The sequence below is a fragment of the Urocitellus parryii genome, chromosome 12 (genome assembly GCF_045843805.1).
Source record: "Urocitellus parryii isolate mUroPar1 chromosome 12, mUroPar1.hap1, whole genome shotgun sequence".
NCBI classification, from domain to species: Eukaryota; Metazoa; Chordata; class Mammalia; order Rodentia; family Sciuridae; genus Urocitellus; species Urocitellus parryii.
In genome coordinates this window covers 72,807,878-72,879,966 of record NC_135542.1, presented here as the reverse complement: position 1 = coordinate 72,879,966, position 72,089 = coordinate 72,807,878, and positions in this window count along the sequence as shown.

Sequence of the window (72,089 nt, the reverse complement as noted above, 5' to 3'; positions counted from 1 at the left end):
AATTCATCTATTAAACAGTAATTAATGGCCAGACTCTAAATGAGAAAATACGATCTGAAGCTTTTTGCTAACAAAATTATAAAGTAAGCACTGTTCTGCCAATCACAAGAAGGATTTCTCTTAGAACTAATTGAAATATTACCATAAATAAGCAATGACGGAATCATGACCATCTTTTGCAACCATAATTCTTCCCCTTGAAAGAAAACTCCTTAAAATATCAAGTTCAAACAAGCAACTCTGAAATGTGCCTAGGGACTTGTTTCCCTTTCCATATGTGCAGAAGTGCAGAAATAGTTAGATCTAAGCCGACAGTTCACACTGACCAAATGGAATTAAACCAAGAAGAAAATAAATCGACAGAAGTGTCCATCTATGACTCATGGTGCTGGTATAGGTGCTTTTGGGAAAAAGAACTATCAGATTTTCCTAAGAAAATGTAACACTAGAGGGTAATTTAAGATGATAGCATTTAGCAAGCTTTATAGAAACTTCCTACACCTGTCTTACTGGGAAGTATGAAGAATCCAGATCCTGGAATGATCTTTCTAGTATAAAGCAACAATTTTCTATATATTTTATGAAGAAATAATGTTTGCTCTCATATACAAAAACATCGTATAAGCCAAGAGATGTTAGATGACTGTTTAATATACAAATAATTTATCTAAGATTTGCCTAAAGTAAGAAATACTATTTTATAACTTTATTGCAAGTACCTGTACACTGTTATAGATACCAACACACAAAAGAATGGAATAATGAAATCGATGCACACCCAACAAGTTGTCATATCACTACTATAAAGTCAAAGAAGATAGGTAGGTTCTAATGGATTTGAAAAGTTATTCTCCAACCTCCATACGTGCTTATAACACATTGTCAAAGCAATGAAAATAGAAAAATAATTTCTTATTTGTTAGTAACCAAAGCAAAGTCACCTTACAACATGTCTTTCTTGAAATGCTTTTAAAGTGTTTTCTCATATTTCAAGAGTTTCAACCACGTTATTGTCTCATTACACTCAACAACAACACTGGAGGGCAGGGTATATAAATATTGTTATTCTTATTTTATAAATTAGGCAACGAGAAGTTATATGAATTGTTCAACATTCACATTTAGTTGATAGCAGACCTGGAGTTGCTACACTTTGGTGTGATTAGGGAAGAACTTTTTCATTAGGAAGATGGAATTATAAGAGTTGAAACAAAAGTAAGACCTAACTGAGATGAAATCTTAGAGTGGTTTTGATTTGTATTTCTCTGATTGCTAGTGATGATGAACATTTTTTCATATATTTGTTGATTGATTGTATATCCTCTTCTGAGAAGTGTCTGTTCAGGTCCTTGGCCCATTTATTGATTGGGTTATTTGTTTTTTGGGTGCTTAGTTTTTTGAGTTCTTTATATACCCTAGAGATTTGATCTCTATCTGATATGTGAGGGGTAAAGATTTGCTCGCGAGATGCAGGCTCTCTATTCATTTTGCAGATTGTTTCTTTTGCTGAGAAGAAACTTTTCAGTTTGAGTCCATCCCATTTATTGATTCTTGATTTTAATTCTTGTGCCATGGACTAAGATTTCATCTCACTCCAGTCACAATGGCAGCTCTTATGAAGACAAACAATAATAAGTGTTGGTGAGGATGTGAGGAAAAAGGTACACTCATATATTGCTGGTGGGACTGCTAATTGGTGTAGTCAATATGGAAAGCAGTATAGAGATTCCTTTGAAAACTGGGAATGGAGCCACCATTTGACCTAGCTATCCCACACCTCGGTTTATATTTAAAAACAGCATACTACAAGGACACAGCCACATCAATGTTTATAGCAACACAATTTACAACAGCTAAAATGTGGAACCAACCTAGATGCTCTTCAATAAATGAATGAATTTTTAAAAATGTGGCATATATATATATATATATACACAATGGAATATTACTCAGCAATAAAAGAGAATAAAATCATGGCATTTGCAGGTAAATAGAATTAGAGAAGATAATGTGAAGTTAGCCAATCTCAAATAAGCAAATGTCGAATGTTTTCTTTGATATAAGGAGGCTGATTCATAGTGGGATAGGGAGAGGAAGCATAGGAGGAATGGTCGAACTCTAAATAGGGCAGAGGGGTTAGAGGGGAAGTGAGGGGGCATGGTGTTATAAATGATGGTGGAATGTGATGATCATTATTATCCAAAGTACATGTATAAAGGCACGAATTAGTGTGAATATACTTTGTATACAACCAGAGATATGAAAAATTGTGCTCTATATGTGTAATAAGAATTGTAATGCAATCCACTGTCATATATAAATAAAAATAAATTAAACCAATAAGATGTAAGGATTCTACCAAGAAGTGAAGGTAGTTTACACAAAAAATAAATGATTCACCAATCAACAAGTCTCAACAACAACCTAATTAGATATTATTGCATATTGTTTCTAAAATACAAAATACATGGGTTGGGGTTGTGGCTCAGAGGTAGAGCACTCGCCTACCATGCGTGAAGCACTGGGTTTGACCCTCAGATCCACATAAAAATAAAATGAAGATATTGTGTCCACCTATAACCAAAAAATAAATATTTTAAAAAAGGCATAATAATGGGTTGATACTCCTTTGTTATTTTCTAATGTCATTGAGGGATAAACATTTTTAATCATAGTCAATAATTATATTCATATTGTAATCACAAAAAGTCCTGTTCCACTGTCACCAGATGAAGCCAAACATTTAAGATGAATTATAAAAGAAAATTATAATTATGAGGAGCCTTTTATTTAGGTACTTGCTTGATAAGATGTGAAGGTAAGAAGTCCTCAGTAAACATGTGAATAAGTAAAATGTTTTAAATATACATGTTTATTTATGGAAAATATTAGACACACTATATTAAACTCAGAAGTCACAAAAATTAGGAATGAACAGTTCTTAAAAGATTAGATAAAGGAAGAAAAGAAAGGGGCTTGGGTAGACTTATTTTTTTTTTTTTAATACCAGGTACTCAGGATCACTTGACCACTGAGCCACATTCCCAGGCCTATTTTGTATTTTATTTAGAGTCAGGGTCTCGCTGAGTTGCTTAGTGTCTCGCTGTTGCTGAGGCTGGCTTTGAACCTGCAATTCTCTTGCCTCATTCTCCTGAGCCGCTGGGATTACAGGCATGCATGATGGCGTCTGGCTAGATTTTTTTCTATATTGTTTGCTGCAGCTGCTTTAACAAATACCACAAAATTTGGACATCTTAGATTTACTGTCTCATAGTTCTGAAGACTGGAAGTTCAAATATGTAAGGGAAAACACACATGCATGTACACACACATATGTATTCACATACACACACATGCACACACATGCACACACACACACACATGCTCACACATGCACACACCTAGCACTTCCAATTGTGACATGCAGGCTGGAAATTCCAATAGAAGTTTATATTATTGGCTTGAGTCAATTGCAGCCTAGAGGATGGGTTCCTTCTTCAAAGGACCTCAGAGTTTTCCTTTAAGGCCATTAACCAATAATATGAAACACACCTACATATTGGCGGGTAAATTGTTTCTCTCAAATTCTACTAATTTAAATGTGGTCACATCTAACAAAAGTTCCTCCACAGTAACAGTAGGACTGGGATTATACTAAGCGACAGGGCGCTATAGCCTAGCTAGGTTTACACATTCAATTAACCATCACCCTTGAGAACAGCAAAACTGAGGGAGTAGGCAGAAGATGTCTGGGTGAAAAAGACAGAGAAATATGGCTCTTATTAATGGAAAATAATGAGAATCATGTGGTGGAAGCCCAAGGAGCTGAGATTTAAGGAATTTTTCAATCAAATGTATTAAAGATAACAAATGAGTACCAGATTAGAATGTGTCCATTATCTAAAGAATGTACTGGTGCTCTTGGGAGCTTCAGAATGATGGGTGCATGACTTAGACAGAAAGAGATAAGGAAAAAAGTGTTCTTTCCTGAAATATGACCAAAAAGATAAGTGGAACAAATCTCCTACTAAAAATAACTGATAATGCTGAATAAAATATATTAAAACAAATCATTCTAAATGCTTTGCTGAGCTGGGAATAAATTCTAAAATTAATATTCAGAGGTCTCAAAACAAAGTAAAAGCAGAAATTCACAGAGAGTAGCTTGCCCTGAGATCAGCTGTTGCCCTGGGGTTTTATTTCAAACTCCAGTGACAATGAACTTCTTATTGATGATGGCATAGTGGAGAGAGACAAGTCTGAGGGTATAATCTAACTGAAGATGCTGCAGAAGGCTGGGGTTCCAAAGGGTGAGCTAGAAATAAACTAAATACACAGGGAAGATAATGCACATTTTGACCTTGGCTCTAGGTGGAAAGGAAAAAATATCCATGAAATTTGAATGCATAATTTGAATCCATGAGGAGGTTTGCCTAAATTTGTTCTATTATGTCATTCAAAAATCCTTAAGGTAAAGATGGGATCTGAAAATTTTAGTACTCTTAAGGATTTGGCAGATTCAAATATAAACCTCTAGAGAAAATCAACTTTAACCCAGTCACTAAAGAACTATAACATAAAGGTTCAACAATTTTGTTACCACAATAAATAATCATGTAATACCTAGGTACACAAGGCAGAGTGCACAAAAGCCATTAGCAGTAGTAGCTGTAAAAAAAAAAAAAACAACCAACACATACTTTGGAAATTGTAATATTCACAAAAGACAAACTAATCATGTTTAATGTGTATGTTTTTTAAATGCAGTTTACAAAAATTAAGAAATCTTAAAAACATTCTGAAAGCAAAAGAAGAAGATCCTGTTCTATCAAATGTCAATAAAATACCAACAGTGGATTCTAGTTGACAGGTGATTAATATCTTCAATGACCTGAGAAAATATAACTGTCAGTCTTCAATTATTTTTTCATTAAAAAAATCTTTAAAAAATAAGGCCAAAATAAAAACATTTTCAAAGATATAGTAACTTTCAGATTTAAATCCAACAACACTTTAACTAGAGAGATTGCTAATGGGTGAACTTTAGAAAGAAAACCAGTAACTCCATAATTTATATGCAAGATGTGTTGACAAATACAGAATTTAATAGCTATATGAACCAATTTTAGACAATTATTGATTGTTTAATCACACTTGTGACATAAAATTTGTGGAACAAAATAACGAAAAACATGTAAATTTAAAATATTGAACAAAAATATCGGGTACAGGGAGATATAAATTAAGGTGTTCTAGCATCTTTATATTGTTTGTTAGCTAAGATAATGGATAACTTTGGATTGAACTAAATTACATACATTCACGTTAAATTTTTTTTTTAGAAAAGCAATAAAATGTCATAGACTATACATACAGAAAAAATATAACAGGGAAACCTCAATAAGTCTATAGAAAATTGCAGTACACAAGAAAGAAAACAAATGAAAAAAAATTTCTTTTCAAGAAGCATGATCTTGAAGAGACAGATATTGTTAATTTGCCAGATTTTTATTTTTGATGGAAGATAATATATTTTGAAATGTAGCAAATAAGATTATATTACTATCTGGTCTCATTCACCAGCCATTCCACAACTGTTCAATGCATTCTAAATGTAGGCTTGATTGCCAGACACCCAGCTGGACACTGGAGATTCAACAGTGTTTGAGACATTTGCAAAGGCAGTGTTTCATTAAGGCCAGGCTGCCTTTGTAAAGAGTGTGGACATTATCCTTGAAAGAAGTAGGTATGTGGCAAAGCAAGAAAAAGATATAATCAAACTTGTGTTTCAGCAACTCATTCTGAATTAAAGACAGAGAATGTGTAGCAGATTCCCAAGATTTGGGAAACTTTGTACTTACCTAAGAAAGAAACTCTGATTGTGTGAACAAATAACAGCAGTGGCAGTTGGAAAAAAATGGGTAGCTTTGAATTCAAATTTGTGGATACTTAAGATTTTTTAATATCAATTAAAAAATGTGCCATTCTCCTTTGAGTGGACCCTGGAATTATATAAGCAAGGACCTCCACTGATGGTGGACTTCATCATTATATATAAAATTATGAATTTATGTGAGTTGAGAACATTTGAACCCAGAAGTAAAATGTGCTTGTAAGCTTTAATATTTAATAAATTCAAACAGGTTAACCATGATAGGGCTAGTAAATTCCCCAAGAGGTTCTTTTTTTTAATGAAATTTTGCCCAGTGGAAGATGTAACTTATGAAACAATTATTAAGAAGAATACTTGTGGGAAACGATGTTCTGTGAATAGACAAACATTTTCTTAAAAGTCAGAGTTCACTTTTGATTTTGAACTTTCGAATAATGATGGGAAAAGTTAAAAGTTTCAAGGTTTCAGAGTGTTGCAAGTTTTCTGCTTTAGAACTTTCTTTTGAAATGCTTTATCTGAAGCTGCAGCTAATGATGTCCTCAGCTCTGCAAATTAAACCAATGCTCCTACATCAATGAAAAAAGGCATTGAGAGAGGGAGAGGGAGAGAGAGAAAAAAATGTGGAGATACTGAATCTCAAGAGCTTTAAACCCTTTTTGCCCCCCTCAATGTTTCATCTCTAGAGTTTCCAAAATTTAAAAGGACAGATGAAGGGGAAATTGCCTGGGTGACTCAATATTGTGGCAATCAAGCTTCTTCCTCTTATCATAGAGATTCCCTGAAACTGGGAAGCCAGTCTCCTTTTGGGGAGGGGGGAGTTTGGCCAAAAGATGTAGTTAAAAGTACACAGGCAAACCAATATGGGTAATGATGTGTTCATAATAAGAAAAAGAACCAAAAAAATAGAGCAAAATATTTGATACTTGTCTAAATTAATAATAGTTTGTAATGCTAACAGTCATTTCCATTCATTTTGAAATAGGAGATCAGAGCTATGTTTAAAGAAATTAAAGCCTATGTGTTTACTTAAATATTTCCAAAATTTTCTTTCCTCCATCCCTTTAAATTGTCAGTTTTGACAGGGAAAATTATATTTCTCTCACTAGTTTGTGTGTCAATTCATTGCTGGTAATCTTAAACCTGCTTTTTTTTTTTTTTTTTCCCCTTAGCTGGTCAGATAAAGTAAAGATTCAGCTCTTGTGAAGGTTTCCCTGTTTAGGGTTTCACAGGCTATTGCTGAGCAAAATGGGGAAAAGGGATGCCATTCTGGTTATTGTAAAATACTGCTCAAATTAAGTTTTAATCAAGAAAGAGTATTCTACTGTGGAAGAAAAAATATAAATGTGTCAGAGACTTAGATGCAAAACAAAAGCTCTAAGATACAGCTTTTATCAGTCATGGAGAAATCCAGGTTCTACCTTCTCTGTCGGCACAGATTGTTCTATTTAGTGAGGCTTTAAATTAATAATTCTCTCACTTATAAAAGATAATAATTTTGACAAACCCTTCAATAATCCATCTTTCCTTTGCTAAACTTACTAATGACATTGGGAGGAAAATGTTCCCTTATTTAACTCTACTTATCCGGAAATCTCATGTGATAAAATCTCACAATCTCCAAATTAATCATTTGTTGAACAGTCTTGCTAAAATCTGGAGTTATTATGGATTTCATTGTTTTCCAGTCTCTAAAACTGAGGCTAGTTTTCAAAGGTTCCTTCATGATTTATGCCCTTGTTTATTATATATTGATGAGCACTTAGGATGTGAAAAGCATTCTCCCAGGCACCATGAGGACCCTAAATGGGAAGCACAAGTGGACACTATAGTCAGGAAGTTCAGAGAGATTCAAATGAAAGAATGGAGGAGTTAATGTTTGAGTTCTTAATTTGGAAAGAAGGTAGAACATTCAAATAAAATGAAAAATAAAGTAGGATGAAGATGAATTAAAAACAGGAGAGATCTATGCAAAAAAAAAAAAAAGAAAGGATAAGAGAAAGGATAAGAGTCAGGAGGAATGAGGAAAATAAACTTGAGTTTGGGGAAAGAAAAACATTTTGGAGAGATATGAATACTAGCCCATAGTCACAGACCAGTGCTTGAAACTCTTTAAGCAGGGAAGTGACAGCACTGAATATATGCAAGAGAAAGATAAAATTAGGAGCAGTGTCTTGGAAGGGTTAGGGGTGGAGAAAGAAAGCTGGCCATATTGCCTTCTGTGATGGTAATTCTAAAATTTCAAGTTGTATCTGACAAGCAGAGAAAGGTTTAATTTCAACAAATGCTGTCCTCCTTGACAGGCTCTGGGGGCACCCAGCTTTCTGATGTCAGGAATACTTTGAAATATTTAACCATGTTTAACTACAGCAATGAATTAGTTTATGGGGCTTACATGCCAATCCAGCTTTTCACTAGAGTTGGCAGTGATCCTCAAATTCACACAAGAAAAGAGAAATGGACTATGAACATTTACTTCCCATCTTTACTATAGTTATTAACCACTTTTATTGTTTGCTATAAGAAGATACACCTTGAAAGAAAAAGCTGCATCTTAAACTAGTATTGAGGATAATTCTAGCTTTGCGATTGTCTCTGAATAACTCAGGAAGTCACAAAGTCAAACAGAAGTGAATTTAACCATGAATATTTAAAAAAATGACTTTTTTTTTTTCATTTAAGAAAAAGTCAATTTTATCACCAGATTGAGCAACCTAAAACAGAATACAGCATCAGAGGAAAGAAATCTCATGCGAAAAGAACAATTGATTAATTAAATATCTCCTTCATTTATGGAATGCTTAACAAAGAATTACAAATAAGTATTTCAAAACATGAAAAGTTCAGAGAAAGGAAGGTACTATGTTATAAATGAAAAAGGGAACCTATCTTAGGATAGCAGATTAGGTAAGTTTCTGAAAGAGAGTAGAGTTCACCCATACATTCACAGAGCAGTGGTTAGGGTTGAATGAAAAATTATTAAATTATTAAAAACACATGTTGTCCAGAGGAAGATGGTGCATTAGAAGAAGGACACACTTATTAACAGCTCCTTGGCATCAGAGTTACTAAGCAGGAAGACTGCTTCTCAGTGAGGCAGATAACTAAAGAAAACTTAATATTGAACAGGAAAAAAAAATCTATATAGACAAGAAAGTCAGAATTTTGAACATAAGTAATGATACGTTACACAAGCATCAGCTTGGTTGCCTGTGGCAGTAGGGAAGAGGAGGGGCAGTGCAGATAGAAGAGATGGTGTGGCCAGAGGGTAAAGAAATGTAAAAATAAAAAAAAAATGACTTGGGGAAACCTGTGGATTAGAGAGTGAGGCTGAATTTAATGGACACAAAGTTTTAGGAGAAGTGGCGCAATGAAAGCAAACCCAAAAATAGCTCCTCCGGGATGGGAAATGTCCCAGCTGCTGAAAATGCTCCAGGACAGGGAAAGTGGCTGCCAGGCTCCCAGGGAAAGCAGCCACCACAGGACTTCCAGCAGGGAAAGCAATCACTGCCACTGGGCACAACTGAGAGCAAAAACAGGAGATGGGGAATTTCCTAGAGAAATTCCCAAAAGGTGCCCTGAATCAAGAGACTGAAATAGGCACAAAGAAAATTTTGCAAGGCCCATTCAGGCTCTGGATCCCAAGGGAGGAAGCTCCCCTTTTTGCTGGGGCTTTAGCAGCCACACAGGAGCACTGCACCCCAGGCCAGGTATCCAGTTGTTTAGGTGAAACCTATGGAGGTTGTGTCCTTGTGCCCTAAAAGTGAATTTTACCAGAGAGTCTAAAGATACAGACATGCTGCAGAGATGAGCGGATGTGGATCAATTCTCAAACATCCACCCACAGAATTCCAAAGTTCAGTTGAACTAAACCCCAATATTTGGAATCTTTAGTTTAGGACTCTGCACCACCCCCACCACAGAAATACACAATTCATCAACACCCAGATTGTGCTACCCCACTGTATACCAGGACACTGGAAGGTGAGATCTATTACAACCAGTGATTGGGACACTTCAAAATCACAGAATAGAGATCCTGCTAAGAAATACAAATCAGCCAAGCAACAGTAAATCTCACTCCTCACTTGATCTAGCCCCCACCTGAACCTGAACATCACTTTAACTCTTTTGTGGAGGGGCAAAAACCCAAACCAAAACCCAAGACTCAGGAGGAACACCCAGAGGGGAACTTCAGGTTCTCTTCCCCAACATTCAACTTCTACTTATATAACAAAAGCAGAGAAAAATTCTGGAAAAAAAAAGAACTAGAGAGGTAAGGGCATGTGTATAAAAAGGAAAGGAAAATCCACCTATATCAGTGTGTAAGTCCAGAACCTCAAGAGGAACAGGCAAACAAGTAAGGAAAACATGAAGAATAGGCAAATAAATCTCCCCCAAAGATTCACAAGCTTCAAGCAAAGGATACCATACACGTGGAAGTAGATGAAACTCTAGAGAAAAAGGATAAAAACCAGATCATTAAAAAGTTCAATGAATGTTTTTGATGCCTTTGTCTAGTATGAGATAACTATATTTATGTGTGTTTGTCTTTGTGTCATCTATTCTGTACCATTTGTCTAAGTGTCTGTTTTGGTGCCAATACCATGCTGTTTTTGTTATTTGGTCAGTAGTATAGTTTAAGATCTGGTATTGTAATGCTTCCTGCTTCACTCTTCTTGCTAAGAATTGCTTTGACTATTCTGGGTCTCTTATTCTCCCAAATAAATTTCATGATTGCTATTTTTATTTCTATGAAGAAAGTCATTGAGATTTTAATAGAAATGGCATTAAAGCTGTGTAATGTTTTTAGTAGTATGGCCATTTTGACAGTATTAATTCTGCCTATCCAGGAGCATCAGAGGTCTTTCTATATTCTAAGGTCTTATTCAATTTCTTTTTTTAGTGTTATGTAGTTTTCATTGTAGAGGTCTTTCACCTCTTTTGTTAGATTTCCAAAATAGACCATACTCTAACAATATAAGTCTTAGCAAATAAAAAAGAAAAAAAAATCAATACAATCCCAAGCATCCTACCTGACCATAATGGAATGAAATGTTAAAAATCAACAGTAAGAAAATACTAGAAACCACATAAATACATAGAAATTAAACAATACGGTCTTGGGATGTGGCTCAAGCGGTAGCCGGCTTGCCTGGCATGTGCGGGGCGCTGGGTTCGATCCTCAGCACCACTTAAAAATAAAGATGTTCGATGTTCATAGCAGCTCAATTCACAATAGCAAGACTGTGGAATCAGCCTAGATGCCCTTCAATAGATGAATGGATAAAAAAAAATGTGGCATTTATACACTATGGAGTATTACTCTGCATTAAAAAATGACAAAATCATAGAATTTGGAGGGAAATGGATGGCATTAGAGCAGATTATGCCAAGTGAAGCTAGTCAATCTTTAAAAAACAAATACCAAATGACTCCTTTGATATAAGGGGAGTAAACAAGGACAGGGTAGGGACAAAGAGCTTGAGCAGAAGATTTACATTAAACAGGGATGAGAGGTGGGAGGGAAAGGGAGTGAGAAGGGAAATCGCATGGAAATGGAAGGCGATCCTCAGGGTTATACAAAATGACATATAAGAGGAAAGGAGGGGTAAGACAAGATAATACAAATGGAAGAAATGATTTACAGTAGAAGGGGTAGAGAGAGAAAAGGGGAGGGGAGGGGAGGGGAGGGGAGGGGGGATAGTAGAGAATAGGACAGCAGAATACATCAGACACTAGAAAGGCAATATGTCAATCAATGGAAGGGTAACTGATGTGATACAGCAATCTGTATACGGGGTAAAAGTGGGAGTTCATAACCCACTTGAATCAAATTGTGAAATATGATGTATTAAGAACTATGTAATGTTTTGAATGACCAATAATAAAATTAAAAAAAAATAAATAAAGATGTTGTGTCCACCAAAAACTAAAAAATAAATATTAAAAAATTCTCTCTCTCTCTCTCTCTCTCTCTCTCTCTTTTAAATAAAGAAATTAAACAATGCTCTCTCAAATGAAGAATGGATCAAAAAAGAAAAAAAGAGAAGGAATTAAGAAAATCTCAGAAACAAATGAAAACTAAGATAAAACATATCAAAATTTCTGGGACTATATGAAAGCAATGCTGTTATGGTTTAGATTAATGTGAGATTTCCCCCAAAAGCTTATGTGTGAGAGACAATGCAAGAGGGTTTAGAGGTGAAGTAATTGGGTTGTGAGAACCTTAACCCAATCGATGAATTAATCTCCTGATTAATCCCCAGATTAACTGGGTTATCATTACAGGAAGATAGATATGGCTTGAAGAATTATGTCATTCTTAGCATGCTGTTGCAGTTTATATTGAGTCCTTGTTGAACAGAGTAGCCTTTCTCTCTCTCTCTCTCTCTCTCTCCTGCTGGATGCAATGTCTCTTGCTGCTTTGCTGCTTTCCTCTGTCACGCACCTCTACCATGATGTTCTGCTTCATCTCAAGCCCAGAGGAATGGAGCCAGCTGTCTACAGACTGAGATCTCTGAACCATAAGCCCCCAAATAAACATTCCTCCTATAATTGCTTTTGTCAGGTCTTTTTGTCACAGCAATGAAACAGCTGACTAAAACAAGTACTCAGAGAAAAATGTGTTAATGTGAGTGCCTACATTAAAAAAAAAAAATATATATATATATAATATATATAAATATATAATAATATATAAATTAGGCAGAATTAGTCACATGATCTTGACTAACAACAAGGAACTGGGAAGACAAAAAGAGCCAAATTAGGTGAACATTATTAGCTGTGCCTCTCACAATACCATGTTGTCACCGAGTAGTCTTAGAAGTAAAAGTTGTCTCATACCATTTTAAGTTCAACAGGTTCCTTCCTGTAAGGGAGCAGGGTGACCTAGAGAGATGAAATGACCTCACTAGCCACACTGTCAGATAGAGGTAAAGATGGAACACATGGAATGTAAGGGTCCTTGCTTCTTTTTTATTTCAAAAATTCAAGGTTTTTATCTTAATGACTAAGAAAATGTTTCATGAGATCAATAACAGATGTGGACAATTTTAGATACTGTTTATCCAATTTTATGTCTTGGAGGATTGAATTTGTAGTCTAGAAACTTCTCAGATGCATTTTAATTCTTTCCTATGTGGGTATAGCATTTAATTTCTGGGTCATTGCCCAAAGCCAGGCAGATAGCTGAGGCCAGCATAATCTAGATAAGATGGGCAAAGATTTAATTTCTTTACTACCTTTTATATATTAGAAAGATAGCAGAGTTATCTTTTTAAACACAAGTCCATTACTCATTTTCAGTGGTAAATGCCTAAGTTCACTACAGACATTTAAGTGCTGTCCAAGTGGCAATAGCTGCAGTTTCTCTTGAATGTCATCATTTAAAAAGACTATTGCATTTTTCTAACGTGCTACATCACCACTGTGCTCTCAAAATATTATTGATAAATGCTTCAAGATATAGAAGACATTTTCCTACTTGTCCTTTTTCTCTTCTTTTCTGAACAGAGATGATAAAGGAAACAACATCAGCATACTAAAAATTCTGTCATTTTTTTTCTGTTTGTGAATCAAATCCTAACACATCTCTTCTACTTCAACGCCAGTTTTTGTCTTTTTAATATTTTTTTCAATTCCAAGTACATGACTACCCTTTGATCTAGAAATTTTAGGCAGGAATGCTCAAAGGGTTGGATCTCTTATGTTTTGTCTAGCACTATTGGATTTTGCCATCTGTTTATAGTCTTAGCCACTAATAATTATGAAATATAACTTTGCATTTCATCTTTCTATGCTTAACTACCCTGTCTAAAGTTTTCTTCATAGATTCAGTGCCTTATAGCTCTGATGTTTGACTTATATTGTCCTCTATTTTGCCAAAATATTTCACCATGGGCATCCTATATGAAAGGCACAAGAGGGCAGGTCTATTATCCATTTATAATCCACTTCTCCTATCCCATCTCCCATTCTAATTGGGCCGGGTAACCAACTGTTTATCTAATAAACTAGCCCTCACTGGATTGCATCTACTGATGGCTAAAGTTAGACTACTGCTCGATTTGCCAAACAGCTTTTTGCATTTTAGCATAGACTTCACTCTTAATCCAGAGTGGTGAAAGTTAAACATTTTTAACATTTCATCTTGTCAATGAGGGATAAGTCTAAATTAGCTTTTAGTTTGTACTTCAATGGTTTCCTATTGGAAGTACCTGATCTGCACAAGTCCTGTCCCTTTATCCTCCCTCTGAAGGGAGGTCAGTAACAGTACCTCTCAATGCACAGGTGCCAGGCCTGTCACTATGCATCCTGTCACCAGAAACTTGCTGCAACTACAGGGTCAGGGAGGGCATAGCCCAGAGCTTAAGAGCTGGCTCTCCCTTGAGAATGGTAGAGGGCATTTTTTATTTCATCTAAGAAAGGGGGAAATCTTGAAAGAAAAGAGAAACTTAAAATAGGGACTTACTACGTTGGACCTGAATTTTTGAGAAATTGAAAACTTTTAAAGGATAATTTAGAAATAAATTCATAAAGATTTCATCTTGTTTCACCACCAACAGCTGGGTATGGAGAGCTTTTTAAGGCCAAACCGGGCAGAACCGGGCAGAACCTGAAAGACATTATTTTTTTAATCGAGGTGATCAATTTATGTATTCAAGTTCAGTGTTCATTTCTCTTCTGTTACACATGAGTCTTTAGAAAATTTTTGTATAAGTGATCCATTTTAATACATCTCAGCTGCAGGGTTTTATTTATTTATATTTTGGGGGGGTAGGGGAATGGTCAAGTAATCACTTAGGGAGGCACATTAAAGGGACCTCTGATGGCCTGGGTAGTGGTATCAGCATTAATGATAAGTTTAAATATTCTGATTATTGTTCTAAGTTCTACCCTCTTTCACTTTCCCAATGATGCTAATTGATAGTATTATTAATAAACCATTAATAGATGAGCAGTTAGCAGCAAAGAAAATTAAGTAACTTGTTCAAGGTCACATAGTAATCAGTAGAGGTCAGAATCTCAAAGGTGAGTGAAATTTATTTGGCAATGCTAAACTCAACCCTTCTTTCCTATATGATGATTCTCTTTCCTTTACCTACCTTGAATGTCATGCTTGATTTTATCAAGGAAGACAGCAGGTGTCAACACATCAAAAGCCTTTAGTTTACTGAGCTTGGTTTTGTGGTGCCTGCATTGGCATTTAATGCCAGTACCATATTTTCATTATCTCCTCTCAGTGACCACATAATTAGGATAAATTACAGAGCTCTCACTATGAAAGTTGGAATCTACTTAGTTACATTGATGTTAGTTCCATGAATGCCTTATCTTTTCTAATTGTGTTTTCTGTCAAATTTCTCAGGCTAATGGAAAAACTTTTCTAGTTTTATTTAATCATCTAACTAGCTCTCCATCTTTTTGTGCAAAGATGATCCCTTTACAGTAATGAAAAATACTTGCTAGGTTTGCACAGGTAACTACTTTCAAAGATCCTCAAGAAAACTATAAATCAATTAATAAATCCTAACATTCTCTATCACAGTTCACTTAGTCTATGGAAAAGAAAAAAGTAAGAGTGTCATTTATGTAATACACAAATGAATGAATAGTGATTTATCAGACATAAAGCTAATTAATGCATATCTAAAAAGTTTTCTTTTTCTCCCCTTCTTAAGTGAACTCAGTAGTCCACTAGCTATCTAATACCCTCCCAGTCTGTTAAAAGCACAAGTTTTTTTTTTTTTTTCCATCCCTACACTGTTGACAGATGGCAGGCAATAGGAAGAGAAACAATTCCATGATTGAAAAAGAAACCTTCAGGCATTATTCTAGAAGTGGTGATAAGTCAAGAAATAGGAACAAGGGTATCTTGTCTTTGTCATTCAGCTTATTTGAACAGTGCATTAAAAAGAGGTGAAGGAAAAAGAAATGGCAAGTGAAAGCACTGATTGCTTTCTAGGGTTTCCATGTAGAAGTCCCAAAGAAATCTCCATCTTCAAATGAGCATCTGTAAGGCATCAAGCAAATAAATAGTAATGCTACAGAGGAAGCAGAGTCTATTAACACCCATTAGATCCCTTTAAAAAAAAGCTTTGTGACCTATAAAATACTTTGTGGATAATTACTAAGAGTACAACTTGAACACTTATTGTTCTTCATCATTACTGCTATGAATTTGCATGATTTGTGGATAAAGACATGCCAGTTTATTCGGGTAAAAGGGGACTTAGTCCTATATTTTAGTCCTTCAGCACTGAATCATCACTTAAGTGAATTGAGGATGTCTTTTGGTGTTGATTAAGTCATTGCAAGATTAGTCTTTATTATTATTCCTGAATAATCTTTGTTAAGACACGGATCATAGAACATAAGAATTAATCTATTAGGCCAAATGATAAAAAAAGATTATATATTTAAAGTAAAAAAAGAAAGATATAGTATTGAATTTCCAGGAGGATATGTTTTAAGTTTTAAAAACAAAACAAAAGAATATTAAAACCTTTGAAAACGTTTTTTAAAATACTTAAGGTCCATCTTTGTTTTCTTTTTTTTTTTTTTTTTTGTGGTGCTGGGGATTGAACACAGGACCTGTGTGTGCATGTGAGGCAAGTACTCCACCAACTGAGCTATATTCCCAGCCCTCCATCTTTGTTTTGTTTTCAAAATATTAGGGGATTTTATAAGTTTACCTAAAACCCTATGACTATTTTCCAAGTTCAGGCCAAGTTGTTGGACTCGTGTCCCTACTGATGCAAAATTCCATAGTGGAAAGTTGTAGATCGTGTTTATGGTATATGCCTCTTACTGCAGTCAGCTCCAGAACAAATAGGATTTGCGGGTATGTTATTTGTATAGGCAAGAAACACTTTGTTTTGATTAGTACTGAAAAGGAGGAAATGACAAAAGAAAGGGTTGCTGCTCCTTCCATGACATTTCTAAATTTAATAGGTCCATTACCCACCAATGGGATTAAAAAACAAAATAAGAGCCGGGTGCTATAGGGTGCACACACTTATAATCCCAGAGACTCTGGGGGCTGAGACACAAGGATCACCAGTTCAAAGCCAGCCTCAGCAAAAGTGAGGCACTAAGCAACTCAGTGAGACCCTGTCTCTAAATAAAATACAAAATAGGACTGGGGATGCGGCTCAGTGGTGGAGTGCCCCCAGCGTTTAATCCCTGGTGCCCAAATAAGAAACAACAAAAAAATGAAAATCAAAATAAGAACCTATGTTCCTCAGTTGTTCCTTATTGTTTATATTTTAAACGTATAATCTTTTTTATCATTTGGTCTAATAGGTTAATTCATATATAACTATGATACAAGTAGGGTTTATGAAATTTTAGGACCACATTGCTGAGGAAAGTTTTGTGTCAGAGTTCTGTTAAAATTGAACATTTTCATGTACGTATAGTAGATATGAATGAAAAAAATAAATAAATATACACAGATCCCTGTGAGTAAGCATAAGTGAGAAAGAAAAAATTGAAGGTAAGAACCAAATTTCTATTTCAGAGTTATGGCATGGTGCCTCCACAAGGCCCAGCTTACCCAAACTCATATTTTGATTTTTTTTTCTTCTTTTCTACTGTCTTCGATGTACACTGGCCTTTGGTTTCTTGCTTCAGGGATCTGGCATATCCTGTTCACTCTGTTTCTTAATATATTTGATACTAGTCACCCTTTCTCAGCTTTCAGATGTCAACTTACATTTCTTCTTCTCAGAGACTTCCTATAAATATTACCATATCATAGCTTCTGATCCTTCTTTATTCTCTATCACAACAAGCATCCTTTTATTACCAGCATAGCATTTCTTGTCAAGTGCCATCATTTTGTTTCCTTGTGTGCGTGTCTGTGTGGTTTATTTATTTACTTATTTTTTTTATAATTTTCCACTTTACTCCTACTAGAATATAAACTTTAGGAGACAGGAACCTTGTGTAACTGGTTCACCTACACATCTGTACTCTTGCATCCAAAAGATGTCCCACGCATATTTGTTGGCTGAATGAATGAATAATCATTTGAACTTGATGCTAATACAAAACTAAGTGATAAATATCAACAAATCTCCCACACAAGTAATGACATTGTTATGGATTTTGTCTATCTCTGTTCCAGAGAAATGATCTGTGAGTCAATTTCCTTGATGTTTTCTTTGGAGGATGGAGAATCACAGGAGTCAGACTTTATTACATCCATGGCTTCTGAACAATGAATCTGCAGAGCTCTGTTTTTAAGAAGAATCTTATTTTTAATATTAAAGAACAGAGAGGCAAAGAAAAAAGGGCCTCTCTGTTCTATAGTCATACCATTTTATCTCAATACACAAACTGCTATTTTAAGGTTTTAGTTGTCTTTTGAGCCATTTTTTAAACTCTCACACAGGTTAAGGGAGAATTTAGTAATAAAAAAGTGAGAGTTCTAAATTTTCATCTGTGACTCAAGCCAAGCCTGGAAATATCACATGACAGCATCATGACTTGGATGTGACACAATTGAGGCATGGGATTAAGTATGTCAGTGCATGATTTGGTTCCTAGAAACTAGGTCATCTCTCTTCTTCAAAGAAGCAGAGATTTTGCTAGTGGAATACGTGGATTGAATTTCAGGGCCATTTTTTTTTTTTCCTTTTGGGTGACTTTAGCTTTCTGACATCCCATATGGGATATGTTTTATTCAGTAGTTTCTAGTTATAATAAAGCACAGTCCCTGGAATCTGATCATCTGATACCTGTTACTGTCCTTCATGCAGTAAAAACAGTTTTGAATATCCTTACTTCTATTGGGCAAGTTAAACTTCAGACTGGTTTTCATCATTCATCATTCTGGCTCACTGCAGGAGTTGTTCCTTCTATGATTATCTCAGGATAGGAAGATACATGGGTGAATTAAGCAACATTTAATGCTAATCACACACTTGCAAGCAAGGGAAACTAGAAGTAGAGTATCATGTACTAATTAAGTCATATAATCCTTAGGTCAAGTTACCATGGTTATATCTTCTACATCTGTACTGTTACTCATTTTCCCTTCCAAGATTCACACTTTTTTCCCCAAGAATTTTCTAATTTGAGTGGCTGTACACCATTATTTTTCACCATATTACAGAAAAAGGAAATAGCCAGTTCAGAAAGAGAGTAGTCACATATTCATTATTTTATTTTTACCCTCTTTGGATATTCCTGCCATACTTAGTAATATCTGACACAAAAGACAAAATTCCTTATCTCCATGACTTTGGTCAATGCCGTTGGGAGGAATAAAATTTGATTGTGATATTTTTCCTAAGAATTTATATGAGACATCTTCAGTTATCCCTAACATTTGTCACATCTTAAGTTTGCTACACGTTCCCATCTCTCTGAATTTTTATTCAGATAACTTGGGCTGCTAAAAGTCATTTTTGACTGGTATCTTCTATTTTAGATAGACTTTTGAAAAGGAAACAAAATAGCACTTTACTAGCAATCTTTTGTATTTTTTTATTGGACAAAAATCACTAAAATTCCGATCTAGACTTTATATCTCTTGTTTAGCTTCCGAGATCAGACAAGATCGGGCACGTTCAGGGTGGTATGGCCGTAGACTATATCTCTTGTTTAATGACTATCTCTAAACTTACCTTTCAATATCAGCTCATTTTCCGAAGAAATAAACTTTCCTATTTCCTCTTAAGAGGCAATTCTTAATTTATTTCATTAGTCTCCTCAACACAGAGATTCTCAAAAATGAGGCTGGGGTTGTAGCTCAGTGGTAGAGCGCTTGCCTAGAATGTGTGAGGCACTGGGATATATTCTCACTACCACATATAAATAAATAAAATAAAGGTTCATAATTATATTTTATATATATAATTTTATATAATTTTATATATATAAAATTATGGCTGACATACAATTTGGATATAAACAATGATTGATAAAAATCACTTGGATACTATGTCAATACAGACTTTGTACTTCAACATACTGATTGTCTTTTGTCTTGTGATTCAATACCCAATACTTTGAAATCTATTATTTTTTTAAACCTTTATTTGTTTATTTTTATGTGGTACTGAGAATCAAACCCAGGGCTTCACACATGCTAGACAAGTGTTCTACCACTGAGCCACAACCCCACCCCTGAAATCTATTATAATTTTTAAAACCTTAAAAGTAACCCACATCTAAATTAGATTCCACCAGTCCACTAAATCTCCATGGGATTTGTTGTTGTTGTTGTCATTGTTGTTTGTTTTGTTTAAGACAAATGATTTATTTCTTTTTGATCACATTTTTGTGAACTTCTGTACTTTTTTCTTGTGATGCCTATCTCTAAAAAATTCTACTGCATTCTTGCTAAAGCAAACCTCATTTCTATCTAACTTTTATATATGTTCTATTATAACTAGGTCCAACATCTATAACAATCCTACTGCCAACTTTTTTTTAAATTTATTTTTTAAAGAGAGAGAAAGAGAGAGAGAGAGAGAGAGAGAGAGAGAGGAGAGAGAAGAGAGAGAGAGAGAGAGAGAGAGAGAGAGAGAGAGAGAAAATTTTTAATATTTATTTTTTAGTTTTTGGTGGACACAACATCTTTATTTTTATGTGGTGCTGAGGATTGAACCCAGCGCTCCGTGCATGCCAGGTGAGTGCGATACCACTTGAGCCACATCCCCAGCTCCCAACTTTTATTTTTAAGACAACATTTAAAATAAATAACTATTTTGATAATTCAAGGTTCCCACTTTTGCTTTCCCCTCATAAAAACACTAGCAAATGTTCAAAGAGAGAGCTAAGTATGATAAATAATGGGAGCCAGTGTAGTTTGAAAAATCTCAGTAGATTAACTTTATATGTATTGTTTTCCTTGGCTGAGAACTATGGCCCCAAAATGCCTTGGCACTAAAAAATATAATAATAATAATAATAATAATAATAATAATAATAATAATTCTGGCGATCTTCTATTCTCCTTCTTCTTTTTTCTTCTTCTCCTTCTCCTTCTCCTTCTACTACTCCTTCTACTTCTCCTTCTCCTTCTTCTTCTCTCATTTTTTTTACCATTCAATTTGTCTTTTCATGTAGCCTAACCACGGGTGTGAGCTAACAAAGGAGGAAAAGAAGTTACAAAGTTTTAAGTTAAGGATTAAGTAGTTTCTGCATTTAGATTCCACTTCTGTAAAGAAGCCAGTAATTTTAAGATAATTAGGAGACAGTCTTGGAATGTTACAAAGTACAAATCCTTACATCCACTCCTGTGTGTACAGTCTTTTGCTTCTTTCCCCAAATGGTTCTCCACCCCAGCCCCGACCACACCCTGCCACCCCACACAGTCACCAGATTTCTCAGATTAGAGGCAGTTATCCTTCCCATTAACACTGGAGTGTTGCTAGCTCCAGTATCTTGACTTAAGATGACATGATAGGGCAGATAATAACTAGTCCTGTGGTCTATTGTAATTGTCTACAATCACTACACAACAACGTCAAAGTTTCAAAAGTCTCTCTTCTGCTGTTTTGAACATCAGTTATTCTTAAAGAAGTTTTTATATGTTTTTCTTAGGTAATGATGGTGCTGTCAAGTTTCAGAGACATTTCTGCATTATTTCAAAATGGGAATTTCTGATTTCCTATAAAAGGATTTTTATTATACTATGCAAGAACATCTCACTATTGCTTTGCATTTGCCACCACTCAATTTTCATTTTCTCTTTTTCAAAAATGTTGAATTGCCTGTCAATGTTGGTAATATATTTTTTTAAGAAGAAAAATTTGAATTGTTCTAGCTCAATTTTCCTTAGAAGAGTTTGTTGTTGTTGTCTTTGTTTTGTTTTTCTCTCAAAGTGATCTCTAATATTTTTCTCTTTTAAAATATTGCTTCAAATGAGATAGCAAGTTGGCTTTGGCAGAGTATTTTTTTCTTTCATTTCTCTTCTCTGGCATCAGCTACTGCTAATTACTTCTTGACATTCCAGACTAGTTGTCACTTAAATTTCACAATTTAGGAGAGGAAAAAGTAAGTAGTTCCAGTACCTGGTCCTCCAGTAGCAGCTGTGTCCAGCCAGTGACATATCCATTCACTTACTAGTCAATAATGTAAACATTCATCAGCAAATTAATTTCATACAAAGAGACTATATTGTGATACATAGAAAATGCAGAATACAACAGTCATTAATATGGTATCATGTAGAAATGTGGATGTGTAACCGATGTGATTCTGCAACTTGTATTTTGGGGTAAAAAATGGGAGTTCATAACCCACTTGAATCAAATGTATGGAAGATGATATGTCATGAGCTTTGTAATGTTTTGAACAACCAATAAAAAAAGAAAATATAGAAAATGCATAGTTATAGTTCTCTCTTTCTATACACACATATATGTACATGTATAAATATACCTATAGATATTCTTATAAATCAAACCATCTTCACACAAGATGTATATAATTGATTTTTATTCAGAAACATTGATTTTGGTAAAAAATTTTTTTTGTCAGTTCATGATGGCCCAGACTGGAAGGTAGTTAAATATCTCAATTTTATATGAGTTTGCATTTATATTTTGCCCAACCTTTGTGTTACCGTTGTGCATGCACTTGAATAATCTTGATTACTCTGTCTCCAAACTTAATTTTCTCTTTCCCTAGAGGCTTTCTAGCTCTGTGTCCAGTCTTCTATAACCACCAGCATGCAGAGACTGCTCACTTCTTAAAATTTCTTCAGGAACTATTCATTATCAAGCTCCTTACACAAAGTATAAATAATCAAGTTTGGGTAAAATTAATTCAATTGTAAGATTCTTCATTTCTATAACTGTTTATCTTTGTTATTATAGTGTATATGAATAATATCCTATAAATGTTGTGAGCTTGATCCATTTGTTTAAATTACTTACTAGCATTACTTTGGGAGTAAAACCTAAGAGTTTTGAACTACTATACCATTTATAGTTGTTAGATTCATAGGCTAAACCCTTTCACAAAAAAGGGGATGGGATTATCAGAGGTGGGAAAGGTAAATGATAAAATTTCTTAAAGCTTTCAAAGGTATCAAGTTTGTTTATGGTGTTATAGCACATCCTTAAAATAGTATACTTTGTGAAATTCTCTAACACCTAGGGAGGCAGCCCTTACTATTTAGCTTCTATTGTGGTGATAACACAGATATGAAAGATACTGAAATGGTTGAAAAAATATTGTAAGAAAATAAGTTATTTTTGTTCCACTATTCAAACACAACAGAAAGATCATAAATGAAAAAAAATTGTGCTGGAAGATGATGAATCTGACTCAAAAGGTTTTGATCTATATAGTAATGTAGAAAATTTCTTAGAAAAAAATCATCACAGATCAATAAATTCTACAATGTACCAAAAACTTTAAATACCCTTTGAATTCTCATAAAAATCCTGAAAAAAAACTATGGATGAAGAATTGATGCTCAACAGTGATAATGATCTTCCAAGATCAAAGAGTAATCATCTTACTCTCAGTCCCATTTTCTTCACACTATCTTGAAACATTAAAGTTGTTCCAGTAAAATCTTCAAAGTTAAAAAAATGATATTTTTATTTCTATTGCATTTCTGAACAATTATAATAAATGAAATAGATATTTGCAACATACTATAAAAATACCAAACTGGAATAAAATATTATGAATTTTAAGAAATATGTGACTTCCTTGATAGGTTTGATTATGCTTTTTCTACTGATAATGCTCAGAATTTTCCAATCAGTCACAGAAGATTAACTACACACAAGTGAGACAGCCTGCTAAAACAGCAATAGGCAGAGCCAAGTTTAAAAGAATAGCAAAATGAATATGGTATTACCCCAAATGTCCAGAAACGAAGCTGGTGATAGAGGCAGATGCTAAACTTGGTTAAGCTGAAAACACACATTAAATAAACCTTAACATCCCCACTATGTTAAAATCATAACAGAAAAGAAAGTAGGCCAGTTGATAAATGATATCTACAAAGTAAATAAAAACCAGGTAGGAATTAAATCATCAATTTATCCCTTTTCATTTCTTTCCCTCCCTCCCTCCCTTCCTTCCTTCCTTCTTTTCCAATAACAGGATCTTTAACAGTACTCAAGACTGACATTTTACCTCTGAGATGTCACTATAGTGCCAACCTAGTTACAACATCAGAAGGAGGCTATTAGGTTACATTTGGTTCCAGGTAAATAAATAATTATAATTTATAATTTAAAATTCTTGAGTAAGTGTAGAATAGGGCTTCTTGTATCCTAAAGTTGGAAAACTACCAAAAATTCTGTATTATACATTTTTCCATTTATCATCAGCACAGCTTTTCACACATCTGCTTTAGTTCCCTATTTAGACTGTTTTCCTCTGTTCCCTGGGCAGTAGGACACGACACAGCAACTAATAGATGATACACTTTTATATGTGTCACAAAGACTAATTTCCTCCCCTTTTCCTGTTCCTTTTGTGTTGAAGTCATTGAAAAAGATTCCAACTCAGCTTTGGACAGTGCTCCTATTCCTACCCCAGTAATTCATTGGTGAGATCATAACATAACTATAGATTTCTGAAACATACATTAATGTCATGTTAATGCAGGGAAAGAGGTAGTGAATCAAACACTGAATGCACACACAAGGTACTTCAAAGATGCTAGTAAAATATTTCTTAAATTGACAATAATTGAATGACTATTAATCAAATTATGATTATTGAAATGTTCACACACACCTTATACAAGCTTCTTTATATTGATTATAAGTGAAAATAAATAAAATAAATTTTAAAAATCTTTCCTTGCTGATATATATCAAGTGAAGAGGTGTCTGTGATTGACCTAAAAATAGCTTTAAAATGACCTTGAGACATTCTGTTATCATCTACCTAGTAGACTATCCCCCTTTTAATGTATACAATAATAATAACCAGGATAACTGATCTTTAGGCTTTTTATGTTTTTCTAGGTTATCAGGGACCTTCAGGAGGATAGATGCAACAGAGGGCTGATTTGTATGTCACAATATCATTTCAATTTTGGTTAAATAAAATCAATGTGTCCATATGCCCAAGGAGCTTACTAAAGTGCATGAAGCAATCCAATGTGGATTCTATATTCACTACCCCAATTTAAGTTTCAGAAATCTGGGTCTCAGTATGTCTGTCTGCTCTCAACACAGCTAAGTTTAATATTCAGACATTCCCTCTTGCCTAGAAATGTAGAAGATCCCATTATATATAGCTCTTCATCTATATACATATTCTCTAGATTTATGTTAAATAAAATATAAGAAAGTATGTGTGTGTGAACACAGGCATATCTGTATGTTTATGCATGTTTACAAATTAACCTTGACTGATCCTATGGCGTACACATGAAGGTATTAATAAGCATTTAAAATTTACCTATTTTACTATAAATATTGGGAATAGAAAAAGCTAAGAATCATTTTCTAAGCTTAACTGATTTTTTTTCAAATTTGAACTCAGACATCTAGGGTACTGTGATTTTTACACAAGAATAGTAAATGGATAAATTGTCAGAGTAAGGAGTATTTGCTGTAAGGGTGGGAGGATTTTAATTTGGCCATTCATCATCCATCTCTGTTGATACTTTGCTTGTATGTTGTGTGTTAGACTAGAATGTGTTACTGAGGACACAGAAACAGCTAGCTTTCTTATTGCTAACATTTATAACCCTTCTAGAAACAAATTCTGACAAGCAGAAGCTTCACAGGATACTAGCTATTCATTTCTTTGAAATGTTTCATGTGTACATTACTTACATCTTATTGTGTGTGTTTAACAAATGCAATAAGATTGCTTTGCTAGTGGCAAAGCAGAGCTGCCTTTTCACAAATCAATAATAATTAAGACAAATCATTTCTATTTCAATGTATTATACATGCTCAGAAAACTTGAAGAAAAGAAAAAAATGCTGAAATTTATGGTTAAAATGATGAAGTCGATCTCACTACAAGTTTATTGAATATATGAAGAAATATATTTAGAGTAGTTCGAATTTAATACTGGTAAATTTTCTCCTCTGACTTCTCAGATAAGGGAATGAGAATTCTGAAAGAAGATAAAGCATTCGTGCTAATGCTTAATGATGGTTCAGTTCAGGGAAATGGGCAACCCGCTCATTGGATATGCATTGTTTTCCTAACCACTCCTATCCTTTGAAGCCTGGAAGGAAACAAGTGTTTATATATCTAATTATAGTCAATAAATCTCCATTGGTGAAAAGAATATTTCCATGGGCTGAAGACATAATTACAACTGAAAAGATAATTACTTGGGTGTGGTTTTTCATTAGGTAGAACATATAAATAATTATACAAAATGTCCTTCATGACTCATAACAGATAAAGAGGATATGGTAGATTGCTTCCTGAATGACTCATTATTACCTTACAAACTACTTTCCTGTGGGATTTATTTCTGGGATATAGAGAATTGTACAATCCCTGTGGGAAGATGTGTGTGTGTGTGTGTGTGTTACATTTCATAAAAGACAGGTATTGATAAAACTAAAAGTCATTGTATGACCTCCATATTCTAGAGATACATGAATTGATTACTATAGAAATAAATCAATCTGTTCAGTGTCGTATGCTCCATATGGCAGCACTGAATAAGATAAGTATTAGTATTTTCTTTAGTTCCATTTAAGTCTTTTCTTCTTCTTCCTCTCTTTTTTCTTCCCTTCTTTCTTCCCTTTTTCCTATTTCATATTTCTCCTCCCCTTTTCTTTGACTTATAATTTACTCTTCTCTACTTTCTTTCCCTTCTGTTCTCTCTCGCACATATCTAACTCCTACATATTTTGTGAAATTAAAAAAAAATGGCTCAGTATTAGTTAAGTATCCAGTACTGAGGCTTGGAATATAGGACCAGGGCTTGAACATAAATTTATTACTTGAGGGAAGATAAGATGTATTTTTGCATTATAGCAACAAGGAGAGAATATGCACACCAGAAGGCAAAAGGGTGGATCAAGTTTTGTGGATTGTAGAGTCAAGAATTCAGAGCAGAGAGGAAAACGATTACAACAAAATCAAAACACAGCTTAACAAAGAGAACTACAAAGTGGATTTTATGAAGACCAATGAGTGCATAAAACTCCTTTTTTTTATAGGACAGGTAGGTATACAGGTGTGGCTTAACTGAGATTAAAAAAGATAGAGTACATTTTAAATCATAAGGTAATATAGAATGGCAAGAGTGGTGTATTTATTTTTGTACCAATGTACCTGTCCCCTTTCCCAAAAGACTTCTTATTTTTATAAACTGGTCACATCTGTTATGCTGATTGATTCAGATGCTATACTGCCTCACCCGACAGAGGTTAAGGTCACAACCTACTATTATAACTGTAATGTTCTCCAAAACTCATTTTATCACTTCCCATGTGCTATATGATAATGACTATTATCATTTTATGTATAGGCTTCATCTTCCCATTTATAGACTGATCTTTAGGTCAAGAGTTTCTATCTTGCACCTCTATACAGCCCCTGAAATATGAAGCACAGTTTCTGATGGACAGTATATGCTCAATGAGAGATACTCTGGTAATGAAGCCACCTTTGTGACCTGTGATATTCTCAAGAGTAAGAGGGTATTCTGAGGCTCAAACTCTTGAAAATATGGAGGTGGCATCATTACAGTTTTATTATAAATATGCTTAATTCCATTGTTGCAGGTAATTCACATAGAGAAGTTCCTGTGTCAGATTTGCATTTTTCTTTGCAGGTCACCCTTGATTTTAGATATGTTTTTGTTTTAGGGCCCTTTAAGAAAAATCCCTGCAGAATCTACTCCATGGACATATCCCCCTTACTAAAGTTATATTTATCTTTATAAAACAAAATCTGATCATATTTCTCTAAATCTTTGTGGTCATCTAAGACAAAATGAATACGTAGATTATTTGCACTATCACTCAAGGGATTTCAAAATTTTGTTCCAAAATTTCTTTAAATAAGATATTTTTTAAAAAAATGCTCTGTTAGGTATGTTAATTTACTGAATTAGGCTTCATCCCCCTCTATTCTCTTTTCCTATCTAGACAGGCACTATTTTCTACTGCACCATTTCCTAAAATATACTACATAAGGAATCCCATGAGGTATTTGGAACAAAAATCAGTTCCATGTTAACATAAGTGTAAGAATTCCTACATATTAAATATAAGTTGTAATTCCCATCAAAATCTTTGCGAAGTCTTATCCTAGAGAACTTTGTTTAATTTTGTTAAAGTAATTTCCTAAATGTAACATATAAATCTTTGTGCGTGTGGAGGGGAGAATTTCAGATATTCCCATGGAGCTTATTCTTTGAATAAATATCTATTAAATATCTCTTTATTCCTTGTACTCTGTTGGATGCTGAGGGACAGGATGAGATTTCAGTAATGGTATCCTCCAGGTCTGTCTTCTGTTGCCTATTCATTGAAGCTTATCTGAAAGCACAGGGATCCCTGAACCTGTCATCATCTTTGAAACTTCACTTCCTTTATTCATACTCTTAATATTGTCCAGAACTGTGCCCCTTCATATCAGATCATACTTCAAGTGCCAGATCAAGATATCCATTTCTGATAAACTTAAGATGCAATTTCTTCCCCATCTCCCAAATTAACTTGACCCATCTCTAATGTTCTTGATTTTTAGTCAGGTTGTATGCAGCTATTTCACTCCATAGATTGTAAGAATCCCTAGTAGATATTTAGTTACTTTTACATCCATACTCCCAGTCTTATACAATGCCTAGAACACTGTCCATATGACCGGGGGCGGGGGGGGGGTGATGCTTATTAAAGTGAATTTGATGAATGGAAGACTTTGAACTTTTTATTGGGACCTGTATCACATATTTCTGGTCCTCTTAGCCTAGTTTCGAGTGCTGCTCTAGCATCCAGCTCATCACTGGTTTGATACGTGTTCAAACAAGTGTTATGCAAAATCACGGGCAAACCACGTCCAGGAGGAGTCTCTTTCCTTTCACCCATGAACTAAACTCCTTCCTCCAAAACTCCACACAAGACATCCCTCAGAGCCCTTTGGGAAGTGTAGGTACACAGGGCAAAACTGAGAGTTGAAGGATAATAAACAGATGCTTTACTTTATTCTGCGATCCTTTCCCATGGAATTTCATAAAGCTTACTAGGGGATAATCCCATGATATTGAGAAACACATTGTTCTTGGTCTAAAGCAACTTGAGAATGTCTTTGTGTTCCATCATTACCTTCTTCCCTGACTCACTCCCTTGGTCCTTTAAGTAATTCATAAGCCATCTGTTTTAGATTCTTATTTGAGAAGCTAAAAAAGAAAAGAAAAGAAAAAAACAGAGACTGGGGTATTATTTCATATCTCATCATTCTTACAAGTTTCTGTTCCTATAGGACTGTCTTCAGAACAGTGAGGGTAGGCTATAGAGAAGACATCCATGAGAAAGCCTCCAGTCAATTTTCACAACTAAACTGGTATTGATGAGCCACGAGTTATTCTCTCTCTTACTCTGACAAATACATCTGTCATTGTCTTATAATTCTTTATTTTAGTATTTCTTCTGATTAGTTATAGAAAATATTCTCTTCAACATATGATCACTATTTCTATAATTATTATTCTTACTGGTTGTCATGAATCATGGGCAGATAAGAAGTTATTTTCAATTTAGTTGTTGCCAGTAACAAAATAAAAATTCCTTAAATTCATATTAAAACCTCCACATGCTATTTCATACAAGAATTAAATAAGAATATGTAGTGCCTATCTTAGCATACCACCATTAAAAAAACGTTATAATCTTGTTAGAAAGAATAAAGACTCTGTAGAAGATTGTGATCTCAACAGGAAATTTAGCAAAGCTGTGTTACTTTTGAAGACAAAAGAGTAAGAATGATGGGGTGGATGTGGTCACTTTTTAGAATAATGAGAACTAAGATCATGTTCTTTCAAAACTGAAAAGAAATTAGCAAGTGATGAGACTCAAGCCTTTTATTCATAATGTTATGCCACATTATTAAATGTGTTTTAATCAAGAGATTGACTATGAGAATGATAGGAGTACATTCAGAATCAATATGCTAAAAAGTCAGACGGTTGAAAATATCAGATAAAATAACAAGATGAGACTTTTTTTAAAAAAAAAATAGCTGTTACCAAGGAAAAACAGAAAGATATTGAAAATTCACTGTGTGCCTAGGTAACTGACATTAACACAACCATACATATCACGGGAATGAAGAGTTCACTGAATATAACATTGGTTAAACGGTATCTGAATATAGTATCACTCTCATATTAGTGATTACTTCAGATATATGAGTTCTTTACAAGTTCAGGATAAATCTTGGCTTATCAGACACCTGAATGGGGAGAAATCAGGAAAGTAAACCATTTACTAATGAATTTACTTGTTCATAATTATACATTGAATACTTTCTTTGGACAAGGTTCTCTTTTTATCTATTGGAATTCAATGTTAACAAGAAAAGTATTCCTGCTGTTACCAGGAGAAGCAGGCAGCATAGTAAAGTGGACATTAAACAGCATAAATCAAATGCCATATAATTGCAAACTCAGTATGTGTTCTAAATTAAAATTTTGAGGAAAATGACTTAAATATGACACTTTATGGAAGGACACTTTAAGATAGTGGATAAACTATCCACTATAATTCTAATGTGGATGAACCAAATGCTTTAAGATACTTGAAGAACTGATGTTTAGAATAGACATTTGATTTAAATACTAAAGGTGGAAATTTAGTCCATTTTTTGTGATAATTCATTTTCATAATAAGTAAAAGTTATATGAAACTTGATTTCAACTCCCAATTTTAAAATTCTTCTGTCAGAGGATTTCTATGTCACATACCCCTGATACACAACCAACCACACATCAGCATAGAGACAATAGCCCCATCATTTACATCCAATAGGGTTTAACTTACCTGCACATCTGAATGTGGCTTAGATTCTCTAGATGTATTGAAACAATATTTATGGTAAAGATTAGTACCACATAGAACTATTGTCTTTAAGAGCATATAGTATAGTGGTTAAAAGTAGGCACTGGGGAGTCAAGTTGCCTAACTGGAAAACCCTATCCCATCACTCTATATTCCTAGGAAGATACTCTGTGACCCTTAGTCTCATCCTCTATAAACCAAAAAAACACATCTCATAATGCAACTTGAAGTTTAAATGAGATAATATATATGCCAATATTTTTAGCTATTATAATACATTTATCATTTTTTAACCCAACACGATGACCAAAACGTGCTGGAAAGGCACACAGACTAACTTCACTGGTAGAACCAAGTGGAGTTGACAACATTTGCTTCTGTAATTTTGAAGAAGCAAAGCTGCCAGTATGTTTAATGAGGAAAAAAAAAATGCTTCTTTGATTTAATGTTAATATTCTAGAAAAGTATCAAGTCACCTAATAAAAGTAATTAATGCAACTTTGAGAAACATTCATCTCAACACATAGTTCTATATGCATAAATTTGCACACTGAGTTAGAACACAAAGCTATCCATCAGTAAAGCTGCCAAAAAAATCAGACCAAAATGTAGTTAAACTTTTAATTGCAACAAGTAAATGACAGGGAACATAGAGGAACTGGGGACAGAGGAACACGACAAACATCAAGAAACAGGGATAATCGGTATAATTTGCATGATGGGGAAATATCAAGACAAACAACTCAGTTCTTTCAACAAGAAGGAAAGGCAAATGAGAATGAGAAAAAGCGAGAGAGAAATCGGAATCCTGTGTCATAAGAGAGACTTAAGAGACCCACCAGTGAATAGCCACGTATAGATATTGCTTTGATCTGGATAAAGATGAAAGTATCTTTAGAAGACAATTAGAAATCTGAGCACTGACTAGACATTTTTGAATACTGAAGCATTAATGTTTGATTTTTAGGTGTGATAATGGTAATAGGAATGTGTGTTTTTTAAATTGGTTATTTTTTGAGAGTTTCACACGGAAAGATGTAGTAATAAAATGCTCATAAAATATGTAGAAGGGGGCTGGGAGTAGGAATAGTGGTGACTCATGATTGACAATGAGTTGTCGTTTTCAAGTGTTCAATATCCGTGTCCATTATGCTCTTCTCTCCGGTTTTTGTTTTGTATATTTGAAATTTTCAAAATACAAAAATGTTTTAAAAATCAATTCGAGAAATTAGAAAATTGTATAAATGATCTAGAAAATTAAACTCTTCCGATCAATTCCAAACTGTGGCTTTACAGAGATGACATATAGAAAGAAAGATTTAGTCTACTTTGTCATAATATGTCTGATATTTATCATTCTCGGTTAATTGGAGCTAAAATAAACCATTACCTTCGACTATTAAGGAAAACCATTTTATGATTCTGAATTATCTAGATAATTTCCCAAATGTTCAAATTCTTTCTGAGTGAGCACAGACACTGTGAAGAACTAGCTCAGGAATCCTTTATCAATGCCATGAATTACAAACATTATCTTTGAGCTGTGCTAAGAAGAAATAGTGATGTTTTGTAAAGAGAAAAATGCATCTGTGGAAGAAAGCTGGTTAGTAAGCTTAACAAAAATAAATTTATTTTTCTGGAAATAGTTTTAAATCAAATGTGCTGGATATAGTCCATGTACTACAGCATGACACATGAAAGGGATCACAAGATTTAAATCGTAAGTCCAGGCTAGGCTTGGGCAACTTTCCATTACAGTCCATGTCATGGAAAGGGATACATTTCATGCCAATTCTGTCCTGTGAACATTTTTCATAATAGGGAACATAGGTAACCAAGTACATTTCAGCTTTGGGGGGTTATTTAGAAATACTGCATTATGGGCTCGGGATGTAGTTCAAGGATAAAGTGATTGCCTAGCAAGTATGAAGCCCTGGATTCAAACCCCAGCACTGAAAAAAAATCTGCATTGTAATATGTAAATTAATATATTATTTTCACCCAGTAGAAAAGTATCTATTGGACTTCATAAATTAGTCAATTAGAACTCCTTCATTGAGCTCCTAGGCTGTGTAGAGTACTGCTTTGATTATGAATTTGTATCACATCTGGATCTGACTCTCATAGTGCTCACAGATAAGCATGATTACACAAATACATGCACATGGCAAAGATGGTTTGCAGACTCTCACAGCCATTCTCACTTTTTCATTTATTAATGTCAGTGTATCCAGGCAAAATGCTGCCTCAGAATCTTTTTTAAAAAAAATATTTAATTGCCATTCTCACTTTTTCATTATTAATGTCAGTGTATCCAGGCAAAATGCTGCCTCAGAATCTTTTTAAAAAAAATATTTAATTGATTTTATTTTTTAAATCCCATGACAGTGGAATGCATTACAATTCTTATTACACATAAAGAGCACAATTTTTCATCTCTCTGTTTGTATATAAAATATGTTCACACCAATTTATGTCTTCATACATGTACTTTGGATAATGATGTCTATCATATTCCACCATCATTGCTAACCCCTATCTCCTCCCTTCCCCTCCCACCTCTGTGCCCTATCTAGAGTTCATCTATTTCTCCCATGCTCCCCCTCCCTACCCATTATGGGTCAGTCTCCTAATATTAGAGAAAACATTCAGCATTTGTGTTTTGGGGATTGGCTAACTTAGCATTATTTTCTCCAACGCCATCCATTTACCTGCAAATGCCATGATTTTATTCTCTTTTATTGCTGAGTAATATTCCATTGTGTATATATGCCACATTTTTAAAATCCATTCATCTACTGAAGGGCATCTAGTTTGGCTTCCACAGTTTAGCTATTATGAATTGTGCTGCTATAAACATTGATGTGTCTGTGTCCCTGTAGTATGCTGTTTTTAAGTCCTTTGGGTATAAACCAAGGAGAGGGATGCTGGGTCAAATGGAGGTTCCACTCCCAGATTCCCAAGGAATCTCCAAAATTAGTGCTGCCCCAGAGTCTTTTGCAGATAGAGGCAGTTCCTTCTGTGAACAGAAGTCATGGTTTAGTTCTTCTGGAAAAGCATTTTTAAAAAAGACAACTCACAGTCACACATTATAAGACAAGCAGGGCAAGAAAGAAAAGGTTTAGGTTTGACAACAAATCTTTGAACTGGTACATCAACCAAGAATATGAACGACTTTTGGATTTTATATTACCTAGAATTAATACAATTCTTATTTTTAGGCTATGATTTGGAGAAAAGAAAGGTCTTTAGGCAAATTTAATATTAATGTATTATGAATTTATAAATTAAAAATACATAATATACACAATTTAAGATATGTAATACAACTGTATAACTGTTGTTATTCAACTGTATAACATTTACAATATGAACAGCCAATGCCTTTGTTATTTTAACAAGTTATCTCCATTTAAATCTTGAATTATGACAATATATGCAGGCATGTTTATTTTTTAGCAGGTTATAAATACACAAACTAGCCCAGTATTGTTTTATAATAACTCAGGAATGTGTACTTTGTGACTTCCTTTCACCTCTAACTTCTGCATACAGACAACACCACCATATTCAAAATTCCACAGAAGGAGATGCCTGATGTTATATTGTCACATATGTAAATTTCCCTAATAAATCTTATATATGCTAATGAATTAGAGAATCAATTAAAATAAATGTGTATTTTAAAAACAGATGGATGTCAAGTATGTAAAAATACAAAAATAGCATTTTTTTTTGTAGCAGTGTGATAGGAATGACTACATCAAAATGGGAGTGGATGAGTAAATCGTAATAGTGTGATCATAATATTTTTGAATAAAATGTGTGAGATATAAGGAAAATGTGTGATAGTTGCCTTATGATTTCACTTTAAAACTTTGCATATATATATATATATACATGTACATACATTATATATATATATATATATATATATATATATATATATATATATATAATAGTTTTTTATTAGCATGGAAAGAAGAATGGTACTGAAGTTACATAAAATAATCCCAGACAGGTTTGTGCATTTATATATATCTGTTAAAAATGGACATGCATGTATATATTGTTGTAATTCAAGATTTAAATGGAGATTGGTTGTGGTTAAAATAACAAAGATATTGGCCTTCATATTATACATTTTATACAGTTGCATTACATATCCTAAATTATGTATAATATTTATTTTAAAAATTTATCAACTCACAATATATTTGAACCAATTTTGGCTTACTTAAGACCTTTCCTTGCCCAAAATAGTAGCCTAAAAATAAGATGATAGGCTACCTTATGCAAGTGTTTGCATGTGTACTTATTATAATGAGATAAGATCTACTATCATAATAGAAATCAAAGTACATATAGCACAGAGAAGCATATGTAATAAAGACTCAAAGGCCTAAATTCTCAGCACATGTCCCTCAGTATTATTCCTTTTTTATTCCTATTATGATGCAAGTCGATCATATACTTTGTTTAGAAAAGATAGTCTTCTGCTTCAATGTATATAATATATGAAAGAATTCTCTCATTTGAAGAAATATCAGGAATTCTGTGACTGCTCCTTTAGTCTTTACTTGATGAAAGAATGTTCCTGCTCATTTTCAGGGACTGGTTTCATATCCTGGTCTCCAGCACTATTCAAATCTCTTAGTTTTGGAAAGTATAAAATATTAACTTCTTTCCTGTTCATAGTAATAAACTGTAGATAGAGGTTGGGAAGCTGAGTGTCAGATTGATCCTGGGAACCTTTTAGAGGGGATGCATTTTTCATGCAAGTTGGAAGCCCCTCTTCTCCCTCACCTAATCCCAACTTGTCTCTCCGAAAGAACAAACATATCTTCTTCAATATCTCTAAACATGGACCATTAAAACTTCAATGTTCATTCTGAAAATACATTATTGTTAAAATAAAGTTTAAAAGATGCAACCTTTGGTTAATGCCGAATCATAAAACATCTACTTGTCTGAAGAACTACTGCATATAGACAACACTGATTACATAGCAACTACTGATTACGTAACAAAGAACCCTCACATCATGGTAAGTGCTAAAAGTCTGAAGCCCATCAAACCCCAGTGTTTAGACTTACCATCTTTATGAATCTGGAAAAAAAATTCTTATCTATTCAAAGGTTCAGACTTGTTACCTAGCCAAACATATAACAATTGTACGAAACTCACAGATTTGTCTGAGGATTTAATTGGACTAGGAACATACCTGAAATATAAATGAGTCCACTAAAAGTTAATCACTATTATACTATTGTCATCTTAATATGAATATGTTAATGTGATTTCCCAAATGCTTGCTATATTATAACATTTAATAATGCCTGATATTTATTTAAAAGCCACTATAATATTATCTAAGCATTTCATATGCATTGACTGATTCAGCCTTCACAACATCCTAAAAGGAAGTGGTAAATATTAGCACCATTTATATCCAAGGAACCTGAGGCATGGAGAAACCAGTAATCCATGCAGCAGGGATTCACACACTGGCAGTACAGATCCCAAGCCACTACAGTATACTTCTGCTCATGTACCTCATCCTTCTCTCTTTAAAGTGCATCCATCATATTTAAAGCCTTTGGCTACACGGTTTTGTTAAAATTACATTTTCTACCAAGCTTCTTCTTATTCCAGGGTAGCCTTCCCTGGGATTTCAGAGTTAATTCTGTACATTTTTTTCCCCAGTTTTCTAATTTAGTCTCATTTTCACATTTGTCTTAATAACCCGAGGCACATTCTTTCTACTACCAACTAGATCTTGCAGGCATCTTCTCTATTTATAGATAACTTTGCTCACCAGAAACCACCTTCTTCTTCCGCCTCTTTCTTTTGGGATTGTAATTATCCTTCCTGGCCTCATTCCTTCTGGATAACTTATGAAGATGCATATAAATCACTCCCTCTGTATAAGAATGTAGTATTATTAAAAAGACACCGACAGCATGTGGTAAGGACAGAAACAGTATTGATTTGCTATAATGAACACATGAAGCCCCAGAATTTATAGGGATGTTTCTGTCTTTTGTGCTTTATTCTCAGAATATATGACACTGTATATGAATATCTAAGACTTTCGGGTGGAAATATTTCTATTCAAATTCAGTTATAAAAAGGACACAGTATAACTAGAATTCTGAACTCTGTGGATAAAAAGTTTCACAAATTTCTTAGGAAAAAAAAATAGGAATTAATAATATTGTTCTCAGTCAATTCCTCTGTGAGATATGAAAGTCAATTAGATTTTCCCAGATATGAAAGAACTCAAGCAAATGATGACTCCCAGAAAAGTCAGATGTAGAACAGAGAGAGAATTCATGATAAAATTGATGATGGAAATAATCTTATATATACATAAACACACACTTTGAACTAAAAGTACTTGAAAAAGTATGGTTTAAAGACATATATGCAAGGATATCAGAATCGAATGCAAATAGGGTAGAAGATAGCATTCAAAGACCTCAGTATGCCAACGTTGTTTAATAAAGATGGCAAGTATAAGATGACAATCAAGGGACATGGAAACCAGATCCAGAAGTTTTCTATCCAGAAAAAGATGAAATTCATACAAAAAAACTTTTGTAAATACTGAAACAACTCAAAGAACAATTCCTATATCAAAGGGGCCCACCAAGTGCTATGAAGTGTGCCATACATTTTCATATACATGCCTCAAGGTATGTCAGGGACATTTGATAATGCCAGTAATAAATGGGAAATTCTGAAATATTCCAGAGACAAAAAAAGTCTTTATAAAATAAGAACTAGATTGGCATCAGAAAAAAAAAAATCATCGTTAACAAAATTGATGCAGGAAAAACCTTTATAAAATAAGAATTAGATTGGCATCAGAAAAAAAATCATCGTTAACAAAATTGATGCAGGGAAAAAATGGGGAATAGCCTCAAAAGCTTGAGAGAAAATAACTTAGACAACTGAATTTTTACTTAGCCAAAATAAAATACAGAATATTAAAATTAGATCAATTAAAAGTTAAAAACATGTAGAATCTAGAAAACTCCACTTTATGACATATATATCATGATATATTTCAATGTAGGTTTTCTTTCATAATAAATGTTGTTTTTCACAAATAAAAATAAAACTCCAAAATATATCTAACTCAGAATAGGAAATAACATTTTAATGAGAATTTTAGAAAAATTCATTGAATAATCAGAGATACATCAAAAAGTCAAATGGAAAATGTATATTTTAAAGATGTTAATTTTCCATCAAAATGAAGTTTTTATAACCCCAAAGAAAATGTTTTCATCAGTTTTTAGAGAATTCCAACTAAATGACTCTATAATTCATAAATAGAAATGAATATACAATAATAACTAAACAACTTAAGAGAATATGAGGCTTATTATAAAAAGAAGACTCCTTACCAGACTTAAAAACATCTTAAAGATACAGTAATTACAACATTGTGGCATCAGAATAGGAACACATGACAAAATCCATGGGAAGGTGAATAGGAAAGATAGTAGAATGAATCAGACATTACTATCTTATGTGAATATATGATTACACAACTAATGTAATTCTACATAATGTACAACCAGAAGAATGAGAAGTTATACTCCATATAGGTATAATATGTCAAAATACATTCTGCTGTCATGTATAACTAATAAGGACAAATAAAAGGAAGAATGGAGAGCCTAGAAACAGAATATCATATTCATAGAAATTTAGTATTCAAATACTATTTCAAATCAGTAGGAAAATATGGGCAATTGAATAAGTGGTGTGGGGAAAATTGAGTATCTATTGGAATAATATTTAATCGCTTTCCTATTTCAAAATAATTCCTGATCAATTGAAAACCAAAGAAAACTATAAAATTATTAGGAATTACATAAATGTATTTATTCCCTTTCATTTAAAGGTACTTAAAATCACGCATATGTGTATGTGTGTCCCAGGGTATACACATTTATATAAACAAATTGTGTAGTAAATAGGTTAACACTACCTTCAGGAACAAACAATCTCCAAACCTTTGGTAGGATAAGACACTAACTTTCTTTTTTTTTTTTTTTAAAGAAAAGAGAGAGTGAGAGAGGAGAGAGAGAGAGAGAGAGAGAGAGAGAGAGAGAGAGAGAGAGAGAGAGAATTTTTAATATTTATTTTTTAGTTCTTGGCGGACACAACATCTTTGTTGGTATGTGGTGCTGAGGATCGAACCCGGGCCGCACGCATGCCAGGCGAGCATGCTACCGCTTGAGCCACATCCCCAGCCCAAGACACTAACTTTCATTTCTTACTTAACACCACATTATTCTTCTTCCAAGAGTTGATTCACATTCTCAGGTTCCCTCCATGTTGTAGTTCTGCCTTATGTCATAAGGCTTCCCAGGCCACCAAGTGAGTAGTCTCCATTCTACCCAACTAGAAAACAATATGGAGGATCATACATGACAGATTTTGATAAGGGGGCTGGATCTGGTGCATATAATACTTAACCAGAACTCAGTCACACATCTACATTTAGCTGCATGAGATACTGTAAAATGCAGGAAGAGATACAGATTAGATGAATAGTAAACATTACTCTCCCACAGCTAACAAAATTGACTGCATTGAAATAATGGGGTAACTAAAGATGTTGTAAATAAAATTTAAAGATAGGAAAGGGAAGTATCTTCAAAAGATTACTCTCTTATGTATAAACTCTTATAAATTAATATAACAATAAAACAGTAAAGCATATGAAAAGCTAATTCTATGAAGAGAAATTTAAATTGTAAGACACACACACAAAATATTTGGTGAGGGAAGCCAGAAGTCAGGGAAATGTAATTTTTTTTAAATGTGATATAATTTTTCACCTGTCACATTTGTAAGAGCAACCAAATCTAGGTTACTTGTCAAGGTCATAGCATGTTTTAAATAGTTTCTTCACAAATGTTTACTGAATTATTAGAAATAACTAACTTTAAATAAAATATTTTTTAAATGTGACCAATGAGTAGAATATGTTGGAAATCAAGTATCTGGCTTAACAATATTGAGTACACCTGAGACCCAACTGGCAAAAAGAAACAGAATAAAATACGCAATATTTATATGTGTAAGCGAAAATAGACTGCTGGTATATGTGTAAATTAGAATAGCCATTCTGGAAGGCCATTAGATAGTCTCTGTTAAAATTAATAAAATGCATCCTCTATGATAAAACAAATCCATCTGTGGTTAGTTAGTGCTTTGATGTTGTAAAACTGAAAAATCAGAAAATATTTAAATCTCTAAATACAGTATCGTATATTCACATGCAGAATAACAATGCAATAGTTTGTGTGTATATTGCTGAAAAGACAATTCAGCTCACAAAGCAAACTGTGAATAGTAATTACCTCTGACAACGAAAGTGAAATTAAGAGAACATAATTGGTAAACAAATTTATGATTTTAATCTTTGAACTTTTAAATCAAGTACATATTAATATTTTATCACAATTGCTAAACCTAAAGCAGTAAAACTGCATCAAATTAAATTGAAAGGCTATAGGAAAAGTGGAAAACCATACCCATTTGTAGAAATCTGGCAAAATCAATTCAAACAGCATTAGAATCTTATCAGTCTCCTAGATTATAAGTTATAGAGGATCATGCAAAATGTTGTACATTCCCTATCTACCTATTTATTAGACTTTTAATTCAAAGTATTAATCATGCTTTTCCCTGTACGTTCATCAATACCCACTTTCCTGCTGATACTCTTGGGGCATTTTTCTTCCCTACCTCCAACTATTCCAAAAATTGAGATTTGAAGACAAGATCTAACTGCTACTATATTTTTAGAGTATCCCAGCACACTGCCTAGATGATACAGAGCCTCCACAAGGGCAAGAGAGGATGTGGCTCACTAAATGGAAGGGGAAGGACTTCATGAAAGTACTAAGGGGAAGACTGCAGATGTAACTGCCCAAGTGGGAACGCAACCCAAACTGTGACAGCTCAGGAAATAAAACAAGGATGAGGCAATAAACCACGTAATTAAAGTAACTAATAAAAATGTGAAAAATTATAACAAAAACTGCCAGGCACTATGGCACACCCCTGCAATCTCAGAGGCTTGGGAGGCTGAGGCAGAAGGATCATGAGTTCAAAGCCATCCTCAGCAAAAGGGAGGCACTAAGCAACTCAGTAAGATCCTGTCTCTAAATAAAATACAAAATAGGGCTGGCGATGTGGCTCAGTGGCCAAGTGCCCCTGAATTCAATCCCCAGTACCAAAGGAAAAAAAAAAAAAAAAAAACTTAAGAACTGCCATAAAGTTTGAAAGATAATTTGAAAAAAATTACATAGCTATATCATGTTAAGTAGAAGACTAGATATCGTTATAAAAAGGTCAATTGAATTGAAATTTGCTTCACTAACATTTGAACACATTTGAAGTCAATAAGAGTATTGAGTGACATAGTGATCACATATGTACATACACACAGCCCCAATTTACTGACAAGGAAGATGGTCATGGAGCAAACCTGAATATGTTAATAATGTTTACTTCATGATATTAATACATTTAGAAGTGAAGGAATCAACTAATAAAAATATTAAGAAAATTAGTTTTCAGGGAGAAAATATTCTAATTAGAAACTCAATTACTAGCCCCTTGTAAAAGTTCAGATATATGAAAGACTAAAGCCTTTACATTTATTTTTGATAAACTCATTAACATTTAAGGTTTTCCTATCTTGCAGGGGAAGTGATTTCTAAACTATTAAATGAAATATTGACAATGTGATACTTAACACTGGAAAGATCAAACAATATTAAAATTATTATCAAAAGCTAGAAAAATGTTTGCAAAATAGAATAAAGAGCAAAAAAACTGATAAAGACTGTAAGGCAAGACTAGGAATGTAGCGCAATGGTACAGCACTTGCCTGGCATGTGCAAGGCCCTGGGTTTGATCTCCAGCCCAACCCTACAAAAAAGACAGAATATAAAATTACTAATAAATGTCCTTAGTAATCATATTTTAAAGTTAGGATAATAAAGGGATTCTTTCTTATTTATATTTGGGGTATTAGTTGCCTGTCACTGAGAGAAGGGTTCTTGTTCTTCGGCTGCCCATGCCAGGGATGATGCAAGGATTGTCAACAACCATGCTTAGCTAAACTATCAGTCTCTTTAGTTTCTGCTTCCTCTTGCTCTCCTTGGTACCAAAGAGGTACCAAAATTTTTCTTCTGATATTGATATATGGACTGCAGCTGGTCACTTCCAGAGAGTAGGAAGTACATGATAATGTGGCAACTTGTGGATATGCCAACAAAAGACATGGAATTAAAATACATTGAGAAGATTTTATTTGCATGTTTCATCACTCATGCAGGACGTGGATGGTCCACAACTCAATCACTATCATCTCTGAGAACTGATCAAAAATTTTTATTGAAAATGCTCTAAGTCAAACTTAGCTTTGCAAGGTTTACTTTGGTTCATTAATCTGGTTGATTAATGAGAGAAATGATAACCAAAAATAACCTTAAAGGTTAGTTGTTTCATCTTCTCATGTTATATATATAAAGAAACTAAGACTCAGAAGAACAAAGAGAGTATCACAATGATAAGAAGTAAAAATTGTCAGGCCTATAACTATTGCATTGTGCTTGATTTCCAGTCCCGCAGCTCTTTCTATTGTGCCACACTTCCAAAGCACCACAAGTGGGATATACAAATTTGTTAACAAAATTAATTCCAGAATTGATCTATTTATTAGAATTCCATTCTTACTACAAATATGCATTTATCTTAGAAAAATTGCTACAAATCCTGGAGAGAATAAAGGGAAAAAGGCCATCTCATTCCTGGGAAAGATTCTGATTTTGTACTCTGGAGAAAGATTGTATTATGTGATGGACATGACTTAATATATCTCCATTATAAAACAGTGTGTGGGCAGGCAACTCTTACAATGTTTCATTTGGGGCAACAAAACCTGGATGCACAAATTTAAAACCAAGATATAAAAAACAACTGAGGTATCTGAAGTTTTAATATAAAAGTAGCTAGTTAATATACAGTTTCTATACATATGGTTTCAACATGACTTTTATGACATGAAACTTTCATAACTTCTTTGAGTTAGATGAAATAGTTTCATGATAGGGTATGAAAAATTGAAAAATCTTAGAGACTAATCTAATCATCAAATGTACTGGATCTAAAAAAATTGCAGGCTATAAAAATGCCACCTCTGTGTTGGGATGGATTGCCTGTAAAAAGTGAAAGACTCGAAAATTTTGAGTTTTGGTCTTTTTATTTTATTTAACTGATGGTCAATTAAAAAGCTGCCCTGACAGCCTCAGGAGGAAGCAATCAGAATGATCTCTATTGGTCACTTTATGAACATTTATTCTTCAAAGCTTTTTAAGCTACCACCAACTTATAATTCAAAATTCAACTAAAGGAATTCAGTAATGTTTCCTCTCTTTTTAGATGAGACAAAAATTCTCTGTACACACATGTTCTGGAGATTAGAATCCAAGTTTGAACAACCACTTAATCATCAGCATGGTTTTGTTGGTTTTTACCTTATTTCGCTTAAATAAACTACTGTCCTTGAACCTAATGTAGAAAAAAACTTTAAAAGCAGGAACAACCAGAGAGCTCAAAATTAAAGGCTGAACATTTTACAAAATGACCCAGCAAAAGTAGTGCCTTGCCCACATTCACATAAAAGCTTCAGGCTACTACTAGAACTTGGATCCTCCAACCCTGAACCCAGTTTTATTTCCTTTCCACCATGCTGTCTCTACCAGTTGGAGTAAGAGATTCAAACAATAGTTCTAGTGCCATTCTATTAAGATTTTATATACTTTGGATATATTCTGCAAAAAGCCTGCTTTTTATAGGCTTAAGAAAAGAATATCCCCCGCCCCCCACCACCACACACACACCATTTAAACCTGCATTGTTCATCTTTTCTGCTTTAAAGCAGTGAGTAGGAAATGCAAACAGAGCCATTTTAAGTTTGAACAAATTGCTGAATGGAGCTCAGTGCTGTCTCCTTCTGAAGCACTAATAAACATTTACATTTTGTAAATAGTAGAAGCTTTAGGTAAAAAAAAAAAAAAAAAAGCAAAATGGAGCCCAAATGACGTGTTGTTGGTGATAGAGAGCCTAATAATACATAATAGTAATCAGCATGACAATAATAATGATAAATCTTGATCTGATGATGGGTCAGAAATAGAAAGCAATGGGCTTTGGAAGAAAAAAAATGAGACTGTTTATAGCATTCTAAGGAACACAGGTGCTCTTAGCTTCAGTCTGTTTCCTGGGCCTATGTGGAAACATCAGCTGAAAAGAGACAGATGCTGTCTTCTTCCTGCTGTTTTTGAAACTTACTTCTGTCTATTTCAGAATGAAGAGCTTGAGTTCTTGCATTGTCTAAATGGAATCCTCTGTCAAACTTGTAACACAAAAGCCCTATAGAAACTATGGTGATTGGGAGACTCCTTCATTGAGTCAAGGCTGTTTTCTTCTGTTGTTCCCTTTATGTTTATTTCTATCCTTATCACAGAACCTTGCTAATGCTCTTCATAGTTTGTTTGCTTGTTTTGCTATTTATTAATTTATTTTTGCTTCTTCACATACACTTTCCTATTTCCACGAAAATACATCTTTATGTCATGGTTATTCTTACTTTTGTCTCGGATCTTATACCTCTAAGGAGTTTTCTGGCCACGCAATCCATGTTTGTGCCACCCTCATCCTGCTGCACTGAGGCAATAAGTAACCCTGGAGGTGTGGGAAGCTGGAAATAAAAGTTTAAAAAAGTGATATCAAGAAATAAAGCAAAAGACATGAATTTTTTTTTTTTTTTAAAGTCGGGGCTTAATGGGTGGAAAAGTCCTGATGGGTCTGATCCTCACAAAGGGGAAAAGCCCAGGAATGCTTTATTGACAGTGAAACACACCAAAGGAATTTATTGTGAGGAATAATTCTTCAAGGTAAAAAAGAAGCCAGAGGTTGTGGGGAAGTTGGTCTGACTGGGGATTTACCACTTGCATAGCAATTCTTCCTCCTGCAGGCAGCTGGTGCCTCAAGGCTAGTGGGGGCACTGGTATCTCTCTCAAGCTCTGTGGAGTTGCCTTTGAACTTAGGGGCTGTCTGAGCCAGTAAATTGTGCAGTATCACAATAAATTTCTTCAGTATCACAGGAGGTTTGCCAACAACGAAGCTGTCTCAGATCAGTGAGATTATACCTAGAGTTCATTCTCTGGGAGTACACCTCCACTTAGAAACACCCATGGTTCATTTGAGGCTTCCAACATCTTTGAATGGTGCTTAAACCATATGCTGTAATAGTTATATATACTTCTGTAATATACTTTGGCTGGTCTGAAGCTATCTGTGTTGGACTGAATCTTGACCAGTTTGAAACCACTGTTCATAATCTACCATCTTACCAATTTGGAGGAAGTAGGCAATGAAGGAATAACTTCTTTGCACAGTTACAAGGTAAACTTCTCCCAAACTGGTCATAATGGTTGCCTGGAAAGGGTATCATTCATCCTGGATTCACCCTCAGCCTGTCCAACCAGCTGATATATGCCATAGGAAAAGATCAAGGAAAATGCTTTCCTCTCTCTATTTTATCAAGTTTTTCCAGTGCAGAACAACATTACAATGATTGCTCAGCATAGTAGGAGAAGGAACTGGAGAACTTATTAACAAACATTAACCGTCTGTGCAAAGCAGGGCATGCTTCAATGCTCACTGAGAGATCACTATCGAAATATTAAATGAGAGATTCAATGCTATTCAAGAAAATTAAGTTAGCTCCTCCTTGCAAAGAACAAAACAAAATAAATAATTTTTTAAAAAGATGACAAGATCCTTAAACTCTCATGTAACTGAAAAGAATCTGAAATATAATTCGAAGGCAAGGCAAATAAACCTGGCAGATGTATACAGCTTTGAGCTAGACTCCTATTCCTTAATTAATTCAAAAGATTGAACATCATACAGCTGAGGTTTTGGAAAGATGCATAGATCGAAAATTAGAAATACTATTTTCTATAATAATAATTAATTGTCCTGATAATATTTTTAGAGCAAACAATTTTCAGCCAAAAAAAAAAAAACCCCAACATAACAAAATCCTCTCAGATTTCTTTTATAGGAACAATTCCATGGAGAAGGTTTCTGCTATTCTCTCCTCTCTCCTCTGGATGGAGCCCATTGTAGAACTCTTCATGTTGCAAAAGACCAAATGATGATGGGCTTTGACATAGAGTTCCTACCGTCTCTGGAACAACAATATTAAGCCATGCTTAATATTCAGTAAATCTGAAGAGAAAAAAAAAATCTAAGACTCATGAAAATATTTTGTACACCACCAAAAATAAAAACATATATTCATTGGAGGAAGTGAGAGAAATATTTCTACTAAAATATCTATATTGAAAGGCAGCAGAATACAACAGACACTAGTATGGCATTATGTAAAAACGTGGATGTGGAACCGATGTGATGCTGCAATCTGTATACGGGGAAAAAATGGGAGTTCATAACCCACTTGAATCAAATGTATGAAATATGATATGTCAAGAGCTATGTAGTGTTTTGAACAACTAATAATAATAAAAAATTTATTCTTAAAAAAATATCTATATTGTAAATGTATATAAAGTATACAATGTCTTGGTAAAACTGTTGAAGGGAAAGGAGGTGATAATATTAACTAAATAAGAAAATCTACACAGCAATGAAAACTATCATACACCAAGTCCTATTGTTACTGCAAGAAGCAAAATGCAGAATGAACTTTGTAGATATCCCAATTACAAGAGCTAGATGAGAGTGTTCCATTCTAATGAGAAAAGTACACATGATTTCATAGGAGACATGAGTAATAGAGTAGAGAAATATAATTTTTCAATAATAGTCATTTTCAAAGAAGAAAACAGTAATGATAATCAGAGGTAGAAAAGGAAAAAAAGGCATGAAATTCAGAGTGGAAAAGGCTGATGGTTCAGTTGTACAATTAATAAGCAGAAATGAGTAGTCAGTCATATGCTTAAAAACATTTCTAGATTTAAAATATTTCAAGTTTCCAAGGAGGAGGAAAGGTTAATTTTACTGATGTTAGAATCATACTAACTTCAGATGTGTCATCTTAAAACAAAAATAAATGCCAGATGACATAAAGCAAGTTCAGGAGAATAGGATATAAATGAATAACTCTGAGTCATCTCTGATTTTTTCCCATTATGTTTTTAAAGAAAACGTTTTCATTTAATATGTAAATCCAATATTACAATTCTGAAAATTGAACCAGAAAACATTTTTTAAGTGGAAGGTTGCCTCTAAGATAAAGTTGATTATGAATTTGTTTATCCATATGTTACCTCAATATGTAAAGTTTCTGTAAAAAACAAACAAATTTTCTGCCTGTGCCTACATTTAACTGGGTAAAAAACCTCAAAACACAACTGATTATATTTGATTATAACTTTTCAGAGCTAGACAAGAAAGAACATATATTTATGTAGGTTATATAGAGACTTTTATTTCAAAACCTTTATATATTTTAAAAAATCAACAATGAAATCAGGTAGGTGAACTCTCAGTAGTTAAACTTAACTCTTCTTAAAACTAGCTAAATTTGTTGAATTTTGCATCTGGTTTGTGAGTCATCATGTTGTAAATTAAGTTACTTTACTTTGCCATTAACTAACCATCTGAGCAATATACCTCTCCCTCAGCCCTTTTTTAGTTTTTGAGAAAATCACTATAATTTGGATGAGGACAATTTGAAAGAATTGACATACTGTACAAATATGAGAATACTTAAGGACTGATATAATTTTATGACAGCATATTGCTAAATAATGAAATAAAAATTACTTTGAATTAATAGCAAAAGTAGTTAAATAATTAGTTTCTACATAATTATTTAAGAAAATATTGCTTGATTGTGGGGCAATGTATCTCTTTAGAAATTCTACATTATAGACAGTTATGGATTCCAGAAGTTTGGAAAATAATTATTTTTGGTTCACTATTTGTTCTTTAGAATCACAAATCATCCTTGTAAGGAAGTGTTATATAATTTATTCATGAATTTTAGAAATATCACCAGATAATATCTAGCATTGCCATGCGTATAAAAATAATCAGATACACAAAGTATTAAATTGGTATTCTTGTATCTATAGTAAAATGACAACAGACAGCAAGAGCCTTAAAATGTCCAAGGTTTTTTGGCATGGTAATTCAATTTCTAAGAATATTTCCTATAGAAAAAATAGGGGATAAGACACAAACATGTATAAACAGCAGTATCCATCAAACTTATTAATAAAAATGGAAAGCAAACACAATCTCCAGCAATAGAAAATTTCTAAATAATAAACAAACAGTAACATCGTATTATGGCAGTGCAATGATAATTTAGACTATATAGCCATTGTACAGTTTATCACATTTAAATTTTAAAAAGTTCTAGGAAACGAAAATCAAAATTTGTGTGTGTGTTTGTGTGTGTGTGTGTGTGTGTGTGTGTAAAATTGAGGATTGAACCTAGAGCCATTCTAGCATTGAGCTGTACCCAAACCCCAGTTTTTCTTATTTTTTTTATTTTGATTTAGGGTGTCGAAGGTGCTGAGGCTACCCCTGAACTTGCCAGTTTCCTGCCTCAGCCTCCCAAATGGCTGGGATTACAGGGAAACACTGCACCAGGTTAAATCAAAATAGTAATAGTGGTTAACTTTTGGTTAGGGAAAAGAGAAGATTCTATAAGATTTTATGTTTTTTGTTTTCTCATCTGTATTGCTCGTGGAATTTAAAAGAAAAAAATGAGAGTAAAAGGAGGAGTATGGAGGTGCGTGGGGTCAGGACAGACTCTTGTCCATTTTGAAGAACATGGTGAACATTGAGTTTATATGGATTTGAGTGGGTCATTGTGTGTCTATGTGCACAATATACTTTTTCTTCCTTTTTGATAACCTTAAAGTTCTCCACATTTCTCTCTAATGCATTTATCCTGTTTCATATTTCTAAAATACATTACTTTAAAAATAGATTTCAAGTAATGCTTGAGGTAGTATGTGGTCTTTTAGGGATCAATTCCTTGATGATAGAAATTCAAAGAACGACATGCTTCTTTAGTTATGTCTCTTAGTTGTTAGACCTAAGCTATTGATATTGTGTTTCACTAAAATCAAGGGGAATTTTGAATTCTCAGACTAATAACCCTTTAACTCAGTTCCAAAACTGAAGTATTTCTTGCACATTAAAGAATAAAATGAAGGAATTCTCTAGTTCCTTATCTTAATCATGTTTCTATTACTGTCACAAAATACCTGAGATAAACATTTATATGGATTTGGCTCACAGTTTCAGATGTTCTGCTTGGCCCCCTAGCCTTGACCCTATACCTGCAGGCATGCTGGGCATATGTGGAAGAGAAAATCTGCTCATCTCATGGTGGCTGGGAAGCAAGGAGAGAGAAATGGGCTGGGATCCCAATTTCCCCTTCAAGGGCTTGCCTTTGATGGTCTGGCTTTCTTCCACTGACCCTGGGGAACCTTCCGGAAGGTTCTACCACCTCCCAATATTGTCACAGGCTGATGAGCAAGCCCATTAGCATATGAGACACAGAAGACACTTGAGAACCAAACCACAACAATCCTCTCTCTGGACTTTTCTAAAGACATAAAAATATAACAAAACTAATGTAGTCCAAACCAAAAGTCAATGATGTTTTTGAGCTTTACCAAACACAAATGCATAGCTCTATCAGAAATTTCAACATGTGAATCTGAAATTTCTAAAAATGTATTAATCCCTAAGATAAAATGACATATCAATAAATGAGAGGCTAATGGAATAAGATGTTTCCTTCCCCTGGCATTCTAGAAAGGATTGTTTAAACTAGTGTACCTCAATCTTTAGATGTAGATGAAAGATATTTAAATGGTGGCTTTTCAGACACAAAACTGATAAGGTGTTAATAATTTGATGATTATTAATCGGTTTCATTGAATAAAATATCATTCTATTTATTACATGCACTATTAACCCAAGAGAGATCATACAGTTGAGGCCCTAAATTCGAACAATCTAATAATATGCATTTATTCTAATAAAATTATGAGACTCCAAATTTGGTCTCCAACTGTCTTCAATAAAATTTTATAATGAAATTTTCTTGTGTAAACATAATACTATTTTGCTGATATTTTCTCTTCTCCCTAAAATAAGGTTACTTATTATGTTTAATCTTTTAAAAATGATGTAACTTACATTATTAAGTTATGTTTCCTCTTTTAAAACATAATATAAGGCAGATCAAAAGATACAAGTAATGTCATGAAAGAATGTCAATGGGCAGAATGGTATAGTTCTCTCTGCAAAAATGTATTCAAAAGAAATTAAGTTCGAGGTTGACTTTGTTTTCATCCTGAATATGACCAGAAAAATGCTGTTTATCCTTCAAGGCCTTTACTAAAGCTTTTCCCCACGTTTTAGACAAGCATAAACCCCAGAGTCAGAAAAAAAGCCATGGCATTCTGTGTCTCCATATCTTACAGAATAGCACTAATCCAATTGGTTATTTTTCCTCACATTCAGTCATTAGCCATGAATTCTTTAGGTGATGAGAGATCAAAAACTTTACCATTTTTATATCCCCAAAGTCTAAGAAAGTGCCAATCATTCTCAAGTATTCAATTGTTTTAAAAGAATGTCTGAAGAATAAATTGGTCCTCGTTTTACGTCAATGACAAAGCATTTATTACTCATTGCTGCAGGGAAGAATATATGCTATGGAAAACATGGAGTATCTCAGCAAAATAGTGTTAAAAATAATTGTTCATAGTAGTTGGTTTGGGTGAGGTGATTTGGAGGAGGCTCTAAAGATGTGGGGGTTACTATAGACTGGATGCTACCAGAAAATGGGAACAAATGTACAATTGTATACTGCAATAAATCTTATGAGATTTATAAATTTATTCTTGTATGAGTCGAGGAAGACTCATACAAGAATAGATTTATAATCAGTAAAGAAAAAAAAGGAGCAGTAACGCATTTTGACTGAATGATGGGGCAGTTGGTATTTTTGTGGGTGGCAGAAGAAACTTGCTGTTATTTCTGCTTAGAGAAAATTATGAAGTGACTTTACTTTGTCTCATTATATCATTGTCTTAGAATAACCTTTTCGGAGTTTGGGATTCTTGAGATTATTTATGTCTAAAAGAGAATAACATGCCCTTGCCAAAAGTGCCAGGCCAGCTTCTGAATGTCAGGAATTACACTTTTGTTCTTTTCATTTACTTCCATCTATCACTTTAAAATTGATAAATTGTGTAACAAATTCTAAACTACTTGCAAATGAAGTTTTTGAACTAGTGAACCTATAAAATATTTCACAGCCTATATTGTTGAACAAGGGTTATAAATAAAAGAAAACAGCATTTTTAAAGTAAATATTGCCTCTGCCTACTTGAAACAAAAAATATATGATGTCATTAACAGAAGAATTCGGGTGAAAAATTAGGTCTTTGATTCACATGTCTTTTCTATGCATTTATACATAGAATAAAGAGCTAGAAGAAAAAAAAGTGCTTAAATATTAAATTATTATATTACCTTTTTTAGGAAGCTTTTCTTGGTAACACCATTTACTAATCTTAGACATTTTATATCTAAATGCAAAGTGACATAAGCCTTCCAATTATTTGGGTTCTTGTTTCCAACTACCCCCAACATTATTTTCATAGTGCATTCCCTGATATATACTGAGCACTGCTGAATTCAATGCTTACTCCAAGCAATATGTTGCAAAATCAAACTCACTGTCTCTCTACCAATAACTATTTGATACTTCTTTCTGTACTCTTTATCACATGAATAACATATTTTTAAATAACTACACAGATTTAACTTACCACCCTTAATTATATTCTAATTATCTCAGTTGTCCACAATAAAAACTTAATGTCAACTTGCATTGTGTGTTTGTGTGTGTGTGTGTATGTGTTTTCCCTATTTGACACTGAACCTTTAGTCAAGCATATTGATTCATATACTGCTATGTTTAAGACTATGATCTCTGAAGTCTACTCAGATAATGACTACTTACATTTGAATTCTAACCCCATTAATTATTGCACCTCTAAACTCTCCATTCCATGGGTGAAATATCTGAAAAAGGAGAGTAATTACAGTATCTGTCCTATAGGATGTTTAATAGGGGTAATTGAGACCTGACAGCTAAATCGCTTAAAATAGTGCTCTCACATAATAAACCCTTAAAAATGTTTCTAATATTTTTCTCTGTCTATATTTTACTTCCAGACCTTGTTTACTTATTCTATCATCTGCTTTTATAACTATGGTCTCATTCTATGTTCCCTCTCCCACCCACTATTACTTTGTACTCCAGTTCTTTCTTTTGTATTCATCAGATTAATCTACATAAACTTTTAGTAATTTAATACAGGTCAGATACATCTGGTCTAATTATGTGCTTATTGAAAAACTTAACTATATTCTCTCCTAAGAAAATGCTTAATGAATCTCCATACTGCTTTCCATATTGGCTGCACCAATTTGCAGTCCCACTAGCAATGTATGAGTGTGCCTCCCCCTCCCACATCCTCGCCAACACTTATTGTTGTTTTTCTTCATAATAGCTGTCATTCTGACTGTAGTGAGATGATATCTTAGAGTAGTTTTGATTTGCATTTCTCTAATTGCTAGAGACAATGAACATTTTTTTCATATATTTGTTGATTGATAGTATATTATCTTCTGAGAAGTCTCTATTCAGTTCCTTGGACCATTTATTGATTGGTTATTTGTTTTTTTGGTGCTTAGTTTTTTGAGTTCTTTATATACCCTAGAGATTAGTGCTCTATCTGATGTGTGAGGAGGGGGTAAGGATTTGCTCCCAAGATGTAGGCTCTCTATTCACCTCACAGATTGTTTCTTTTGCTGAGAAGAAACAGTGAAAGGGACCACCATTTGACCCAGCTATCCCTCTCCTCTGTCTATATCCAAAGGACTTAAAAACAGCATAATACAGGGACACAGACACATCAATGTTTACAGCAGCACAATTCACAATAGCTAAACTGTGGAGTCAAACTAGATGCCCTTCAGTAGAGGAATGGATAAAAAAATGTGGCATATATACACAATGTAATTTTACTTAGCAATAAGAGAGAATAAAATCATGGCATTTGCAGGTAAATGGATGACATTGGAAAAGATAATGCTAAGTGAAGTTAGCCAATCCCCAAAAAACAAATCTTGAATGTTTTCTCTGATATAAGCTGACTGACTCATAGTGGGGTAGGGTGGGGGACCATGGGAGGAAAAGATGAACTTTAGATAGGACGGAAGGATGGGAGGGGAAGAGAGGGAGCAGGGGGTTAGCAAGAATGGTGAAATGTGATGGATATCATTATCCAAAGTACATGTATGAAGACATGAATTGGTGTGAACATACTTCATACACAACCAAAGATATTAAAAATTGTGCTCTATATATGTAATAAGAAATGTAATACATTTTGCTGTCATTTATTTTCAAAAAATCAATAAAAAATTTTTAAAAATAAACTGCTTAATGATTAGAGACTTTGATGTTCAAGGTTTTAAACAATTAAACTTCATTAATGCAGTTCCTTTCTTTTTTTTTATTATTGGTCGTTCAAAACATTACATAGTTCTTAATACATCATATTACACGGTTTGATTCAAATGAGTTATGAACGCCCAATTATACCCCATATACAGATTGCTGTATCACATCAGTTACCCTTCCATTGATTGACAAATTGCCTTTCTAGTGTCTGATGTATTCTGCTGTCTGTCCTATTCTCTACTATCCCCCCTCCCCTCCCCTCCCCTTTTCTCTCTCTACCCCTTCTACTGTAAATCATTTCTTCCATTTGTATTATCTTGTCTTACCCCTCCTTTCCTCTTATATGTCATTTTGTATAACCCTGAGGATCGCCTTCCATTTCCATGTGATTTCCCTTCTCACTCCCTTTCCCTCCCACCTCTCATCCCTGTTTAATGTACATCTTCTTCTCAAGCTCTTCGTCCCTACCCTGTCCTTGTTTACTCCCCTTATATCAAAGGAGTCATTTGGTATTTGTTTTTTAAAGATTGACTAGATTCACTTAGCATAATCTGCTCTAATGCCATCCATTTCCCTCCAAATTCTATGATTTTGTCATTTTTTAATGCAGAGTAATACTCCATAGTGTATAAATGCCACATATTTTTTATCCATTCATCTATTGAAGGGCATCTAGGCTGATTCCACAGTCTTGCTATCGTGAATTGAGCTGCTGTGAACATCGATGTAGCAGTGTCCCTGTAGCATGCTCTTGTTAGGGCTTTAGGGAATAGACCGAGAAGGGGAATAGCTGGGTCAAATGGTGGTTCCATTCCCAGCTTTCCAAGAAATCTCCATACTGCTGTCCAAATTGGCTGCACCAATTTGCAGTCCCACCAGCAATGAACAAGAGTGCCCTTTTCCCCCACATCCTCTCCAGCACTTATTGTTGTTTGACTTCCTAATGGCTGCCAATCTTACTGGAGTGAGATGGTATCTTAGGGTAGTTTTCATTTGCATTTCTCTGACTGCTAGCGATGGTGAGCATTTTTTCATGTACTTATTGATTGATTGTATGTCCTCCTCTGAGAAGTGTCTGTTCAGGTCCTTGGCCCATTTATTGATTGGGTTATTTGTTATCTTATTGTCTAATTTTTTGAGTTCTTTGTATATTCTGGTTATTAGGGCTCTATCTGAAGTGTGTGGAGTAAAGATTTGTTCCCAGGATGTAGGCTCCCTGTTTCTCTCTCTTATTGTTTCTTTTGCTGAGAAAAAACTTTTTAGTTTGAGTAAGTCCCATTTGTTGATTCTAGTTGTTAACTCTTGCGCTATGGGTGTCCTATTGAGGAATTTGGAGCCCGATCCCACAGCATGTAGATCATAACCAACTTTTTCTTCTATCAGATGCCATGTCTCTGATTTAATATCAAGCTCCTTGATCCATTTTGAGTTAACTTTTGTGCATGGCGAGAGATAGGGATTCAGATTCATTTTGATGCAAATGGATTTCCAGTTTTCCCAGCACCATTTGTTGAAGATGCTATCCTTCCTCCATTGCATGCTTTTAGCCCCTTTATCAAATATAAGATAGTTGTAGTTTTGTGGATTGGTTACTGTGTCCTCTATTCTGTACCATTGGTCCACCCGCCTGTTTTGGTACCAGTACCATGCTGTTTTTGTTACAATTGCTCTGTAGTATAGTTTGAAATCTGGTATCGCTATACCGCCTGATTCATCACACTTCCTGCTTAGCATTGTTTTTGCTATTCTGGGTCTTTATTATTCCATATGAATTTCATGATTCTTTTATCTATTTCTACAAGATATGCTGTTGGGATTTTGATTAGCATTGCATTGAACTTATAGAGAACTTTTAGTAATATCGCCATTTTGATGATGTTAGTTCTGCCTATCCATGAGCAGGGTATATTTTTCCATCTTCTAAGGTCTTCTTCTATATCTTTCTTTAGGGTTCTGTAATTTTCATTGTTTAAATCTTTCACCTCTTTTGTAAGGTTGATTCCCAAGTATTTTATTTTTTGGGGGGATATTGTGAATGGAGTAGTTGTCCTCATTTCCATTTCAGAGGATTTGTCACTGATATACAGGAATGCCTTTGATTTATGCATGTTGATCTTATATCCTGCCACTTTGCTGAATTCATTTATTAGCTCTAATAGCTTCTTTGTAGACCCTTTTGGGTCTGCTAGGTATAGAATCATATCATCTGAAAATAGTGATAATTTAAGTTCTTCTTTTCCTATTTTTATGCCTTTAATTTCTTTCGTCTGCCTAATTGCTCTGGCCAGTGTTTAGAGGACTATGTTGAACAGAAGTGGTGAGAGAGGGCATCCCTGTCTTGTACCAGATCTTAGAGAAAATGCCTTCAATTATTCTCCATTCAGAATGATGCTGGCCTGTGGCTTATCATAGATTGTTTTTACAATGTTGAGGTATGATCCAGTTATCCCTAATTTTTCTAGAGTTTTGCACATAAAGGGATGCTGTACTTTGTTGAATGCTTTCTCTGCATCTATCGAGATGATCATATGGTTCTTATTTTTAAGTCTATTGATGTGGTGAATAACATTTATTGATTTCCGTATATTGAACCAGCCTTGCAACCCAGGGATGAATCCTACTTGATCATGGTGTATAATTTTTTTGAAATGTATTTGAATCCGATTCTCCAGAATTTTATTGAGGATTTTTGCATCAAGGTTCATTAGAGATATTGGTCTGTAGTTTTCTTTCTTTGAAGTGTCTTTGTCTGGTTTCGGAATCAGGGTGATGTTGGCCTCGTAGAATGAATTTGGAAGTTCTCCCTCTTTTTCTATTTCCTGAAATAGCTTGAAAAGTATTGGTATTAGTTCCTCTTTAAAGATTTTGTAAAACTCTGCTGTATACCCATTCGGTCCTGGGCTTTTCTTAGTTGGTAATCTTTTGATGTTTTCTTCTATTTCCTCTATTGTTATTGGTCTGTTTAGGTTGTCTATATCCTCCTGACTCAATCTGGGCAGATCATAAGACTTAAGGAATTTATCTATGCCTTCACTATCTTCTATTTTATTGGAGTATAAGGATTCAAAATAATTTCTGATTATCTTCTGTATTTCTGAAGTGTCTGTTGTGATATTGCCTTTTTCATCCCATATGCTAGTAATTTGGGTTCTCTCTCTTCTTCTCTTCGTTAGCATGGCTAAGGGTCTGTCAATTTTATTTATTTTTTCAAAGAACCAACTTTTAGTTTTGTCAATTTTTTCAATTGTTTCTTTTGTTTCAATTTCATTAATTTCAGCTCTGATTTTAATTATTTCTTGCCTTCTACTTCTTTTGCTGTTGTTTTGCTCTTCTTTTTCTAGGATTTTGAGATGAAGTATGAGATCATTTATTTGTTGGTTTTTTCTTTTTTTGAGGAATGAACTCCAAGCAATGAATTTTCCTCTTAGAACTGCTTTCAATGTGTCCCATAGATTCCGATATGTTGTGTCTGTGTTTTCATTTAACTCTAAGAATTTTTTAATTTCCTCCTTGATGTCTTCTAAAACCCATTGATCATTCAGTAACCTATTGTTCATTCTCCAAGTGATGCTTGATTTTTCCTTCCTTCTTTTATCATTGATTTTCAGTTTCATTCCATTGTGATCAGATAAGATGCATGGTATTATCTCTACCCCTTTATATTGTCTAAGAGTTGCCCTGTGACATAATATATGGTCTATTTTTGAGAAGGTTCCATGTGCTGCTGAGAAAAAAGTGTAACTACTTGATGTTGGGTGGTATAGTCTATATATGTCAATTAAGTCTAGGTTGTTAATTGTGTTATTGAGTTCTATAGTTTCCTTATTTAACTTTTGTTTGGAAGATCTGTCCAGTGGTGAGAGAGGTGTGTTGAAGTCTCCCATGATTATTGTATGGTGGTCTATTAGACTCTTGAACTTAAGAAGAGTTTGCTTGATGAACACAGCTACACCATTATTTGGGGCATATATATTTATGATTGTTATGTCTTGTTGGTGTATTGTTCCCTTGAGCAGTATGAAGTGTCCTTCTTTATCCCTTTTGATTAACTTTGGCTTGAAATCTATTTTATTAGATATGAGTATGGACACTCCTGCTTGTTTCCGCAGTCCATATGAGTGGTATGATTTTTCCCAACCTTTCACCTTCAGTCTATGAATATCTTTTCCTATCAGATGCATCTCCTGTAGGCAGCATATTGTTGGGTCTTGTTTTGTGATCCATTCTACTAGCCTGTGTCTCTTGATTGGTGAGTTTAAGCCATTAACATTTAGGGTTATTATTGAGATATGGTTTGTTCTTCTAGCCATATTTGTTTATTGATGTTACTAAACCTGATTTGTTATCCTCTTTGACTACTTTCCCCCCTTTACTGTCCTACCTCCCATTGTTGGTTTTCAATGTTATTTTCCATTTCCTCTTCCTGTAATGTTTTGCCAAGGATTTTTTGAAGAGATGGTTTTCTAGCTGCAAATTCTTTTAACTTTTGTTTATCGTGGAAGGTTTTAATTTCATCTTCCATCCTGAAGTTTAATTTCGCCGGATACACGATTCTTGGTTGGAACCCATTTTCTTTCAGTGTTTGAAATATGTTATTCCAGGATCTTCTAGCTTTCAGAGTCTGTGTTGAGAGATCAGCTGTTATCCTGATTGGTTTACCCCTAAATGCAATTTGCTTTCTTTCTCTTGCAGCTTTTAAAATTCTCTCCTTATTCTGTATGTTGGACATCTTCATTATAATGTGTCTAGGTGTGGATCTCTTATGATTTTGCACATTTGGCGTCCTGTAGGCTTCTAGGATTTGGGATTCTGTCTCATTCTTCAAGTCTGGGAAGTTTTCTCGTATTATTTCACTGAATAGACTGTTTATTCCTTTGGTATGGAGCTCTGTGCCTTCCTGTATCCCAATGACTCTTAAATTTGGTTTTTTGATATTGTCCCATAATTCTTGGATGTTCTGCTCATGGTTTCTTAGCAGACTTGCTGAGCTGTCTATGTTCTTTTCCAGTTGAAATACTTTGTCTTCATTGTCTGATGTTCTCTCTTCTAAGTGATCTACTCTGCTGGTAGTATTCTCAATTGAGTTTTTAAGTTGGTTTATTGTTTCCTGCATTTCTAGGATTTCTATTTGTTTGTTTTTTATTACCTCTATCTCCCTGTGAAGTTGATCTTTTACTTCCTGGATTTGTTTGTCAATGTGATCTTTCATTGTCTGATTTTGCTGTCTCATGTCTTCCTTGAGACTCCAGATCATCTGAAGCATATATATCCTGAACTCTTTATCTGACATTCCATCTGTTGCAGCTATTACCTCTTCTAAAGTTCAGTTGACCTGCATTGCTTGTGGTCCTTTCTTTCCTTGTCTTTTCATACTGCTCACGTTTCTTTCTGCTTGGTGCAACTGTTGCGTTTTTGAAATTTACCCCCTATTTATTTATATTGCTCTTGTATAGTTGGGAAGTCTCCCTTGCAGGGCGTGTAGTGGCTGTGCTCCTCCTCTAATTAGGGTGATCTGTCTACCACACTGATCGGTAGCAGGTCTGCCCTCCCTGCGGGCACGGGTGGCGGCTCTGCTCTGCCCCCACTCCAATTGTGGTAACGTAACTACCACGCCCTGGGGTCGTTGGTCCTGATCTGGATGTGGGTGGCAGCTCTGCTGGGTCCCCACTCCAATTGGTGTGACATGTCTATCACTCTGGCAGGCCTCTAGGCCGGTGGGTTGCAGTTCTGCACAGCCCCCACTCCCAATGGGGGTACCTGACTACCTCTCCAACGGGTCGCTGAGCCCCATCCGGACCCAGGCGGCGACCCTGCTCCACCCCCACTCCAACCAGTGTGACGCGACTGCCTCGGTATTACGTGTCCACCATGCTGGCAAGCTACCTGGCCTGTCTTTCCAGTGGGCCGCAGGTCTGCCTGCCCTGCTTGCTCAGATGGCAGCTCTGCACAGCCCCTACTCCAAATGAGGTTACTTGGCTACTGCGCCGCAGGGTCGCTGGTCCTATTCTAGGCGTGGGTGGCTACTCTGTTCAGCCCCAGCTGCGTTTGGTGTGTCATGATACCACGCTGGCGGGTCACTTGGCCTGCTCTGGGCACAGGTGGAAGCTCCACTCTGCCCCACAGCACCCAGCAGGAGCCTGACTGAGAAGCAGTCACCGCTGGTTCCCTAGCCTTGGGCCGAAGCAGCTTCGGTAGCCAGAACCCCGCCTCTCAGATCCCGATACACTCTCCGCTGGGAGCTGGCTCCAGCGAGCGACCCCCACGGGTTCCCCAGCCCCAGGCCAAAACTGTTCCGGGAGTCAGAACCCAGTCGCCCCAAGCTCACCACACGCTCCACTTGGAGCTGGCCTCCACTGGCAGTCTCCGCAGTTTCCTCAGACCTGGGCCAGGTTAGCCCCGGGAACCAGAATCCAGCTGCTCAGTGCCTGGCGCACGCCTTGCCAGGCACGAGCCTCTAGCTGTATTCTCCACAAGATCCCCAGTCCCGAGCCTGAGCATGAGATCTGTCTGCTAGACGCAGGCAAATACCAGCCTGAAATCACCTGTTCCGTAGCTGAATGAGCCGAGATCAGTAGAACATGGGGATGATTACATCATCTCTCCGAAATGGCGGCTGCTGTCCTCCTCTGTGGTCTAACCGGTGTCTGGAACCAAACTGGCCCGCTTCTCTCCTCTGTCTCAAAGCCGGAACTCAGCACTCAGCACTGCCAATGTACCACTGGTGGGAGCCCCTGGAATCCGTATCTCTGCTCCCCCGCCCCGGCACCTTGCCGCTCCCCAGCGCGCGCCACAGACTCCAGCTGCGGGGCGATTGCCTATCAGGCTATGCGACCCTCCGTGCGGAGAAATGGAGCTCCCGCAGTCGAACTTCGCACGATGGAAATCTGTCCACTAGATTCTGGAGCACCTCACTTTCACTGGAAATTCCCAACAAGATAGCCTTCAGGCGATTCACATCGTCTTTCTCCCGCTCAGTGACGCTGATGCGCTCCCTTCGCCGCCATCTTCCCTCCTCCCAGTTCCTTTCTTTATTTAAAAATATTTATTGAGCACTCCTATGAGCATACACTTCTTGCTATTTCTAAAATATTCCAGGTGTTTTCTCTCATGAAAATGTTTTTCATGGTACTTCCTATAGTAAATGTCCAATTTTCTTCAATTTTAATTGTTTTATTTTGTTCATAATTCCTTTCATGTAACACAGGTACAAACTTATCTTCTATTGAAACTCCACAGCATTGTTTCCATTAGCTTTTGGGTTTTATATTATTTTCCTAACCACAATGTATGTGATGAACTGACCCAAGCATATATATGGTCATGCATATCTATTAAATTATTTTTGAATTTTTAAGTATGAAGTTGATTAAATTCAGCTATTCTGTACAATCTGATTTCAAGGTTTTGAAACTTAGTAAATTGCAGGTTTACTACATTCTGCCCAAGATATATATACTTTTAAAGCATTTATTAGGAAGCAATCATTTCATACAACATATTCAGTAAACAATAAATTTCAGCAATAACTTTGGGTGGTATAAACACTACCTCAAACAGTAATGCCAAGTACATGCAAAACATTTCTTTTGGTGCTTAGGGGGAATTCTCCCCCTTTCAGTTGATGTCAGGGACTTAGAATCATTCTTTAAAAAAAAAAAAAAAAAAAATATATATATATATATATATATATATATATATATATATATATATATATAGTTTTAGGTGGACACAATGTCTTTATTTTATTTTTATGTGGTGTTGATGATCGAACCCAATGCCCTAAGCATGCCAGGCGAGTGTGCTACCATTTGAGACACATCCCCAACCCTCAGAATCACTCTTAACTGAGGACCATTAATAAATAAAATTTCTTATGATGTCCCTAATGAAGCAGCAAAAGGTCTCTATAGATTCTGATTTGAAAATATCTAGCTCATTGACATTTCTCAATTCTTTTAATTCCATCAATGAAAATATATTTTAAATTTAATTTATACTAAATAATATGCTTCTTGTTGAAAAAATAACAAACTGATGTTAGACAAAGGTGTTAAGAAAGACATAAAATGATTCTTAACATGTCTGATAACCTAACCATCCACAGAGGATACATTTTGAAGTAGAATAATTGACTTCCCCTAACATTACAGAATAAACTGACACACATATTTAGTATTACTTGAAGTAAATTATAGACATTGCAATAACAAAATTTGTAAGTGATAGAGGCTATAAATTTGTTTTATATTCAGTGTAACATAATGAAAGATATTCCCTAATTAGATACTTTTCTTTTCATTGAAATGAATTGAACAAAATGCTGACATAAAAATCTAATGAGATTAGATTTTTTTTTTTTTTAGCCATGTTAACCAGACTAATGATATTACTGGCATTTTAATCCCGAAAACTACTAACCTAAAAGTTTTGTCCAACTTAAAGATTTGAATCACCATTAAAAAAATAAATTTAATACATGTTTGCTTTAAGGGATAGTTTCAAAATCTATCTGGTCTTCTGAATTCATTTTTATTTCCTTTTTCAACTTCTTTTTTCTTATATCTTTTTTTAAATTCTGGGAAGTCAATTTATTAATGTTCAACCAATATATTTGGATTATCTCTTAGATTTTGTAACAAACATGTTGTTTCAAAGAGACATATGATAAAATCTGCTATAATAATAGTGGATTTATCCATTCTTTATTAAATTTAATGATTGATTTATAGAAATCTGAGACAATTTCATAAAGTACATATGTACTAAGAATTTTATATGTTTTTGTTAAGTTTTATTATTAATCTTATTTCTTCTATTTCTAGTAAATTCTTTTGTGATAAGTTCTACTCTACCAATTTTTAACCCAAACAGTTACAAGAACTGCAGATTGTTTTTAAATGCAATGTGACAAATTACCAAAAGCAAGGCAGCTTGAATCAATGCACATTTATTATCTTATAGTTTCCATGTGTCACTGGTCCTGGTTCAGCTTTGCTGAGTGCTCTCTGTTCAGGATTTCAATCTCATTTGGTATTTGAGTTGCTTTCCAAGTTCACTTGTTGTTGACAGAATACGTGTCCTTGCAGCTGTAAGGAAGAGGCTAATTTGTTTTCTATTGGCTATTGGATGGGAGTTACTCAGAGTTCCTAGAGGAAACCTTCTGATCTCAGCCGTGAGGACCTCTCACAATACCTTTACTTCCTCCTCCAAATTGTTTTGACTCATTTATTGTAAAAATGTCTCTATTACTACTTCATGTTGTAGGGATCTTTGTCTTTAATTAACAGGGTATTCTATAAAACAGATGACCGGACAGGATTAGACATGAAAGTAATATTGTAGGGGAAATACCTGTAAGAGGAAATGAAAAGGGATCAGGGAAAGTCTAGAAGGGTCCTCAGTTGAAATTAGTAGATTACAAGAAGTGTACCCTAATCAGTGGATTAATTCACATATAAATTAACTGGGTGCTAACTGTAGGCAGATAGGGTATGGCTAGGGAAAGTAAGTAACTGGGGGCATGCATTTGGGGTTTATATTTTGTCACTGGTGAATGGAGTTGTCTCTCTGCTTCCTGGTTGACATGTCCTTCTGCCATGATATTCTGCATCGCTTTGGGTCCAGAGCTATGGAGTCGACCAACCACATACTAAATTTAATTACTAAAGGATTGAAATGACTTGAAGCCTGAGCTTCAGACTTCATGGAAAAAACCCATCAATTTCTTTACCCTTTCCTTTACCTTTAGAATTCTAAGTCTTCCAAGTGAAAGTATTGAGCTCAATCTTTTTGTTGAGACCTAACCCCCAATACTAACCTCTTTCACTCCATGTTTGATGCAGAAGTATCTTCTCACCTTCTAAGACCTTGGCTTTGAATAAGCAAATTTTTGAGAATAAAAGTGATTCCAAATATTAGGTTCACTTTTATGGGTATCCCTCTTTTGGGGACAGGAAGATATTGGTTTTTCAAATTTATGCTAACTTGTTGGCTTTTTGATATGTTGTTCTGTTATTTTGTATGGATTTTTAGTGCCTAGAGGTTAAAGCTGGTCTGAAAAAAGATAAAATAATACTATTGAAAATAGAAAATCCATTTAAAATGTTTTAAGAAAAACAAAAATGTATACAAGGAAGAAATTTTTGTTTCTTGTTGTTAAACTTATTCCAGCAAAATTTGGTGCCATCATTATGATAACAGTAATGTAACCAGATTTTACTCTATATTTTGTAATTCATTGAGCTTTGACTAATATTATTTAAAATGATAATATACATGAAAATGTACTATAAATCTTGTTAAATTTATTTCTTAATACAAAATGATGATTTTGACTCCTTTTATATATTTCTATCACTTTCCATATATGTGATGTTGGTGAAGTTACTTATATTTTCTAATTCTCATTTTCATCAGATATAAATTGAGAAAATAAGTAAAAGTATTTAAAATATCCAAAACCAAAAAAGAAAAGTCATATTTTAGAATTTTTAAGACTAGGGCTGGGAATGTGGATCAAGCGGTAGTGTGCTCGCCTGACATGTGCCAGATGCTGGGTTGATCCTCAACACCACATAAAAATAAAATAAAGATATTGTATCCAACTAAAAAATAAATATTTTTTAAAAAAAGAATTTTTAAGACTAACTTCGAAGAAATAAATATTTACATGAAAAATTGTTTTTTTCAGAATGATTTATCATTTACTATATTGATTATTGTCTATATTGCAGTCATATTTTTTAACTGAGTGTTCCTTCCACTTATATACTACTTATTTTTTAGTGTTCTCAAAATCACAAATGTTACTTTTACACATTTTCAAGAATACTTTTTTATGTAAAGTGAGACGTATATTCATATAGATTAAATCACTGTTAATAACTAAGTTGAGATACGATTTACCCTTTCAAATTCAGTGAAGAGACTATAGTTTAAATATACATGAGAGTTAAAAATGTAAAAAACATCTATTTACTTTTAAAATTGAATATTAAATAGTAAAATTTGGACAGATAAATAGTATAAATCATATGTTTCAATTTCAAAGTTAAGGTCATATTGAACATTTTTAACCAAAGAGTACCGATTAAATATGTGCCTAGTAATTATCCAATTTGAAGATAAAAGTGGTGCTTATTATAGGATACAAGAAAAGATATTTTATTTGAAATGCATTTTCCTGTAAGCAGGGAGACAAGTTAAACACATTTTACCCATACATAATTAACACTTCCGATACACTTGAAAAATAAATGGGAAAATTAATCTTGGTATTTGAAAGTGTTACATGTTATATAATTGGAAACAAATAAAAATGTCATTTCTGCTATGCTTACATCATTACATGCTATTTTTTAACCCTATGAGAAAGAACTATATTTTTGAAACCAGTAGTCAAACATACTAATAATTACATAACTTATTTGGGTTTTTCAATCCTTTTTTATTGCGAAGATATTAAGTTTCAAAGTAAAATTCCAGGTCAATTCATCCCAAAGTATAGACACAAGACTAGGCAAAGTTCAGTAATAAGTGGAACTAAACAAAAAATATATACATCACTATTAAAAAAGTATATCTATATCATTCCTTGCAGTCACAGTGAAAAAATTTGACAATAGTTCACGCAAGAACAGAACTTTTCTTCACTTAAACTTTTATATATTACCTAAATTTCTGGCACACAAAAATTTCTTGGTGGGCCATTACTCATTAATTAGAATATCTAAAATCCAAACACAATATCAATTTTTATGATAAAGAAGAATAAAAGAAACACTTATTCACTACTGGGAGGAAAGGGAAAACATAGAATCATTTTGGAAGATGGTTTGTAGATTTTTGCAAAACTAAATAATATAATTTTACCATGATATCCAGTAATATCATTCCCAGATATATACTGAACTGAACTGAAAATACATATTTACACAAAAACCTGAGTGTAAATGTTTATAACAACTGTAGTCATAACCACCCCAAACTGAAAATCACCAAGATGACCTTCAACAAATGAGTGGATAAATAAACCGCCGCACACCCATACAATAGAATATTAATCAGTAATAAAATGAAATGAGTTATCAAGCCAGAATGAGTCTGATATACATTTTCTAAGAGATAGAAGCTAGACTGAAAAATCCACATAAGTAAAGAACCAAATCTCCTATGCAGAAAAATCCCAAATAATTTATGTAAATACTTTACCCTGAAGGACATGAAAAATGGCTCCTCAGTTCTTAAATGTGGCTGCATATAGCATTTTCCTTCCAATGAGTACAACATGGGCAGCAGGGGATTGGTGGTGGTGGGGGTGGGGATAAAGGTCATTTCACAAAGGCAAAACATGTCAAATACTACCTCAGCTAGGAGATAAATATTAATATCTACAGTGATAAGCCACATTGAAATAATTTATAATCTTGATAGGATGAAAATGTTATTCTGTAGTCTACTTCTCAAAAGTATATAATTTTAGAATAATTATCAGAACAGTATAAGAAAAATCTCAATTGAAGGATATTCTACTGGAATACCAGTACTCCTCAAAATTGTCAAGGTCTTGGAAAACAAGAGAAGTCTAAGTAACTGACATAGCAAAGATGATCTGAGGAGACATGAAGAATGAATATATTGATACCCTGAATGGGACTCTAGAATAGTTCCTAGTGGGAAGAAATACCTTTGTCACTTATTTTTATAAACAAAATTAATCCAGCATTGATGATGATAGTGATGAGAGCTCTGTCAACAACAACAACAAGTTGCAATTCTTTGTCTAGTTTCCAGTTCTAGACCAGTTTTCAGACCTATAACCCACTGATTAGGTTAGTGGTCAAATCCTATGAATATAAACCTTATAGAACTATGAAAAGAATATTTAGTAGTACTTAAACTAGTCCCTCCCCAAACAAACCTAAGGATAACTTTACTTACATAACAATATTATGAATAAAGGGAATATTAATATCTTTTGAGGATTATTAGATCCAAGGGCATGATTGGTATTCATATCCAGAGCACCAAATACATGTTTAACATTATTAAAATGAGAACTATAAAACTAAATAATATTGTCAAAACAATAATTTCAGTGATGTGAAAATTAAACAAAGCCATAAAACAAAATGCAAAGTGTCTATTAATGGAAAAGTACTTAAATTCAGATACTGCAAATTCGTTAGAAATTATTTGATATTAAGAATAGAAAAAAAATGATTAGGGAAAATAGAACAGAAACTTGAAGATCTGTCCTGTGGGGCAGCATGTAGTATAATAGTGAGCATAAAAGGAAAGAAAAGAAAAAGAGGGAAATAAACCCACATGAAAAAAAACTGGTTTGTTAAGATCTACAGAATATTATGAAAATATTAACTAACCAAGAAGCAATTATAAAAGACCTAAAGATGAAAAGTACAAAGATCTCCACATAGACACAAAAAGTTAAATGGTGTAAAACCAAAGTCTTTCAAGCCAAAAGATGAAAATGACAAGTCCAGTAAAGAAAATAACACAATTAACAGCCAACTTCTCATCAGACAACATGGGATTATAAAGGCAGTAAAATGCTAATTTGTAAGGTTAAAGAATACAAATAAACCTTTGAACTAAGAATTCTACACCCAGTAAAATGCTTATTCAAATTTGAAGGTGAAATCCACAACCAAATAAATGCAAACTAAAAAATGGGGGAAAAATTTGTCAATATTAGATTTGACTTCCATGAAATAACATAACAAATCCTTTACACTGAAAAGAAATAACACAGGATGGTAACTTAAAAATCCAAGAAGAAATTAAGAGAACCAAAAAAGCTGAATATAAAAGATAAAAATAAAAGTTTCTTTAGATATAATCTTTTTTCTTTCTTTGTGATTCTTTAAAAAGATAAAAGTTCATGTAAAGCAAAATGTAATTAGACTACTGTGCTTTAGGTTTCATAATCCATATAGATGTGTATAACAATCCTGATACAAAGAATGAGTGAGAAAATTGAACTTTATTAAAGTTCTTATATTTTAAGTAGAATTGAATTAGTATTAATCTGACATAAAATATCATAAATTGAAATAAGCTGAAACATTGAACAATTAGCCAAACAATAAAGTGAATAAAAAATTAACATAGATGGCGAAATTGTACCTTATAATATTTACTTAATATATGTGGAAACAATAAAAGTGGAAAAGAAACATATTTTGAAACAAATAAAATCTATACAACAAAATGTCAGATATAAACATATCAATAATGACATTAAGTATATGTGGACTAAACATACCAATGAAATGGCAGAGACTGTCTAACTGAACTTTTAATACTCTATACCTTTCTGCAAGACATATTTAATATTCAAAGCACATATAATTTGAGAGTAAATGTCTAAGAAAAGATATAAAATACAAACAGTAACTCTAGAAGAGGTGGGGTGCATATATTAGTGGCACATTAAACAAGATTTTAAGTTAAGAATTGAAAATTGAAACAAATACAGTATACAATACACATCAGAAAGATATTTAAGATTACCTAAAGGAAAAACTGACAGAAAGGAAAGAACACATGGGATATTTCATAATGTAAGTATTAGTAACTGAGTACCTTACCAAAAGTTAAGTAAGAATACAAACTGGACCAGTATTAAAAGACTTGAGTAGCATTGTCAACCAACTTAATCATTTATGGCATATTCCACCAAATATAAGCAGAACTCACATTCTTTTTTTGTTTTTTATTGTTGGTCATTCAAAACATTACATAGTTCTTAATACATCATATTTCACAATTTGATTCAAGTGGGTTATGAACTCCCAATTATACCCCATATACGGATTGCTGAATCACATCAGATACCCTTCCATTGATTGACAAATTGCCTTTCTAGTGTCTGATGTATTCTGCTGTCTGTCCTATTCTCTACTATCCCCCCTCCCCTCCCCTCCCCTCCCCTCCCCTCCCCTCCCCTTTTCTCTCTCTACCCCTTCTACTGTAAATCATTTCTTCCATTTGTATTATCTTGTCTTACCCCTCCTTTCCTCTTATGTGTCCTTATGTATAACCCTGAGGATCGCCTTCCTTTTCCATGCGATTTCCCTTCTCACTCCCTTTCCCTCCCACCTCTCATCCCTGTTTAATGTACATCTTCTTCTCAAGCTCTTCGTCCCTACCCTGTCCTTGTTTACTCCCCTTATATCAAAGGGGTCATTTGGTATTTGTTTTTTAAAGATTGACTAGCTTCACTTAGCATAATCTGCTCTAATGCCATCCATTTCCCTCCAAATTCTATGATTTTGTCATTTCTTAATGCAGAGTAATACTCCTTTGTGTATAAATGCCACATTTTTTTTGTCCATTCATCTATTGAAGGGCATCTAGGCTGATTCCACAATCTTGCTATCGTGAATTGTGCTGCTATGAACATCGATGTAGCAGTGTCCCTGTAGCATGCTCTTATTAGGTCTTTAGGGAATAGACCGAGAAGGGGAATGGCTGGGTCAAATGGTGGTTCCATTCCCAGCTTTCCAAGAAATCTCCATACTGCTGTCCAAATTGGCTGCACCAATTTGCAGTCCCACCAGCAATGAACAAGAGTGCCCTTTTCCCCGCATCCTCTCCAGCACTTATTGTTGTTTGACTTCCTAATGGCTGCCAATCTTACTGGAGTGAGATGGTATCTTAGGGTAGTTTTGATTTGCATTTCTCTGACTGCTAGAGATGGTGAGCATTTTTTCATGTACTTATTGATTGATTGCATGTCCTCCTCTGAGAAGTGTCTGTTCAGGTCCTTGGCCCATTTATTGATTGGGTTATTTGTTATCTTATTGTCTAATTTTTTGAGTTCTTTGTATATTCTGGTTATTAGGGCTCTATCTGAAGTGTGTGGAGTAAAGATTTGTTCCCAGGATGTAGGCTCCCTGTTTCTCTCTCTTATTGTTTCTTTTGCTGAGAAAAAACTTTTTAGTTTGAGTAAGTCCCATTTGTTGATTCTAGTTGTTAACTCTTGCGCTATGGGTGTCCTATTGAGGAATTTGGAGCCCGATCCCACAGTATGTAGATCATAACCAACTTTTTTTTCTATCAGATGCCATGTCTCTGATTTAATATCAAGCTCCTTGATCCATTTTGAGTTAACTTTTGTGCATGGTGAGAGATAGGGATTCAGCTTCTTTTTGATGCAAATGGATTTCCAGTTTTCCCAGCACCATTTGTTGAAGATGCTATCCTTCCTCCATTGCATGCTTTTAGCCCCTTTATCAAATATAAGATAGTTGTAGTTTTGTGGATTGGTTACTGTGTCCTCTATTCTGTACCATTGGTCCACCCGCCTGTTTTGATACCAGTACCATGCTGTTTTAAGAAGAACTTAAATTATCACTATTTGCAGATGATATGATTCTATACCTAGCAGACCCAAAAGGGTCTACAAAGAAGCTATTAGAGCTAATAAATGAATTCAGCAAAGTGGCAGGATATAAGATCAACACGCATAAATCAAAGGCATTCCTGTATATCAGTGACAAATCCTCTGAAACGGAAATGAGGATAACTACTCCATTCACAATATCCCCCCAAAAAATAAAATACTTGGGAATCAACCTAACAAAAGAGGTGAAAGATTTATACAATGAAAATTACAGAACACTAAAGAAAGATATAGAAGAAGACCTTAGAAGATGGAAAAATATACCCTGCTCATGGATAGGCAGAACCAACATCATCAAAATGGCGATATTACCAAAAGTTCTCTATAAGTTCAATGCAATGCCAATCAAAATCCCAACAGCATTTCTTGTAGAAATAGATAAAAGAATCATGAAATTCATATGGAATAATAAAAGACCCAGAATAGCAAAAACAATGCTAAGCAGGAAGTGTGAATCAGGCGGTATAGCGATTCCAGACTTCAAACTATACTACAGAGCAATAGTTACAAAAACAGCATGGTACTCACATTCTTTTTTAAGTCCATAGGAAACATATTCCAGTATAGACCATATACTGAGCCATAAAATAGTCAAATAAATTTAGTGATTGAAATCATACAAGATGTATTTTCCAATGGAAAAAGAATTAAATTAGTCATACAAAAATCCATAAGGTAAATCGCCAAATATTCAGAAGTTAAACATAATGATCATGGTTAACCTATAGGGCAACCAGAAATAGACTAAACAAAAGGAAAATAAAAATACAACATATCAAAATTGATGAGATGCTACTAATACAGCACTTAGAAATTTGTCATTTTTAAATGTCTCAGGAAAGAAAAAATATTTTAAATAAATCTAGTTTCTTACCTTAAGAAATCAAAGAATGAGGACTAAACTAAATTCAAATCAAGCAGAAGGAAAGAAATAATGATAATTAGAGTAGAACTTAGGAAAATATTAGGCAGAAAAACTCTAGAAAAATTAATGAAAATAGAAGTGAGTTCTTTGAATAGATGGATAAAAAAAAACAGATCTTAGAAAGTGTGAATAAGGAAAGACAGAGAGGGGAAGAGTGGACAGAGAAAGAAACAGATCACTAGAATCAAACATGTAAAAAAGAGATGTTACCAAACACCCCTGATAAATTGAAAATATTATAAAGGAATACTATTAACAACTGTATGCCCATGAGTTGACAATTTAAACTAAATTGCAAATTTCATTCCTGCAAAGACACCAATTACCAAAACTGATCAAGAAACAGAATGTTACATTAGTAATTAAATATCTTCTGACAAAGGAAAGTCATGCTCAGATGACTACACTAGTAAAGATTTTCAAATATTACAAAAAATATAATAATCCTTCACAAATTATTCAGAAAATATAGGAGGACACAATACGATGTATTCTTTGAGGCTAGAATCTTTGTGGAACTAAAGCAGACAATACATCCCAAGAACAAAATATTAACACACAGAAGATAGCAATATATAAAATAGATTATATAGCATCATCATTTTGGATTTATATAAAAAATGCAATACTAATTATTCTAATTCAAAACATTGATAAAGACTAACATAAAAGATCATTTCAATAGATTCAGATAAAGCAATTGACAAATTCAGCATCCATTTCTAATCAAATATTTAGAAAACAAGAAATAGAAGAGGATTTTCTCAAACCAATAAAGGGTCTACCAAAACAAAACCAACCAACGAACCCTAATATCATACTTCATGGTAAAAGATTGATAATTCCCAAGATTAGAAAAAAGACAAGGTGTCCATTTTTACTGTATATATTCAATATTGTGCTAGTGTCTATTTAGTACCATTAGGAGGAAAAAGAAATATTAAAAAATCCAAATTCAAATGACAGAATTAAACTATCCCTACCTACAATATATTATGCTCCATGAGAAAATCCTGAGGAAGCTATACACAGAAACACATACATCTCTAATATAACTGATAAAGAAAATTTTAATATGCTCACAGATTATGGAATCAACATACAAAAATCAATTATACTTTTATATAATCTCAATGCACACACTGAAATTGTAGTTTAAAAAATTCTACTCATGACCTGTCCCACATCACCACAATCCAAGAGTTCCAAAGGCAGAGCCTGCCC